Below are 60,000 nucleotides of genomic sequence, written 5' to 3'. Positions count from 1 at the left end.
CCAACTAACTTCAACAATCTCGTTGTCTAAGCAATCAACCTGTCTTTTAGACCCGATTCCAACTAAACTGTTTAAATAAGTTTTACCCTTAATTGACACCTCACTATTAAATATGATCAACCTGTCTCTTTTATCTGGCTACGAACCACAATCCTTTAAAGTAGCTGTAATAAAATCACTTCTTAAAAAACCCAGTGTAGATCCAGAGGTTTTAGCCAATTATAGACCGATATCTAACCTTCCCTTTCTCGCTAAAATCCTTGAGAAAGCAGTTGCAAATCTGGATTTAGAGCTCATCATAGTACAGAGAAGGTACTGGTGAAAGTTACCAATGACCTTCTATTGGCATCAGATGAAGGACTTGTCTCTGTTCTTGTCTTGTTAGACATCAGTGCTGCTTTCGACACTGTTGATCATGACATTCTATTACAGAGACTGGAACATTATATTGGCATAAAAATAACTGCACTAAGCTGGTTCAAGTCCTATTTATCTGAGCGATCTCAGTTTGTACGTGTTAACGATAAATCCTCCATGACAGCTAAAGTCAGTCTTGGAGTTCCGCAGGGTTCTGTACTTGGACCTATTCTATTCACCTCATATATGCTTCCTTTGGGAAATATTATAAGGAACCACTCTATAAACTTTAATTATTATGCAGATGATACCCAATTATATCTATCAATTAAACCAGATGAAACCAATCAATTAGCTAAACTTCAAGCATGCCTTAAGGACATAAAAACTTGGATGTCTAGCAACTGTTTGATGTTAAACACAGACAAAACTAAAGTTATTATACTTGGCCCCAAACGCCTCTGAAATGCATTTTCTAACGACATAGTAATTCTGGATGGCATTAATTTGGCCTCCAGCTCCACTGTAAGGAATCTTCACATTATCTTTGATCAGGATATGTCTTTTAACTCCCACATAAAACAAATTTCAAGGACTGTTTTCTTTTATCTACGTAACGTTGCAAAAATAAGACACATCCTTGTCATGTCTTGTCGAGTTTGTTGCGTTTTTCATGTTTTCTTGTCACTTCCTGCTTTATTTTGTACCTACCTCTTGTTTCTCAATCCAGATCCCTTTACTTCCTGTCGTTGTGTGGTTTCCCGCCATCTTCAGCCCCGCCCCTGATTGTTTCCACCTGTTCCCACTCACCTCTTGTATAAATTGTCTTGTGCCAGTTTGTCTTGTCATATCATGTGCATGTACCAGTGTATCAAGAAGTGTGTTTTTTCAGAGAAGTTTGTATATCCTCCTAGTGAGCAATTTGAGTTGATCATCGGATTTATTGGAGTAAACTATTGTTTTTTTTACACTTTACATTTGTTTCTGGAGTCATGCGTTTGAGTTGTAACAATCCTGTCTCAAAATGATGCAGAAAAACTAGTCCATGCATTTGTTACTTCAAGGCTGGATTACTGCAACTCATTATTATCAGGTTGTCCCTAAAAGTTGCTTAAGACTCTTCAGTTGATCCAAAATAAAGCTTATAGTTAGGGCTGGCTCAGACTTGCCTTATACCAGCCCCTAGTTATGCTGCTATAGGCTTAGACTGCCGGGGGACACCTCTCTGCTCTCCTCCTTCTCCCCCTCTCTTTCTGTATGCATGTATGTAAATGTATGTTACTAACTCAGCATCCGGGGCATCATCCCAAAGTTTCTGTCTCTCTCATGTGGCAGGTTGCCACTAATAAAGTTTACGTCTGGATCATGAATCGTGGCTGTGCCTGCTGTCCTTGTCCTGCATGATGCCCACGCCCTTTTTCTTTTTCGATCACACCATCATTTCTGTCACATTGATATTTGTAAAGCCAAATGTGTAATTTGTGATATTGGGCTATATAAATACATTTGATTTGATTCTGTGCGGCCATGGACATCCGGTATCCCCCTCCTGCCCTATCTTCAGAGCGACTCCACCCATTGGCCCCGTCTCCTGGTCACTCTCCTGGCAGATAAAACATTTGGCCCACCTCCTAAGCCACCCCATCTGAGTTGCCCTGCTCCACCTCTGCCCTGCCTCCAGACAATCTGCCTAGGGAATCTTGCGCCGCCCCTGTCCAGCTACCCCTTCTTGGTTCCCTGACTACTTTTTTCCCTGAATGTTGCCAGTAGCTGGTGCTTTGACTATGATTCAATGCTGACCTGTAGAAGTCCTCAGGACTGAACCCTTAGCATGCATGTGATATTTGTGGCTTTTTAGACATTGGAGTTACAACCACATTGTGGTGCATGGAGAATTGTGCAAAGATTTCCGCTCCCCCACAGCAGGGTTGTTGCATGAAAGCAAAATATTTGAATGACCTTTTATCATTAAGGTCTTTATATGGTTCTGACCAAATTTGAAGTGGATTGGGTTTAATCTCTAGGAGGTGTTTGTTAAATTACAGAGCCTGGAAAAAAGGAAAAATCTCCCTAAAATTGAGCAGTAAATAAAAAATGGCTAGCTTCCTGTTTGGTTTATGGTATACCTCCAAGAGGCTTTTTTGTACGTCTTCACAAGGTTCATATACCTACCAAATTTGTGCGGGTGTATCAAAAGAGGCTCGAAGTTACTATCTGCTCCTTAGAGGCAAATTCACAGACGCACAGACAGATGTATCCTGTGATTTTTCAAAATAAAACCTCTTTCAAAATAAAATGTTTTTTTATTCAATCTTTCTGTGCAGCCCGGTACCAAATTACCCACGGACCGGTACGATGACCGGTGGTTGGGGACCACTGCTCTAGATGACAAGCAGTCTACGAGGTATGTTTGCATGTTTTGGGCAACTGCGTTTGAGCTGAAGGTTTTGTGTGTATATGAATGCTACATGCCACGTGCTATATTCTGCATGTTAGATGTGTGATGTTTATTGTGTAATTTAGCGGCATTGATATTGATTTCATATGAATACATATTTATTTATTGTTCACTTTTCTGTTTTCTGTTTTAACCCAGTTCTCACGGGTTGGATTAGGATGTTCATGATGAGAATAAACCCCGTATTTTAAAACATGATCTCGGCCTCGTGTTCATTACTGGAGGGAGCTATAGGGAGAACTCGACTGCTCTGCAGACGAGAAAAACGGTGCGATTCGGCAGCGATCCATGGACGGCACAGGACATCTCCATCGCAGCGTGTGCATCTGTAGTAGCCATCTACACAGCAACACAAGACACAACTACTTCTGGAAGGTGCAGGTGCCTTAGTGTAAATTTAGTGGCAGCAAAGAGACTTTAAAGTGCCATACAAAGAGACTATGACATTTGCACTGTTCATAATGTGTGTTGAAGTTATTTACTAACCTTTTCTAATTGAAGTTTGAAGTTGTTAATATTGATATTGTGTTTATTAAGGTATATGTTGTAAATAAGTCACAAAGTGTATTTAAGGGTGAATGTTAGCTTTACATTAAAGATAACATCTAAACAGACTAACTACTTAGCTTTAGGAAATATTCAAGTTAAATCAAACTAAGTAAACAAAGTAAAAATGTCAGAGCTTGAGTTTCCTACTGAGAGTGATAAAGTGAGTGTAGTTGAAGACGAGCAACCACATGCAACTGAAGGCACAGGAGCTGATAACCTTTCCAAACAAGAGCCACAAGGGAGCCAAGGAGTCTGCAAGGAAAAGGGCCAAGACTTTTACACAGTTTCAGTTTGAGCTACAAGAAGTGGAGAGATATCACAAAGGAAGCCAAACAAGCTCTCAGGGGTCAATGCTCTAACGACCTGCTGCATGAATACATCACTAAGGTAAGCAATGCCTCAAGGTATGTGAGTATTGTTTATGAAGAGTTGAGGCTCATTGACATTCCCGACCATGACACATGTGAAGCAGTAACAAAGACAATCATTAGGACTGCAAGAGATCGACTAGACACAAGAGAAGATAAAAGTAAAGAGAGTGAAGAACATGACTGCAAACAGACAGTCGGTATGCAAGTTTGTAACCCCTGACAAAAGAAGTAACAGCTCTCACGGCACCAAGTCCTCTGCTCATTCTCGTACCAACTCGAGAGCTACATCAAGAAGTTCAATCCTCTCTTGCTTCAAAAGACAAGAAGCCATTGCTGAAATTACTGCAAATGAAGCCACTTTAGAAGTACTGCTAGAGTAGGAACAACACATTGAAGAACTTGAAAGACTTGAAACTGAAGCTGCTCAATTAAGAGCCAAACAGGAGACAGAAAATGCTGAGAGGCAATGAGAGCTAGAAGCCAAGCGCAGACAACTAGAGCGTTTAGAGACAATAAAGAAGCTAAAAGCTGCCAAAGCAAGACATCAAGTATATGAACAGAGTGTATGCTCAGATGAAGAAATTAGCGAGCTGCTCCATCAACATGTTCCTTTGGTTGTAAAAGAAGAAGTCAAACTTGAAAGCAGTCAGTTGCAATACTACTCTCCACCTCAAGCTGTATCACAACCGAAGCAAGAAGACAGTACATTAGTTCAGAGCTCTTGCAGAGTCCATCAGTCGTCTACCTGTACCTGAACCTACAATGTTCAGCGGTGACCCGCTTAGGTTCAACGACTGAAAAGTCTCCTTTCATACACTCATTGACAGAAAAAACATACCAGCTGCAGAAAAGATATACTATCTACGAAAGTATATGGGTGGACCCGCCAAGAGGGCCATAGAGAGCTACTTCATGCTAGGCACAGATACAGCCTATCATGCTGCATGGACCATCCTAGAAGAGAGGTACGGTAATCCATTCCTCATCGCTAAGGCCTTCAGAGATAAGCTTGATGCATGGCCAAAGATAAGCTCCAAAGGCAGCGTAGAACTTCAAGAGCTCTCAGACTTCCTTCGCAGCTGTGAAGCTGCCATGTCAAAGATCATAGGACTTGAAGTACTCAAGGACTGCAACGAAAACCAAAGGCTTGCTAAACGTCCGGACTGGTTGACCTCAAGATGGAACAGAAAGGTCGTAGAAATGGAAGAACAAAATCAAGTCTTCCCAACATTCAGTCAGTTTGTTAAATTTCTCACACGTGAAGCCAAAATCGCTTGTAACCCAATTACATCTCTCCACGCTCTAAAACCAAGTGAAAGCGAAAAGAACAACATTTCGAAGAACAGAGGTCCTGGTGCAAATGTATTGGCTACAGGATCAGATGAAAGAGCAGATACCACAAGCTGTGTTTCTGTGAAAAGGCAGGTCACAGTCTTCACAAATGTCGCAAATTTATGGATGAGACTATCTCTGAACGAGTAAAGTTTGTTCAAGAGAAGAAGTTGTGCTTCGGCTGTTTAAAATCTGGTCATCGCTCGAAGGAATGTAACAACAGAAAGACGTGTGAAACATGTGAGAAAAAATATCCAACTTGTCTCCACGATAATTGTACCAGAGAAGAAAGCATGACAACAAAATATGATGGTGCAAGAGAAAGGAAAATGGAAAGAAGCAGTGCAGCTGAAACACAGTTGTGTCATGTAGGAAGCTAACTGGTCTCCAAGTGAGAGGATTCTACTACTGGCAGAGGATAATACCTCTGCCAGTAACCTACTCAAGAGAATTCATCCCTGCAAATAGAGACCATATTCCTACACAAGAGACTGCGAAGGCATGGCCTCATCTTGAACACATGCGATGCGATCGCTCTTCAGCAAAGCTGTGATGTTGGCCTGCTAATTGGCTACAACTGTCCTCAAGCCCTCGTCCCAAGAGTGGTGCCTGGTGAAGAAAACCAGCCCTTTGCACAGAGAACCGACTTGGGCTGGAGTGTTGTCGGCTTTGGCAAACTAAATGTCTGTAAAACACAGATTGAAGAAGTCTCACCTGCAGATGTCTTCAAGGTGCTGGAATCTGACTTTGTCAAAAGGGCTTCTGAAGAGAACCCTGCAGATCACATCTCCAGAGGTCTCACAGCACAGCAACTTGTAACCTCAAATTAGTTCACAGGCCCAGACCTTCTTTGGCAGAAAGAGCTACCAGGTGGAGAAGTCAAGGTGGGAGAGATCGTGAGTAGTGACCCAGAGCTTAAGAAGGCCCAGGTTCATGACACCCAGGCAAAGGAAGTTAGGTCGCTGTTAAATCGCTTTCACAAGTTCTCAGATTGGTCAAGAGTGGTAAAAGCTATTGCCATACTCAAGCACCTTGCAAAGGAAATCAAAGGTCTCAAGCCAAGGTCATGTGAAGCCACCAGCATAGAGCAGAGGAGAGAAGCGGAGGTGACCATAATCAAGATGGTTCAGGAAGACAACATTCTCTCAAGAGATAAAATGCCTCCAGCATCATAAGGAGATGCAAAGCAAAGACAAGGCTAACAAGTTGTACAAGTTGAGTCCATTTCTGGATCCCCAAGGTATCCTCAGAGTTGGAGATCATTTAACTCATGCTGCTCTACATTCACATGTGAAGCATCTAGTAGTTCTTCCAAAGGACAGTCACCTGTCAACACTACTCGTTAAGCACTATCATGAGTGAGTTTAGGAGAACAAACACACTGAACAACAAAAGATGGCAGACCTCCCTGAAGAGCGAACGGAAGCAACCTCTCCATTCACTTAATGTGGCATGGACTGTTTCGAAGTGTACCCAGGAGGGGATGGAAGAATAAGAAGGCTCAAGTTGCTTATCAGCAACTCTACCCTCGATGAAAGGGGAAGGCGCATCTCTAAACCTGTCTACCTCGAAAGGCCTGTCCACAAGACCGTTTTGCTGTTGGCTACATGCCACGTGCTACACGCTTGTATGTGTTAGCTTGTGCTATATGCTGCGTGTTAGATGCGTGACGCTTATTGTCTAATTTAGCGGCATTGATATTGATTTCATATGAATACATATTTATGTTTTATTTTTTAACCCAGTTCTCACGGGTTGGATTAGGATGTTCAGGATGAGAATAAACCCCATATTTTAAAACATGACCTCGGCCTTGTGTTCATTACTGGAGGGAGCTACAATGACTGTTAAATGTCGACATTTAATGGTGTATTTAATAGGAATGCCTAAAATTCCCTAGTGGTTGGATGAAAATTATAGCCATATTTCTACTGTTACATTAGAAAGAAATGGGCTGTGGTCTTTATACATTTACATTTTTACATTACACAAGTATTCTTTGATATCTATCCATTGTCTACCGCTTATCCGGGGTCGGGTCGCAGGGGCAGGAGCTCCAGTAGGGAACCACAAACTTCCCTTTTCCGGGCCACATACGCCATACCTATACATCTGCAATAAGTTAATATTGGCCAATATAAATAAGTGCTACATACTGCTAAAGACTCAGGCAAGTTTCAAAAGTATGTTAATTGATTTTCCTACCCTACAGAAATTAATAGAATCTACTGAATGACAACATGATTTGCATCGATTAGCTGTGATGTAAATTATTTGATTTGTATTAAATAGGCTTAAACAGGCATTATCACCACTGTGGTCCTCTAACATTTTAGAGAGTCTACATGACTGGATTCTTCTGCAGACAGACAATATTACTGGAGAAACAATTAGACTACTTGAAGAAATCCTGACTATTAAAAATAGTCCACACGTTTTTTTTAGTCAAGGACAATACATGAGGTCTGAAAAACAACACAGAGAACATCAAACTTCTGAGATTCTTAACAACATGATTACACTTGAATGTGAATAGGCTTTCATTACTGTTTTTCAATATATGTTTTGCCATTGTTGCGCTTGACAACATCATAAATAAATGACTAACAGTTACTTTTATTTACTACAGGGAAACATTAAAATTATGGCATATATTAGTAAATATTTAACTTCATTAAAATGTTTCTGAGAAAGGACATTTTAAGTTTATTACAACCTGAATCTTTTTTTCATAGATTTGGTCTGGGAACATCAGACAATGAAGACAGGTTGGAAACAAACCAATTGTTTATCCAGATTATCCTAACCACTTTATTTTGGGATGAGACTTAAAGGAAGCACACCTTAAATTTTGTAAAATACCTAATTTTACAGGAAAACAACTATGTTGAGTATGATGGGTAAACGCTGAAGCAGACAGTGTCTGTAACAGACGGTTTGAGTGAGACTTTTACCATTCACCACCATTTTCTCTTCCTAACCTGGAGGTGTCTTTCAATTTTTCTGATCATCTGACAGCTTGTGTTTTTATGTCAGACTTGGGTTGTCCTGAGTCATGTGGCAGTAGAATAAATGGGAGATCCAAGGACATTCCCAGGCCAGATGGGATATGTTATCCCTTCACATGTTCTGTGAATGCCTCAGGGCTTGTCCTAGTTGAAGGTGCCCTCAGACTCTCTTCAACCATCCAACAAGCACTTCCTTTGAAGCATAAAGGTGCCGGGACATTTATTAAGAAGTGCTTGACAATTTTGGAAAACTCCTCCCACAGTTTTCTGATGTTGGATGTGTTCGGCAATTTATATAAATGACTAAAACCCTAACCCTAACCCTAACCCGATCAGGAGTCTAACTATTTTTTGGTCTCTCAATGGAGCAGCGTCCTGCAGCAGGTGGTGAATTAAATGTAATATGTGTACCATTTCCCTTTTATGGCCAACTGTCAAAAAATAAACTCTTTACAAATAAAAACATTATTTACACCCACACGATTGTTGAAAGCTTGGTACTTCATTGTAAATTGCTTTTAATTCACTCCACCAGCTGCCTTGGCATACTGGTGTAGAAACAGCTGGCTGCATTAGGCTCCTGATTGTATTTCTCACCTTGTTCAGGACCATTTAGATGGTGTTCGACCCATTTTGATTTGTTCTGTAGAAAATGTTGCTTTTTGTCAATCTTGTTATGAACATCTGCAAACACCTTTTACAGGAGGACTACCAACTGAGGTAGCGAGGGGTGAATAAGTGAACGGATCCAGGGCTGCTTCTCCATTTGAACAACAATTAAATGTCACAATTACATATTGTTTATGTACAACTAAAACTTATTTTGGAACACATTCAGCCCAGCTGTGTGTCGCAGGGCTGAAAGTGATGAAGACTCATCTTTCGTTTTTGCTGCAGTGCTGCTCTTTAATGGGAATAATGAGACCATCACGTTTTTCATGTTCACAAGTTGGGATTTGCGTTGATGTATTTGCCTACTCTTGCACCGGTAAAATGTTGAAATTCAGGAAAACATTGCAATAGCAGTTTCACAAATTTAACAAAAAACTAATCAAAAGGGGTGTCTTTCTGTGTTAAAAATCCCAGCTCCATTTGAAGGCTGTATAACACTGGTCTGCAAAGCGAAGATGAACATTAGTCAGCTAACACTGTTGTTCACATTTGTGCACTGATTGTTTCAACCAAACAGAAACCCAACATGGGCCAAAAAATTATGTGCTTGCTCACTTTTTTTTAGCAGCATAACAAATGACAGTCAACAAGGAAGCTTAGAGAAAGTAACAAGGGACAACCTCACCAAAGTCTTCCATTAACTGAATTTTTCCCCAGTTGACATTACATTTAGTCCCGGTGAAGAAGAAAGCAGGTGTTTTGGCATATGCACTCACTCCTCCAGTATTAAAGACCTTCTCCAACGATTCTTCTTGACTCTCCCATATCAGTAGATACCGTCCCATTCCACTGTGTTCAATCTCTACTATCCAAACAAATGAGTTTGACACAATAATTTCCCACGGGTTAAAGTCTACTCTCATTCAAATGACATGAGGTTTGCTGGTATCTGTTGAAAGAATAGAACAGACATTTAGCACAAAAATTTGAAATAGTAAAAGCTGCTAGCTCTGCTACTTTGTGTTTGTATATGTTTTGAGCTTTAATTATTTGATATGATACATTGTTGCCACTTGGGGCAGTGTAACAAGATATAAATAACAAACACGGATATATTATCACCATACAAAGTTCTTTTGGCAAACGTGTTTGCATGTATACACATTCAGCAGATAAAAAGCGGTGGTGTCATTTATTATCACTCTGCAGCCTCTCATCTGCTCTTTGTTTAGTGGCTGAGTTCCTCCACATACATACACCGTCTGTATGTAGTCTAACTGTTTAGCTTGGTTTATTCTTGTAAAAATGTCATGTCCACTCGGGTCTACAAATGCATGCTGGTGGAAAACTGGGACATCTGAGAAAATATGTTTTCTAAAAAGACAGAATAGTTTGTCACCCCTCGATTAGAACACATACATTAGAGACCAACTATAGGCTCTATACAGTAGTGAGGACTGAGAAAATAAGAAAGTTATACAGTACATATCTCTGATTCTAGACATTACCAAAAAACAATACACTACTTTCTACGTCAAACAGAAACGGGAGATATCTGACCATGATAAGAATGACATGTGGGTCAACCAGGCTAGGATAACCAACTCAAAGTTCTGGAGAGAGTTCTGTTGGGAGAACATATTATGATATTTTGAGACTCCAAAATGTAAATGTCCATCCTGTGGGCCCACCACTCATGGGAAAAACCGCTGGGGTCGGGTGCGCTGTCACACGTGTGGCAGTGATGGTCAGGGACTTCGACGGACCAGACCCGGGCAGCAGAGGCTGGCTCTGGGGACATGGAACGTCACCTCTCTGTGGGGGAAGGAGACGGAACAAGTGCGGGAGGTGATTCGCTACCCGTTGGATCTGGTGGGGCTTACCTCTCGTACAGTCTTGGCTCTGGAACCGTACTCCTGGATAGGGGTTGGACTCTATTCTTCTCCGAAGTTGCCCAAGGTGTGAGAAGTCGGGCCGGAGTGGGGATACTCACTAGCCCCCGGCTGAGCGCCGCTACGTTGGAGTTTACCCCGGTGGACGAGAGGGTCGCCTCCCTACGCCTTTGGGTTATGGGGGGAAAACTCTGACTGTTGTTTGTGCCTATTCCCCAAACGCAGTTCGGAGTATTCGGCCTTCTTGGAGACCCTGAATGGAGCCCTGCAGGGGGCTCCAGTAGGGGACTCCGTAGTCTTGCTGGGAGACTTCAACGCACACGTGGGAAACGATGGAGACACCTGGAGAGGCGTGATTGGGAGGAAGGGCCTCCCTGATCTAAACCCGAGCGGTTGTTTGTTGTTTGACTTCTGTGCTAGTCATGGAATGGCCATAACAAACACCATGTTCGAACATAAGGATGCTCATAAGTGTACCAGAGCAATCTAGGCCAAAGGTCAATGATCGATTTTGTAATTGTATCATCTGATCTGAGGCTGCATGTTTTGGACACTTGGAGATGAAGAGAGGGGCGGAGCTGTCGACTGATCACCATTTGGTGGTGAGTTGGATCAAGGGGTGGGGGAAGACTCTGGACAGACCTGGTAAACCCAAACGGGTAGTGCGGGTGAATTCGGAACGTCTGGAGGAAGCCCCTGTCCTGGGGATCTTCAACTCACACCTCCGGCGGAGCTTTTCAGACATCCCTGTGGAGGTTGGGGGCATTGAACCTGAGTAGGTGATGTTCAAAACCTCTATTGCTGAAGCTGCGGTGATGAGCTGTGGTCTCAAGGTCTTAGGTGCCTCAAGGGGCGGTAACCCTCGAACACCGTGGTGGACCCCGGTGGTCAGGGAAGCCGTCTCACTGAAGGAGGAGTCCTTCCGGGTTATGTTATCCGGGAGGACTCCGGAAACAGTTGCAGGGTACCGAAGGACTAGAAGGGCGGCAGCCTCTGCCGTGTCATAGGCAAAGCAGCGGGTGTTCGGAGAAGCTATGCAGAAGGACTTTCGGTCGGCACCAAGGTGCTTCTGGAAAACCATCCGGCACCTCAGGAGGGGGAAGCGAGGAACCATCCAAGCTGTGTACAGCAAGGGTGGGACCCTGCTGACTTTGACTGAGAAGGTTATCGGCCGGTGGAAGGAGCACTTTGAGGAACTCCTGAATCCAACTAACACGTCCTCTATAGTAAAGGCAGAGCTGATGGGGGATCATCGTCAATTTCCCTGATGGAAGTCACTGAGGTAGTCAAACAACTCCACAGTGGCAAAGCCGCAGGGGTTGACAAGATCCGTCCAGAAATTCTGAAGGCTTTGGGTGTTGAGGGGCTGTCTTGGTTGACACGCCTCGTCAACAATGCGTGGAAGTCTGGGACAGTGCCTAGGGGTTGGCAGACCGGGGTGGTGGTTCCCCTATTTAAAAAGGGGGACCAGAGAGTGTGTGCCAACTACAGGGGTATCACACTTCTCAGCCTCCCTGGTAAAGTCTACTCCAAAGTACTGGAAAGGAGGGTTCGGCCGGTAGTCGAACCTCTGATTGAAGAGGAACAATGCGGATTCCGTCCTGGTCGTGGAACAACGGACCAACTCTTCACTCTCGCAAGGATCCTGGAGGGGGCCTGGGAGTACGCACATCCGGTCTACATGTGTTTTGTGGATCTGGAGAAGGCGTATGACCGGGTCCCCCGGGTGATACCGGGTGATACTGCTGCAGGAGTATGGGGTGAGGGGGTCACTTCGGAGGGCCATCCAATCCCTGTACGCCTAAAGCGAGAGTTGTGTCCGGATACTCGGCAGTAAGTCGGACTCGTTCCCAGTGAATTTTGGCCTCCGCCAGGGCTGCACTTTATCACCAATCCTGTTCGTAATTTTCATGGATAGGATATCGAGGCGTAGTCGTGGAGGAGAGGGGTTGCAGTTCGGTGACCTGAGGATCTCATCGCTGCTCTTTGCAGATGATGTGGTCCTTATGGCATCATCGGTCTGTGACCTTCAACAGTCACTGGATCGGTTCGCAGCCGAGTGTGAAGTGGTTGGGATGAGGATCAGCACATCAAAATCTGAGGCCATGGCTCTCAGCAGGAAACCGGTGGATTATCTACTCCGGGTAGGGAATGAGCCTTTACCCCAAGTGAAGGAGTTCAAGTACCTCGGGGTCTTGTTCGCGAGTGAGGGGACGATGGAGCGAGAGATTGGCCGGAGAATCGGAGCAGCGGGGGCGGTACTATAGTCACTTTACCGCACCGTTGTGACAAAAAGAGAGCTGAGCCAGAAGGCAAAGCTCTCAATCTACCGGTCGATCTTCGTTCCTACCCTCACCTATGGTCATGAAGGCTGGGTCATGACCGAAAGAACGAGATCACGGGTACAAGCGGCCGAAATGGGTGACGGACGGGTGGCTGTCGTCTCCCTTAGAGATAGGGTGAGAAGCTCAGCCATCCGTGAGAGACTCGGAGTAGAGCCACTGCTCCTTTAAGTTGAAAGGAGCCAGTTGAGGTGGTTCGGGCATCTAGTAAGGATGCCACCTGGGCGCCTCCCTAGGGTGGTGTTCCTGGCACGTCCAGCTGGGAGGAGATCCCGGGGAAGACCCAGGACTTGGTGGAGAGATTATATCTCCTCACTGGCCTGGGAACGCCTCAGGATCCCCCAGTCGGAGCTGGAGCTGCTGCCCCCGCAACCCGATCCCGGATAAGCAGTGGACGATGGATGGAAAATGTAAATGTATTCGAAGGCACTATCAGGAACAGAATGAGTGCTGAGGCAGTATGGTAAAAGAGAATGACTGACACCTTTATATTGTCTAGGTTTGCCCTATTTGTGTCTTATATTACATACATGCATTTAAATACAAATCAAATTGTCTATTTGTAATGGTACACAGAAGGAGAAACGTTTTTACTCTTTGTTCATGTCTCCCTGTTTATGTGGATGTTTCAAGTATTTATTGTTAGAACTTTGCTGACCATATATCATATATCATATACTGTATATGCCATTTCTATTCATCTGTCTCTTCAGGAGAAAGAGTTGCTTTATCTGACCAAAACTAACTCATGGTGCAAACAGATTGGAGAGTGTGTGTGCTTACATACCTGAGGTCTACTGCTTCTACAAGCCTCTTCCAGGTTTTTGTTCCAGATGATTGCTGAAAACCTGGATCCTGTCTGGAACTTGTAAACATTGCCTGTGGAGTGAAACAAATCGCTTTCTGTGATTTTCTGATTTTAAATAATGGACAAAAAAAAGAGCAGGTGGTGTGAAGCTGACCTTTGTCTGGGTGATTAAGCTGGAAGATGTTGGGTCTGGCTGGATCATCTGGCAGCACCACCATCCATCCAGTCACACACACCTTCTTACAGGGGCTGGACTTATACTGTGGTAAACAAGGGTTACAGCAAAGATGTCAAAACTAATGGTGTTTTTATTTGAATCTATGGACATAGCTATGCTTAACTGATGTTAAATGATAAAAAGGAATCCATACATCAGAGATATGGAAATACAGCAATGGAGACAACAAGAGTACTCAGTAATTGTTTATTGTCAGAACCGAAGGTTAAAGAGGCTGCATCCCGCCTGTGCCCCACATAATGCAGTGTGTCCATCTCGGACAAGGACCATAATTCAATGTGCATAGCTTGCATAGGCACTAAACACACTCAGGCATTGCCAGCTACTGCAAACTGTAGATCAACGGGCTGGTGGAACTGGAGCTGGCTGAACCCCCAGCGGTGGAGCCTTGAGTGGCCTATCACCTCCACCCAAACAGTCTCTCTCTCTGCTTCCTCTTACCTCTCTCTGCCCAACACAACGGAATACCCCTGCTATCTGTGTACCAGGTGGTGATCCTAGAGGAGGTGGGCTGACAGCCAGAACATGGGTTACCTAACCATGCCTTCTGGGACGAGATATGTGTGGTTAAAAGACCCTATCCTGCGCTCGTCACATGGTGCAATGTGCTGTGGTCGTATAATGGGACTTGCAGACTCAGGCGAGAGGGCTCTGTGGCTTAACCTCTCAGGCCTGAGTGATGTCCAGAAGGCAGAGGTTATGGCTGCAACATTCAACCAATAGTGCAAAGAATACTCGGAGGGGAGATTAGCGTCTCTCATTCAGTGTCTCTCCCTCTGCCTGCTGGGGAAAGTCGTATCATTCGGACTATGCCTGCGCCTTCTTGGTCTCATGGCGTTGGTGATATCTGTTGTGGGTCTTCTACTGATGAGGAATTTTCAGCGCTGGGAAACAGCATTTCGCCTGTGCCCACTATGTCACTAACACCGGTGCGTGTAGCGTGTGGGCCCGAGGAACACATGCATGAAAAATGCTCAGTTTTTCTCCCTGTCGGACATAAATGCACCTCTGGGTCTGGACGAATGGACGGGTCAGTGACAAACCCCCATTTTACAATCTAATTGGCCTCACAATAACCTCAGAACTGCTAATATTAATACATTCCAGAAGACATTAACTGTAGCTGCAAAAAACACAATGGAGACCACACAATCAGAGACAAAAAGGGACTGATTTTGTATATAGAATTATATGTATGTTAATTAGGCAAAATGCTTGATTAAGGGAATGGAAATAACAGGAAGATACACCAGTCTTAAACCAGTTCAATGGTGCATGCATGATGGAGGTAATTGTCAGATAATAATTTCCCCCTCCTCCCTGCATTCTTCAGGGGAGATCAGAAGGAAGTGTTTAGGTGCCACAAAAGACACAGACACAGCGGTGAGAGTGAATCAAATGTAACCCTTGAAGATTATAGGTTAAGATTTAGGAGTAAGGTCTCCTAGTAATAGCTCCCTCTAATCTCTCAACTGTTGATGGTGTGTTAAGTAATCTAAAAGGGTTCTTTTTCAGTTATCATGTCAACTAACTCATTAGGCTACGGTATTAATTACTGATATTAATTGTGTAACTTGTAAGTCATTCATCCACCATTATTGCCTCCATTAAATTAAGCATATGTTTACTTGGGTTCAAACCCTGAAGGGGTAAAACCCTATTGAGTTTGTGCTGATGTCCCAAGAAATTTGACCACAATCAGCCACATGGTGGCTTTCTTGTATTCTTGGCACCGCTCGAGTGGCAGCCTGTTACAGCAGCTCCTACTCACCACTGAGTAGTTTCTACTTTATTGTGTACTTTTTGTACTTATTTTTAAATAATTCTTGTTTACTGCTCTGCAACTTTGTCTATGAAATCAAGAAATCATAGACACCAAACCCACTATTTTTGCACTGGTTTTAGTTTTAGTTTTCCTGTTAACAACTGTGACCGGGGATCACACGTGCAGCCAACGCATTGTTTACACCAGGTAAACAATACACCAGATCAGCTGTTAGCCTGTCATAGCATGGCGGTGCTAACCGGCGAGAGACCTGATGTTCCCTGTGAGCTGAGGAGAAGAAGAGGATGTCATGCCGGGACTGAGTTGCGAGCTAGCAAGAGACAAGTCTAGGAGACTAGACCTGCCCTTCCATCCATCGTAATGCATGCGGCCATTCTATCTGCTTCGGGAATTCTCGCATGTTACCGCGATAGCGGCGTATATTACCCCCTTTGCTAACGCCAATGTGGCTTGTTTTATTTGTCGTAAGTTAACGCAGGGTCAACGGTACAATGAAATGTGTCTGAGAGAGACAGCATGTCAGCTAAGCTGTCAAAAATAAAATAAAATATACAAAATATTTTTTGTTCATGATGAGACCCATGATGATCGTATCATCAGCAAACTTAAAGATGATGTTTGAACTGTGCTTGGCAGCACAGTCATAGGTGAACAGGGAGTACAGAAGGGGGCTTTCCACCACTCTTCCCACATGCCCCACCAGAGACAATAAAACACTGTACAGAACTGTACAATGTTTCCCAAACAACAAACCTTGGATGAATCCTGAGATAAAGGCTCTCCTCAAAGACAAAAAGAGGGCCATTAGGTCAGGTAACAAGGAAGAGCTGAAGATTGTTCAGAGGGAGCGAAGGTGGTAGATCAGAGAGGGCAAGAACTTCAACAGGAAGAAGATGGAGGAGCAGCTGCAGCAGAGGAATGTTAGCGGTGTCTGGAAAGGCCAAAAGATCATCTCTGGGTACAAGGACCCAGACTCTCAGCCCAAGGGGGACCTAAAGTGGGTGAATGACTTGAACATTTTCGATTTCGATCAGTCACGCGCCCCACTCCTGCCTCATTCCCCCTTGCTCTTGCCCCATTGTCCTTATCATCAGGATACAACCTTGTCATCTGAACCCTGCCCCCTCCATCAACCCCCAGCTGTCAAGTACTCCACAATCCCACTCTGTCTCCTGCTTCTTCACCCACACAACCAACCAGGTGAGGAGTGAGCTCAGAAGGTAAAAAAGGCAAAAAAGGCTGTGGCTTGTCCAGGTGGCATCAGCTCAAGGCTCCTCATATGTGCCTGTGCCAACCAACTGTGCGGGATTGTGGAGCTATTCAACCTGAGCTTGAAGCAAGGGAGGGTACCACAACTGTGGAAAACATCTTGTGTGGTACCTGTGCCAAAAACCCCCCACCCCAAGGACTTCAACAGCTACAGGCCGGTGGCGCTGACATCGCAGCTAATGAAGACCCTGGAGAGGCTGGTCCTTGGCTATCTTCAGCTCCACTTCAGTTCGCCTACCAACCTGGCATCGGGGTGGATGACGCTGTCATCTACCTGATGCACAGATCCCTCTCTCACCTGGAGAAGGCTGGGGGTACTGTGAGAATCTTGTTCTTTGATTTCTCCAGTGCTCTCAACACCATTCAACCCAGGCTGCTGGTTTGACAAGCTGGAGCTTTCAGGCGTGGATTCTGGAATACCTCACCAACTGTTCACAGTACGTGAGGACCCGGGAATGTCACTCGGAGACAATTTTCTGCAACATGGGGGCCACCTCGGGAACAGTTCTGGCGTGGGACTAATGGGGAAATCCACGGGACGGAATACACAAACATGGCAGCCATCAATCAAAAGGTCTTAATAAAGGGCGGGGCTTAATATGAAATAGCCCATAAATCAAGTTTAGTTTGAATCCGATAAAGGGGGGTGAAATGGCGGAACTTTGAGTGTGCATATCAGCTCTAGACTTTTGGGCAGCACCTTTTAATTTGTTGCTTTATTAAGGGTGCACGCCACAAGCTCCCAGTTTCCACGCCCCCTGTTCCTCTTTGGGATCTGTCGGTTGTCTTGGCAGCCCTCTCATCATCCATTTCAGCCTATAGGCTGAAAGCGTTGGGGATGAAATGTATTTCACATAAAACTGTGTTGCTCTTTGCTTCATCCACAGCAAAGCGTGTGAGTAACTTACAGTGAGCACCCTTCCTGCTTGCAGTTTTCCGCAGGGCTCACCAAGGCCTGCGTGCGGCCCAATCCAGCTTTTGCGCCTAAGGTGATAGTCAGCCTACAGACGTCCCACGGTGGAGCTTTTAACCCAGAGGCTAAACACATTATGCCTGGTACAGGCACTGCATTACATTACATTACAGTTCATTTAGCTGACGCTTTTGTCCAAAGCGACTTACAATAAGTGCAAACAATCATGAGGATACTACGAACAGCAAAAAGTACATTAGCTTCAAATAGGTACAATCCTTTAAGTGCAGAACAATAGCTTCAAATAAGCCAAATAAATGTAAGTGCAGCATAAAAAGAACAGTTTTTCTTTCTTTCTTCATTTGCCGAGGTGCAAAAAAAAACAGGTGAGTTTTCAGTCTGCGACGGAAGGTGTGAAGACTGTTTGCTGACCTGACATGGGGAGGTCGTTCCACAATTTTGGAGCCAGGATAGCAAACAGGCGGGTTTTGTTTGAGGGGAGTCTGGGTCCCACTCGCAGTGAGGGAGTAGCAAGCCGATAGGCCGATGCAGAGCGAAGTGAACGCGCTGTGGTGGATGGTTTGACCATGGCCTGAATGTAGGAAGGGGCTGATCCATTCACAGCATGGTAGGCCAGCACCAGAGTTTTGAAGCAGATTCGGGCCACCATTGGTAGCCAGTGAAGGGAGCGGGTTGGGCCGGGCTGCTGCATTCTGGATGAGCTGTTGAGGTTGGATGGTACATGTAGGCAGTCCAGCAAGTTGAATTGAAAGTACTCAACTGTATGTTGCACCTTTGTTTGGCTTATTTGAAGCTATTGTACTTGCAAGATTCTTGCTGTTCAGAGTTGTATCCTCATGATTGTTTGCACTTTTTGTCGCTTTGGACAAAAGCGTCAGCTAAATGAACTGTAATATAATAATAGTCAAGGCATGAGATGACAAGTGCTTGGACAAGAAACAGACGTATCCTCCTGATGTTGTACAGAGTGTGTCTGCAGGAGCGGGTTGTTGCAGCGATGTTGGCACTGAAGGACAGTTGATTGTCCAGTGTCACACCCAGATTACTAGCAGTACGAGCCAGGGAGACAACAGAGGTGCCAATGTTGATGTTAAGGTATTGGATGGGAGAGCCCTTCCCTGGAAGGAAAATGAGCTTGGTCTTGTCAAGGTTGAGTTTCAAGTGATGTTCAGCCATCCACCGAGAGATATCAGCCAGACAAGCCGAAATCCGTGCCTCCACCTGGGTTTCAGATCTGGGAAAAGACAGAATCAGTTGAGTGTCATCTGTGTAGCTGTGGTAGGAGAAGCCATGAGAGTGATGACTGAGCCAATTGAGTTGGTGTACAGAGAGAAGAGGAGGGGACCCAGGACAGAGCCCTGAGGTTACCGGTGGTGATCTGCCAAGGGTCCGACAGAGACCCTCTCTAAGTTACCCTATACGTGCAGTCCTTTGGTAGGATTCGAGCAGGGAGAGAGCAGAGCCTGAGACTCCCAATTGTTGGAGGGTGTAGAGGAGGATCTGGTGGTTCGCTGTATCAAACACAGCTGTCTCAGTTGACTGGCTTGCCGTGAAACTAGATTGGTGTGGATCGAAGGTTGTTCTGGTGAAGGTAAGACAAGAGTTGATTAAAGACTGCACTCTCAAGTGTTTTGGAAAAAAATGAAAGAAGAGAGATAGGTCTTTAGTTGTTCACTGCAGAGGGGTCGAGTGAGGGTTTCTTTAAGAGAAGGTTCACTCTTGCCTCCTTAAGATTGTTAGGAAAGCAACCAGTTGTTAAGGAAGTGTTGATGAGATGGGTGAGAAAAGGAAGGCGGTCAGGAGCAATAGACTGGAGAAGGTGAGAGGGGATAGGGCAGGTTGAAGCGTCCTTCAACCTGCCCTATCCCCTCTCACCTTCTCCAGTCTATTGCTCCTGACCGCCTTCCTAGAGGTAACGAGAGATAGAACTTCATTTGAAGAGAGGGGGGAGAAAGAAGTTAGAGTGCGGGGAAGTGATGTGGATGGTGAACAGTTGATGTTAGTCGGTAGGTCGGAAAATGAAGAGCGTATGTCATCTATTTTTTTTACAAAGTAGTTGACAAAGTGAGATGGTAGGAGGGAAGAAAGAAGTGGGGGATTGGGAGGATCGAGGAGGGTGGAGAAGATAGAGAAGAGTTTTTTGGCGTTGGAGAAAGAGGATTGAATTTTGTGTTGGAAGAAAGTGCTTTTTGTTTCTGAAATAGAGGAAGAGAAAAGAGGAGAGAAAAGTATGAAAGGCAAGTCGGTCGTCAGGGTGTTTTTATTTCAGCCATTTTCTTTCAGCTCCCCGGAGGATGGTTCTGTTAGCACGCACAGAGTCATCCAACCTGGGAGCTGGAGGGGACTGGTGAACCTGTTGCAAGGTGAGAGGACAGAGAGAGTCCAGAGAGGAGGACAGAGTAGAGAGGAGACTGTCTGTGGCAGAGTTGGCAAGCATGAGTGAGAAGGAGTCAGGAGAAGGAAGGGCCGAGAGGTCAGATGAAGCAAGAGAGGAGCGAGAGAAGGAGTGAAGGTTACGGCGGAGAGATATAGTTTTTGGGGAGATAAGTTTGTTAGATTGGTAGAGGGAGAGAGTAGGACATGAAAAAGTGATCAGAGATATGAAGTGGGGTTACAGAGAGGTTTGAGGTAGAGTAGTTTTTGGTGAATATGAGGTCAAGGTGGTTGCCAGCTTTGTGAGTAGCAGGGGACGGAGACAGAGCAATAGAAGATAGGAGAGATATTCAGTCTGTTGACGAGCGGAGGGCTATTTTCAGGGAATAACAGGAGAACGTCTAATTCCTCCAAAAACTCCCCGAAAGGACCTGGAGGACAGTAGAGAACCACAATGTTTAATGTAACCAGCTTTGTTTCAGTGACAGCATAGAATTTGAAAGATGAGTGGGTGAAGGGTGGCTAAAGGGATAAAGAGAAAAACTCCATTTGGAAGAGATCAGCAGACCAGTACCACCCAGGCCAGTGGCTCTGGGTGAGTATGAGAAGGAGTAGGCTGTGGAGAGAGTAGCAGGGGTGGAAGTGTTATCTGGTGTGATCCAAGTCTCAGTAAGGGCAAGGAAGTTGAGGGATGGGAGGCGTAGCCAGAGATGAACTCAGTCTTGCAATTGGCTGACCGGCAGTTCCACAGGCCTCCTGTAACTAAATGTTTGGTATGAGAGGAGCGGGTGGGATATACAAAAGCAGAGAGGTTACGGTGGTGTTGCGAACATGTGTGAGGCCTGTAATATCTACAAAAAGAGACATGATCAGGGATGGAAAAGATACACATTTGAATGAAGGAAGCAAGCAAACCAAAATACTTAGCCCAGTAGTGTAGTTGTAGTTTACGCAGAGTCGATTCCCTTAGTAAAACACCTCACTCAAAAAACCCAAAGTTATTTTCTCAGCACTGATATGGATGTTTTGTTAGCAGGAATTCAGACAGCGACACTTCACAGCTGTTTATACTAATATGAGACTTGCTTAAGGGTAAACAGTAGAACTGCTGTTCAAATTAAAAAGTCTGAGCAATATCATGTTATTTAAACATCAAACTTACATGTTTTCTCTCAGAGGCCCTCAGTGCTTTTGCGCCATAGAATGTCAGTGTTGATCCAGACAGAGTGATCCAAAATCTGGTCCACGATGACAACTGCAACAAATCAAATATACGATGCTGAAAATATCTCATTCACTCTCATTAACAAATTGGAAAGGCATTTTTTGGTCAAAAATGTTTAACCATATTTGAGGAAAAAAATAGTAGCTTATACCACAGTGAAATCAAAAATCACCTTGGGCTTCCGTCCCTCCTTCAGCAGTGTTTTCCTTCGCAGGGGTCCTTCAATAGTCACACCGCCGGCCTCACTGCATCCATAGCAGGAGTTGGCAGCCGAGGAGCTAATGTTGTTGGAAAGTGGAGAAGAGGTTTGGATCCAAGGGTGGATCCAAACACAAAACACAAAAGAAGCAACTGAAAAAGATTTCTGCCCAGAGCTCGGAGTGTGCCATTCAGTCTTTGTCATAATATGATGCGCTATGAGGACAGTGATAGTTCTACACTAGGTAGGCTTTTATTTTAACCACACTGATGGCAACGATTAGTATAGAAGATGAACTTTAAGTGTGTGTTATTTAAAACACAGCCTGCACTGATTTAATGCGAAAATTAAGTAGTTATTGGCAAAGCACACTGAATTTCTGGGCCTCTTGGTTAGTGAATTTTTCTAATTTGTGTGAATAAGATGCTGTGTGGCTACTTTATAGTTTGACGGTATACATGTATTAACTTTGTTAAACAATGATATATGAAGAAAAATATAACAGGCAGAGACTCAGTTCTCCACTGACTTCAGCCTCAATAGACCAGAGTTCAATGCAGTCACAAGATGTGTTGGCATGTTAGTGTTTTTTTACTGCTGTTCCTGTGAGGATGGCATTTCTGACTTCATGATATATTCTAGACATCACTTTAGTAGAATGAATTCAATATGAATACATCAGGATCGGGATTAGGACAAAATCATTCTGAATTATATACCAGTCGTGGGTGGCATTCTACCCAACACATAAGGTATACAAATATCCTGCAGAGAGCGCTAAAGCTATAGCATGGGCCACATACTGACCAAAGAAATGTGAATCAACAATAAGGTATGATAACAAAAAGCAATTAACATTAAGTTTAAATGTATCAATTACTGAAAACTAGCATCACATATCTGACCATTTTTGGCGTCTGCACTGGAACTCTGGTATTGTTTTGGCACATGGATCAAAAGCAACGTCAACAACATTCTACCTCCAAACCAACTGTGGACCTGAATGAATTTGTGCTGCTCACAGCATTTTTCAATACTTCAACAGGGACGTGCGGTCAGGGTAGACAGAGCCTCCCCCGTCATCATGAATAGTAAAAAAAAACTAATAACAATAAAATAAAATATAAATGTATATTTGTTCACTGGTCTGTGCTATAAATACATTTTCTGTATGATTCCAATATTTTTGATAATTTTTATAGTCAAAATTGCTGAATGTGCGCATTCTCTGTTCAGTTACAGGAGAGATGTGAGCTACGGCAGCGACGAGCTGAGCCTCACCTCGGATTGCGCAATCCCTCGCAAACTAGGTTGAGCGCGTACACTTGGTGCGTGTCTGTTGCTATCTCTCTGTATGTCGCCAATATAATGTTTATAGACACTTTTATTATGTGTCCTGACATTCCATAGTCTAGTTAATGTATGTAATGTATGTGTGCAACATATTTAGTCTTGCAGATGTGACATAAAACCACAGTGAGAAGACACCAGGTGAGGCAGACAATACTCTGCGCACGTGAGCCCACACTGAAGAGGGCGCATGTGAGCCCACAGGTTTGTGTAGCTGCTGTTCTTCTACGCAGAGACGGTAGCTCCAACAAGCTACTGCTGGCTAACATCAGAGTCAGGTGCGCTGTAGCACTGTTTAGTTTAGTTTATTTCTCTGACTGACGGCCAAAAATGGAAGATTTTACAAAAAGGTAATACCACAATTTTATTGAAAATAGGATCTGACTAAGAAAAAACAATCCAATATTTAAATTAAAAACGAAATTTTGACCTTAAATAAAATATTATTTTGTTAATAGTGCAGTCTGTATTAATTAATTATCAAAGCATCAGACTAAAAACGCTATGGAGGGTGCAGAGCAAATACCTCTCTGAGCCACTATAAATGTAACATTCTTTTTTGGTCAAATATGTACCTTACCTGTGTGTTTATAAAGAATGCTGATATGAGATATGCAAAATAACCAGTAGTACTCATTCATGCTGCCAAGAAAATGGTGAATAAGCTACTGTAAATCTGACTCCAGAAGAGTCAGTGCCTCCCCAGCCATGAACCTCACGTCACTGTACTTCAATACATGATTTTTTTTTAATAAAGAGCTTTTTACAGCATGTCTTTCAGTGTCGCTGTTATTCTGGATGATCAACAGAACTGATGAACTGACCCTTTAGAGCAGTGGTCCCCAAACTAAGGCCCGCGCCTCCACATTTGGCCCGGCCCCCTGAACAATACCAGAGACGCATTTTTTTTTCAGTCTGGCCACGCGAATCCTAGACTAGCCCCTGTCACATAGAACGGAATAATGGCGAAAAGGTTAGGTGAGAGAAAAATTGATTCAGAATGCAGGGTATTTAACCTGCAGTGGTCAAACGATTATTATTTTGTTCAATGCAAAGAAAAGGCTGTTTGTCTCATCTGTCAAGAGGTGGTGGCGGTATTCAAAGAATACAATCTGCGCCGACACTATGAATCCCGTCACAAAGACAAGTATGATAACTTGCAAGGCCAAATGCGAGCAGACAAACTCTCAAAGCTAAAAAGTGGACTGTTAGCTCAGCAGAATACATTTGTACGCCAAGCTCAGCTGAACCAGTCACCCGTTCGGGCCAGCTTTCGCGTTGCTCAACTGATAGCAAGCAGCGGTAAACCTTTCACTGATGGAGAATTTGTCAAGAAATGTTTGAATGCTGTCGCGGAAGAGGTGTGTCCCGAGAAGAAAGATGTCTTTAATGCCGTGAATCTGTCAGCGAGTACAATCACCAGACGGATTGAAGAAATTGGGGGTAATGTATATGCCCAGCTGCAGCAGTCCTTATTCTCTAAAGTTTAGAGAATAAGGACTACCATATTACCAATGTACCTGTATATAGTGGAATGTAGTGGAATGGAAGTGGAATAAACAGCCCACAGCCAAATTACATTTCTGAAAGCTGAGTACAAAATTACATCTGGCTTCCAGCAGCATGCGGTAAAGGGATGAGGTGAGATAAAACACATTAGAGTATAACTCCTATTACCCCATGAAGATGAGTTCACTCTTATTTAAAGCAATATTGACCTCTTACTCTTACTCTCCCTCTCAATGTACCTGTAAACATAGCTGCGGCTCCTGGGGGAGTTGCGGAGAGGGACCCTCCAGTTGGGGCCCAGTGTTGCGTACATGCGGCCCCTGTTTGTCACACATTGTCACAGACGTTTTGGTTAGCAGAACTTTTCAGTGTATCTCAGTCACCAGAAGAACCAATATAATAAACCTAAGCCAACTCAAACCATTCACAGTACTGAGGTACAAACATGATCATATTGTCCAATCACAGCCTGATTTTAACCTGGCAATCATAGATAAATTAAATATTTATTCTATGTTCTTGCTAGGACAAATATAAATATAAATAAATATAAATAGATATACAGTACGATTAACTTGACATAGGATATTAGCAACATTCAAATACATACATAGTTAAATTTGGAGATATTCTATATTTTTCTTCTTGTCAACAAATGTTCTGAGCCAAACGCCCACACAAAGTCCTGCTGCCCCAAATACTGACTACAGTACAAAATGTGGATTAATCCGCCGCTGAAAATAGTCCCAAACTAAGTCACTAATTGCCCCTGTATGTTTGCTAAAAACTACAGTGAGCCACTGTTTTAGGAAATGACTGAATAGAAAAAAGAAAAAGTATATGTAAATGTATATTTGAGAGATAGATTTAAAATTTCACATCTTCAGGAGCAACAATGGGCTTGTGGCTGAGAGCCAGAGAAATAACACAAAATATACATTGTCAGCCTTTATTATTCAACAGAACCTGATTGTAGTCTTATGATCACATTGAGGAGGTGGCATTGTTTAAATGGGATACCAGTGTGAGGAAGCAATTTCTTTGTCCTCAGCTTGTTATCTAAATTGTTAAATGAACCACTTTAATGCTATGCATATTTCATTTGTCATTTCAAAGTGATTACAGTGGTTATATGTGATGATTAGTTCTCACCTCTCCATTCCAGGGGACAGCTCCTCCCCAAAAGAGCTTTCACTGCTGCCTATTTGGAAAAAAACACAGGACAAGTGTATTCTTTGGTCTCAGGTTTATGAAAAAAGCTAATGAGGCATTTGTAAATATAACATAACAGTGTGGAAGAAATATTTTGTTAAAGAAGATTTCAAATTTTTTAAATAAGAAGCAACACAGATGATTATGATGAGGATTCATGAAGCATGGAGAAAAGACACACACACAAATGGTATCTGCACTTTTATAATGTGCATCCTGAGAGCAGGGGTTTCCAACAAACTGTGGTATATGGAAACTACATGGTGAGGAGAAAAGGGTTAATAAGGCTAATATAAAATATGACTGGTTCACAAGGTCACAAGAACTGAGTCTGGGGTTTTTCTTCATGATACAACTTACACTTTAGTGTCACTTAAGTTGCTATTGTGACACAGATTATGGATCAAGTTGTTTAAATGTGAACTCCTTAAGGCCCTGTCACACATATCCGTATGACAGAAACGTATTCCAGCGCATACGAAAATTTGTCAGAGTCCTAATACGTCCAACTTTTCCTCGGATGGGAAAAGTGAACATATACAGATACGCATGTCTAGTGCATCACTTCCTAATACAAAATGTATCAGACGAATGCCCAACGAATGCATAAGATATACAAAAATATGGTGTATACAAAATATTGGCAACACGTTAGTTTACGTAGCTAAGGTAAGGTATAAGTAGTATTCGTTAAGAGCTCACTGTGTTTCGCTGGGGTGCGTTGTTGAACGCTGATGTTTTGAGCATGTTCAAAATTACCGGACGTATCCGACGTGTGCCTCATAAGATACGCAGACGTTACGTGACGTTAGACATACGTGAATACGGAATACGTAGTTGAATATTTACCTACGTAAATATAGTACGTAAATACCTACGTGACTACATTAGAGGAATGTTAGATAAAGGCAACGTCGACTGACGGTGAATCCACAATCTACAGCCAATTTATTGATAACGAGTGGATACCCTATTCCTACCCTATGTTAAGATTATGCCTAACGACGGAGTAATTTATTAAACGTGTTGCTCATAAGTGCACGTGGTGGTGAGTTGGATCAAGGGGTGGGGGAAGACTCTGGACAGACCTGGTAAACCCAAACGGGTAGTGCGGGTGAACTGGGAACGTCTGGAGGAAGCCCCTGTCCTGGGGAAACTTTAACTCACACCTCCGGCGGAGCTTTTCAGCCATGCCTGTGGAGGTTGGGGGCATTGAACCTGAGTGGGCGATGTTCAAAACCTCTATTGCTGAAGCTGCGGTGATGAGCTGTGGTCTCAAGGTCTTAGGTGCCTCAAGGGGCGGTAACCCTCGAACACCGTGGTGGACCCCGGTGGTCAGGGAAGCCGTCCGACTGAAGAAGGAGTCCTTCCGGGTTATGTTATCCGGGAGGACTCCGGAAACAGTTGCAGGGTATCGAAGGACTAGAAGGGCGGCAGCTTCTGCTGTGTCAGAAGCAAAGCAGCGGGTGACTCCTGAATCCGACTAACACGCCCTCTATGGTAGAGGCAGAGCTGGAAGCTGATGGGGGATCATCGTCAATTTCCCTGATGGAAGTCACTGAGGTAGTCAAACAACTCCACAGTGGCAAAGCCACAGGGGTTGATGAGATCCGTCCAGAAATGCTGAAGGCTTTGGGTGTTGAGGGGTTGTCTTGGTTGACACGCCTCGTCAACATTGCGTGGAAGTCTGGGACAGTGCCTAGGGGTTGGCAGACCGGGGTGGTGGTTCCCCTATTTAAAAAGGGGAACCAGAGAGTGTGTGCCAACTACAGGGGTATCACACTTCTCAGCCTCCCTGGTAAAGTCTACTCCAAGGTACTGGAAAGGAGGGTTCGGCCGGTAGTCGAACCTCTGATTGAAGAGGAACAATGCGGATTCCGTCCTGGTCGTGGAACAACAGACCAACTCTTTACTCTTGCAAGGATCCTGGAGGGGGCCTGGGAGTACGCCCATCCGGTCTACATGTGTTTTGTGGATCTGGAGAAGGCGTATGACCGGGTCCCCCGGGTGATACTGTGGGAGGTGCTGCGGGAGTATGGAGTGAGGGGGTCACTTTTGAGGGCCATCCAATCCCTGTACGCCCAAAGCGAGAGTTGTGTCCGGATACTCGGCAGTAAGTCGGACTCGTTTCCAGTGAATGTTTGCCTCCGCTAGGGCTGCGCTTTATCATCAATCCTGTTCGTGATTTTAATGGATAGGATATCGAGGCGTAGTCGTGGAGGAGAGGGGTTGCAGTTCGGTGACCTGAGGATCTCATCGCTACTCTTTGCAGATGATGTGGTCCTTATGGCATCATCGGTCTGTGACCTTCAACAGTCACTGGATCGGTTCGCAGCCGAGTGTGCAGCGGTTGGGATGAGGATCAGCACCTCTAAATCTGAGGCCATGGCTCTCAGCAGGAAACCGGTGGATTGCCTACTCCGGGTAGGGAATGAGCCATTACCCCAAGTGAAGGAGTTCAAGTATCTCGGGGTCTTGTTCGCGAGTGAGGGGACGATGGAGCGAGAGATTGGCCGGAGAATCGGAGCAGCGGGGGCGGTATTACAGTAACTTTACCGCACCGTTGTGACGAAAAGAGAGCTGAGCCAGAAGGCGAAGCTCTCAATATACCGGTCGATCTTCGTTCCTACCCTCACCTATGGTCATGAAGGCTGGGTCATGACCGAAAGAACGAGATCACGGGTACAAACGGCCGAAATGGGTTTTCTCAGACGGGTGGCAGGCGTCTCCCTTAGAGATAGGGTGAGAAGCTCAGCCATCCGTGAGAGACTCGGAGTAGAGCCGCTGCTCCTTTACGTTGAAAGGAGCCAGTTGAGGTGGTTCGGGCATCTAGTAAGGATGCCACCTGGGCGCCTCCCTATGGAGGTGTTCCAGGCACGTCCAGCTGGGAGGAGACCCCGGGGAAGACCCAGGACTCGGTGGAGAGATTATATCTCCTCACTGGCCTGGGAACGCAGGATCCCCCAGTCGGAGCTGGAGGATGTGGCCCGGAGAAGGGAAGATTGGGGTTCCTTACTGGAGCTGCTGCCCCCGCGACCCGATCCCAGATAAGCGGTAGACGATGGATGGATGGATGGATGGTGTTTCTACAGTACAGCTAGCGTTCAGCATCTTAGCCGTTCTCCAGCATCAGCATGACGTGAACCAGATGGCACTTTTCCAGCTCCGTTGGCCAGAGGCTCTGATACGTTTTAAATAGGTAAGTGATAAGCTATCAATGTTTGACATACGTATAATAATTTGTTATGTATGCGTCAGCTTCAAAGAAAATATCATAGTAAAAATAAAATACATCTCCTTCTGGTTAATGTATACACAGCTTTGTGTATTTGTCATGAACAGAATGTTATAGAAAAATAATTGTATCCTACAGTATATACATACCCAACGATAGGCCATTGGACACAGAGGTGCTGTGTGGATCGTGTCTGACTGGACTCTGAGACTCTAAGAAGCTGTCGTCCAGCAAGTGTCGTGCTTTCTCGATGGGAAACGTGGCACTCCTGCTCTCTGACATGCCATACTGACACATCATACTACGGACACAGATCAACCATTACACAACAAGCAAGCCATACAGGTACATACAGTGGTGCCAAATACATAACAATGCATTTCACACTCATGGGGAATTTTTCATTAGAATGCCATCTTGTTTCTTTATCACTTTTCATATCTTACTACCCAATAATAGAGTTGTATATTACTATACTGTGCTGCATAGCTTATGGGTTTGGTGTTATAGATATTGTTGCTCTATTACTGTACTAACACTGACCATATTTTACATCATATTTAACACTTTACATTATGAATTTAGAAAGATGTTATATGAATCACATCCAGAATATAACTCACTTGTTTCCCAGACTATGGCTCTTCCTGTGGTGAGAGGGAGGGGGGGTGGGGATATGAAGCCCAACAGAGGTGTCAGGGCAGGTAGGCCGTCGGTTATACCTTAGAGAGGCCGAGACTTCAGACAGACCTGCAACACAGAAAACTGCTCAGCACTACAATTTTTTCTTGGCTTGTATGCGTAATTACATCAGAGATGAGGTATTATTCATTATGCTGTTGATTGTAAAAACTAGATTTTAACCTCTTAGAGTGTGGCTGTCAAAGGGTTTTTCTTCAGTGTCGAGTATGTAATTGTTAAAAGCAAAGTGTATTCACATATACAGATAGATACATATCTATAAAAATAGATACATTAATAAATATATATGCCGGCTGTATTCATCTACATTGTGTGAATGTGTAAAAGCTCAGTCTAGCCATAGCTCTGCCGCCTGTGTTGGATTAGTGAATTGATGCAGTGTTATCATGTGCATTACAGTGTGTACCAGTGGAAGCTGGGGAGAGACTCTCTGCCTCCTTCACCAGAAACACACAGGGGTCTGTGTGCATCATGCTTGGAATACTTCTAACTTGTATGTGTCACAATGTGGTTAAAAAGAGGACCCAAGCGCAGTACACACAACAAGCAGGGTGTACAGATATATATATATATATACAGTATATATATATATATATACACACACACACATAATCACAAGAACAGGGCAAAGCTGGAGGAGGCAAGCAAAGACACGAGGGCAGCAGGGTGTTGAGACACAAAAGGATCAAATCAGGGCAGGGCAAACAAATCACAAAAACAGGGACATGTCCAGAAAACAAAAACACAGGAAGTAAAACGAAACATGACACATGGTGAGTGTTCTTACAAAGTAAAACAGGAAAGATAAAAAATAAACGCCGGGGATCATAACGGTATGAAGTTCTTTTGTGGTACTAAGTGCTGCAATGGGAAAAAGCTCAAACACTGCAGAGGACATACAGACAGCTGCATGTGATTGTGCCTGCTGGGTATTTGGTAATAATAATAATAATAATAATAATAATAATAATAATAATAATAATAATAATAATAATACTAATAATAAGCTTTATTTGTATAGCACCTTTCATACAAGAATTGCAGCCCAAAGTGCTTCACAGCAAAAACATAACAATTAGTACAAGATTAGACAGAATAAGAGCATTTACAGTACAATAATCACAGTGTTGATGTAAATGAGTCTGAAGTACCATTATAAAAATAGCAGATAAAATAGCAGAATTAATATCGTATAAAATAGCAGAATTAAAATACTATAAAAATAGCAGAATTAAAATAGTATAAAATAGCAGAATTAAAATAGTATAAAATAACATTGGAAATCATGCCTAGTTTCCCTATCTGTGCCATACTTAACGACCCCACTGCCAGGAAATCACATTCATTACACCATTCTTGTAAATGTTTTAAACTACCAGAGCCATATTTTGAAAGCATGAGATCAACAATGGGCCCCTGTGGCCTTTCAACTGGTTTACTCCCTTCAGTTAAAGCCACTTTTTCTCCAATACACATTTATCAGAGAAACTTCCTCTTTTTCCCGTGGTAAAACAGTCTATTTGATCTCAGGTTTTTCAAAAATACACAGTCTGAAATTTATCTCAGTTACCTTTACACATTCAATGTTAAACCAGGTATAGCAAAAATGTATGAAATCATTTAAATTAGTTTAAAGTGGCATAGAGTAGCAGCATTATAAAATAATAATAATTCACCATTAAAAGGCTAAGATAAAAATATATAAAATATCACCATTAAAAGGCTAAAGTAAAGAGATATAAAATATCACTATTAAAAGGCTAAAGTATGTTTTTAGCTTACTTTTGAAAATATTGAGCGAGCTTGCTTCCCTAATGTCTGCAGGTAAAGTGTTCCATAGCTTTCGTGCATAATTGCAAAAGACTGCATCCCCAATTTTCTTTTGGATGTTTTCTGGGAACATTTAATAAACCAGTAGTGGATGATAGTAATGTTCTTGGGGGTACATAGTTTATTAGAGAGTTGGCAGTGTAACTTGGTGCGGTTCCGTTTAAGGATTTGTATGCCAGAAGGAGGACCTTAAAGTCAATTCTAAAAGTTACTGGAAGCCAGTGTAGAGGGGCTAATACTGGACTGATGTGGTCTCTCCTCTTGGTTCTAGTCAGCAGCCTTGCTGCAGCGTTTTTTTTGGGAGGCCGGCAAAGAGTGCATTACAGTAATCGAGTTGGCTTGAGATAAAAGCATGGATTAGTTTTTCAGCATCCTTTTGATTTATAAATTGTTGGATTTTTGATATATTTCTAAGGTGGAAGAATTATGTTTTTGTCACCTTGTTTATGTGGGATTTAAAGCTTAGATCTGAGTCTATGATAACACTAAGACTTGGAACTTTAGGGATAATGTACTAAGGATTTGTTCGAATCTTTCCTACAAACAAGAGGACAAAGTTTACTCATGTGCAATTTTGTAATCACGAAACATCTGTGGTAGAGTTAGAATAACAGGAATCCATGTGTTAATTACTCCACGAATAACTCGTAAAGTTATTGGCTTCTTACCCAACCATCAAACATCAGCCCACATTTACAATTTACACTCATCCAAAACCATATTAAAAAAAACATTATTATTCAGTAACGTTATTCAACAAGTGTGCGTGCAGGGATATTTTTTTGTTCACTCCTCTCCTTTCCTCCGTTCTGTCTCTGACTGTGTGTGTGCGCACGTGTGTCGGGAGCGAAGCCCCGCCCTTCGCTAAACAGACCTCAAAATTGTCTGTGAGCCATATGGCGTCATCGAAAGAGCCATATGTTCCCGACCCCTGACATAGCCTGCTGTGAGGAGACACACCAGTTCAGTCTGGACCTCCCACTCTCCACGCCCCCAGTACCCTACCAATTACCTTACATGCCTGAAACACAACCGGAGGAGGCTACCTTCACCCCCTTCTGTTTCATGCTGATGCTTGTTCTACTGTCTCCTACTGAACAAGGACTACAACAACAGCTGGACATAGTAGAAAAGTACTGTAAGAATGGGTCCCTGGCAGTAAATATGAAGAACAAATACCAGTTTACCATAAATAACCATATCATTAAACATAGAACGAGTTATACATACCTTGGTTTAACGATAACAGCATGAGCAAGTTTGAAGATCGAAGTGAATGCACTAAAAGAAAAAGCTCGAAGAGCTCTAAATGCAATTAAGAGAACATTTCTCTTCTCCTCTTTTTTTCTGTACAGCAATTCGCTTGGCTCAGTGTGTCACTCCTGCTTCTCCTTTCACAGCTACGCACATGACACTCAACTGATTCTGTCTTTTCCCAGATGTAAAACCTCCTGGCACAAATCTCTTCTTATCTGGCTAATATCTCTCAGTGGATGTCCGCACATCAATTGAAACTCAACCTTGATAAAACCGAACTGCTTTTCCTTCCAGGGAAGGGCTCTCCCATCCAAGACCTTACTATTAACTCGGACTGCAAGAAATCTGGACGACCAGCAGATACACTCTTTACAACATAGGTCACTAACAGGCGGACCGTGGTCCGAGTCCGGACCCAGACGCCGACCTATACGGACCTATAATCAATAAATTAAGGGATTTTCAATTTTGACCGGCGCTGTCACGCATTCCACCACTATTAATTTGGTTTTACCTGGTTTCCCCAGCCCATCTCCTTACCTGCTACTCATTCCCTCATTAGTCTCGCAGAGGATATATACCAGTTCACTCCCATTTGTTCCCTACCATATTGTCTTGTGTTTTCCTGGCAAGCTCTCCGGCGATCTTCTAGTTTATCTGTTTGGCTGACCTAGCCATTTTGAACCTGCTTGCCTGTTTCTGGACTCAGATTCTTCTGCCTGCTCCTTACTGGATTTGTTTGCCAACGCTCACCAATGCTCCTGCAGTCTTCCAGGGATTAGTCAATGATGTTCTTCGAGATCTGCTCAACGTATGTGTCTTTGTGTACCTGGATGACGTTCTGATTTTCTCCAAATCTAAGCAGGAGCATGTGACACATGTAAGCCTAGTTCTCCAGAGGCTCTTGGAGAACCGTCTTTTTGTGAAGGCTGAAAAGTGTGAATTCCACACCTCAGAGGTATCATTCTTGGGATTCATCGTCAACACAGGTAATATCCAGATGGATACGACGAAGGCTGTCACGGATGGTTGTCTCCTTCCACACGCAAGGAGATTCAACGTTTCCTGGGTTTTGCCAACTTCTACCGGAGGTTCATCCGTAATTACAGCTCGGTGGCAGCTCCCCTCACCGCCCTCACCTCCCAGAAAGTGCTCTTCCGATGTTCCCCCGTGGCAGAAGAGGCTTTTTGTAAATTGAAGTTACGTTTCATTTCAGCTCCCATTCTCATATTCCCAGATCCCACTCGCCAGTTTATCGTGGAGGTGGATGCTTCGGACACCGGTGTGGGGGCAGGATCGGCTAAGGATCAGAAGGTTAACCCTTGTGCCTACTTCTCCCGGAAGCTGTCTCCGGCAGAGAGGAATTATGACATTGGGAATCGGGAGTTGTTGGCAGTGAAACTAGCACTGGAGGAGTGGAGACACTAGTTGGAGGGAACAGAGCAGCCATTTTTAGTCTGGACGGACCACAACTTGGAGTACCATCTGTCAGGCAAGGTCTTCTTTTTTTTTTTTTTTAACTGTTTTGACTTTTCACTTTCCTACAGACCTGGTCTAAAGAATGTGAAACCCAACGCTCTTTCCCGTCAATTCCAGTGGGAGAGCTTCCCATCCAATCCGGAAGTTATCCTTCCTTCTGGATGTGTCATTGGTGCGGTAACTTGGCACGTGGAGGACAAGGTAAAGCGCTCCCATGCCGAACATCCTGCTCCTAGTGCTTGTCCAGATGACAGTTTGTTTGTTCCTGCCAGTCTCCTTTCTCAGGTCCTACAGTGGGGTCATTCGTCTCGCCTGGCTTGTCACCCTAGGGTGAGACGCACCCTAGCGGTGCTTCGTCAACGCTTCTGGTGGTCTCCATGGAGGAGGACACCAGAGGATTTGTTGATGCCTGTCTGGTCTGCTCCCAAAACAAGACCTCCGACTAGGTTCCCTCCGGTCTTCTCCATCCCTTGCCAGTTCCAGCTTGCCCATGGTCCCACATCTCTTAGGATTTCGTCACTGGCCTACCACCCTCTGACGGTAACACATACTCATACTCACTATCGTTGATTGGTTTTCCAAGACTGCTCAATTCATTCCACTAACCAAATTGCCTACCGGCAAAGAAACAGCTGAAATTATGTTCCAACGGGTGTTCAGAGTTCATGGTCTGCCCCGTGACGTGGTCTCTCGTCCACAATTCACCTTTCACTTTTGGTCTGAGTTTTGCAGGCTGCTGGGGTCCACTGTCAGTCTGTCATCCGGTTTTCACCCTCAAACCAATGGTCAGGCAGAGACAATGAACCAAGACATGGAGACAGCTCTACACTGCTTCACTGCCTCGCTTCCCGCAACCCCTCCTCCTGGTCTAAGCAACTCCTGTGGATCGAGTATGCCCACAACACCCTTCCCAGCTCTGCCACTGTGGTCTCTCACCCTTCCAGTGCTCCTGGGGTTACCAGCCACCACTCTTCCCTGAGCAGAAACGGGAGGCCAGCGTTCCCTCTGTGCAGGCGTTCGTAGGTCGGTGTTGACGCACATGGAGACAGGCTCGCCTCACAGTCCTGCGCTCTTCAGAGCGTTACCAATGGCTCGCCAACCGACGTCGCATTCCTGCCACCCTGTACACTTTGGGGCAACGGGTCTGGTTATCTACAAGGAATCTAACCCTCAGAGTAGAATCCAAGAAGTTAGCTCCCCGTTTCGTGGGTCCATTCCCCGTCTCGAGGGTCATCAATCCTGCTGCTGTCCGTCTTCATCTGCCGCCTTCCATGAGGGTTCACCCCACATTCCATGTATCCAAAGTCAAGCCTGTTAAAGAGAGCCTGTTTCAGATAAGTGAGCGGCAGACAGGGAGAGAAACACAGACGGAGAGACGAGGGAGCGGCAGACAGGGAGAGAAACAGAGACGGAGAGACAAGAGAGTGGCAGACAGGGAGAGAAAAATAACTACACATGGCACTCTCTAAGAAGTGGACAGTGGAAACAGAGATTTCAACCCAGAATGAACAGACTAATTCTTGTTCGTCCTTCCCACTGGGAGCACAAAACCACTTTGTCTCATATGCTCAGAGACCGTGGCGCTCATTAAAAGTGGCAATGTGAAACGCCACTATGAGACAAAGTACACGGTTTTTGACCAAAACATACCCACTCAAGTCTGAACTGAGGTCACAGAAAATAAGCAGTCTCAGAGCCCAATATGATCAATCCACCAGGATCCTGACTCATTCATTCACTGCCCAACAACGTGCTAATGTTCTCTCACAGTTGCATGGATTTTGGGTCAACACAAAAAAACATTTACTGATGGAGGGGCTGTCATGGAGTGCATGAGTGCAGTAGCTGAAACCTTAGTTGAGGGAAAACCAAAAGAAAAGCTTTGTGACAAAATAAAGCAAAAACCTATGTCAGCATAAATAGTTCTAAAATTAAGCACTTTATAGTAAGATGCACAATTTTTCAAAAGCTATTTTATTTATTTTCTCCATTTTATTTTTAAATTCAGCCTGAGAAGAACATTATACATATCTACTGTATTATATTTATCTGGATAGTTCAATGTTAAGTAACAATAAATATTGTCGAAATGTTTTTTAATTGTACTTTCTTTTTTTGATTTGACAGTCAGTTGTTGATTACATGCAGACGTTGATACAGCTACTTCACTACTTCAATATATACACACTAATTGATAACGCAAGTTAGACATTATGATGTTCCAGACCAGACCAGAAATTATGTCTAACTGGACCTCTTTGAATTTTAGTTGAATACCCCTGCTTTACAACATCAGGAGGATATGTCCCCTACTGATCCAGAAGGTGACACAGGTTCTGGTCCACCACTCTGACTACTGCAGCTCCCTCCCGGCTGGACTACATGTGCCATCCGACCTCTACAGCTCATCCAGAATGCAGCAGCTCAACTGGTGTTTAACTTCCTCAAGTTCTCCCACACTACACCGCTCCTCCGCTCCCTTCACTGGCTACCAGTAGCTGCCCGAATCTGCTTCAAGGCTCTGGTGCTGGCCTACCGTGCTGTGAAAGGATCAGGCACTTCCTACATCCAGGCAATGTTCAAACCATACACCCCAGCTCGCTCACTTTACTCTGAATCGGCCAATCGGCTTGCTATTCACTCACAGCGAGTGAGACCCAGATACCTCTCAAATAAAACCGCCTGTTTAATATCCTGGGTCCAAAATGGTGGAACGACCTCCCCATTGATATCAGGTCAGTAGAAAGACTTCACACCTTCCGTCGCAGACTGAAAATCCACCTGTTTCGACTGCTTTGGCCAATAATAATACAAATAAATAAATACAATTCTTATTTCTGTATGTAGCTCTTAAATTGCTTTGGCATATTTGAAGCTAATGGTTGAGTTTTTATTCTGTCGTTAATGTATGTTGCACTTACATTGGTTTGGCTTATTTAAAGCTATAGTTCTGTACTTCAATGATTTCACCTATTTGAAGCTAATGTACTTGCAAGATTTTTGCTGTTCAGAGTTGTGTCCTCATGATTGTTTGCACTTATTGTAAGTCACTTTGGACAAAAGCATCAGCTAAATGTAATGTAATGTAACATTTTATAATGTCCATTTTCCAATTCAAATCTGGCTTAAAATATTTGATAGTGTCTTCGGTCCCATTGTACTGTATGGTAGTGAAGTATAATGTCCGCTCAATCATTATAGCTATACCCGCTGGGACAAACATCCAACAGAATCTGTACATGCAGAATTCTGCAGATACATTTTACGCATACACGGAAAAACACCAACAAATTGCATGTAGATCAGAATTAGGCAGATACCCACTGAACTGATAATCAACGTTAAAAACAAAGCACTCAATTTGTTTAACCAGATTAAATCCAGCCCCGAGACACACCCTCCACTCTCAAGCCCCCCAAAGCAAAGAGCTTAGCCCAGAAAAGAGTCTCCTTTGTCAGTTGCCTCAACCAGCGCAAGAGCTAACGGTGGGGATCTGATCCCGGATCGCCCGACTCCCCGCAGAATCAACAAACTGTCTGTTGCTGCCATTACACAGGCTTGATCCTGCTGTGATCCCCGGTGTTGGGGTTTGCACTGGCTGAATTATTGCTAAAAAAAGGTTTTTCTTCTGAGCTGGACTACAATGTGCGCTAGCTAGCTAATTCATTGACCCATATCGCTATTTTCAAGCTGCTGTAGCTGTCATATTTCACGGAGAGAAAAATCAAACCCCTTTCCCCCCCGGTATACAATAATGGGATATTTTGGTCATAGCTGACTAACTTCCAGGCTTGTTTGCTTTTGTTGACGAATTGATAGGTAGCTAACGTAGCAAAATACTGTCTTGACTACGCTCAAGACAGTATTTTGCTACCTTTATTGACATTTACAAACTAATCAGCTAACGTTACAACGCAACGCAACTAATGGAAGATTTGCAATGGCTAGCAAAATACTAAGTGGATATGTGTTAGTTTATTAGCTTGCCAAACTACTTCACCATCTAAAATTATCCATGATAATCTACTAACTAAAATGTTCTACACCACATTTTTACACCGGCCCAACCTTTTTTGGTAATTATGCGATAGTAAGTCATAATTATGAGTTATTCCAATGCACTTCTGTAATAAGACCATGTTCAGACTGACATTAGCAAAAAACGCAGACGCTTCATTTATTTAAACGACGACACTGTTGGAATAGTGAGGGTATTGATTCAGAGCACTCCAGCAAAAAAACATTAAAACATTTATTTTTAAGTTGAACCTGGATCAGCTTTTGCCCAACGCAAGCCAACATTATCTAGCAAATTAGCGTAATGCTAATCAAATATGTCCGGGCACTTATTTCTGAAGACAGAGGATAAAATGATTGTTCACATTCCAAAGTTGTGAAATCCTGTCTCATAGCATTATACACCACTGCGCAGTGTTTTGGCATCTGATAAGCCTTCAAACTTATGGGTCTATTTCTCTTTTCAGCCTGAAAACTGAGAGTTGGTGGCAGTAATATTATAAAAAAAAAGTAGCAATGCAACCGTGAACAAAGAGGGGAAGAATATTTTGGTGGTAATAGGGACACAATATTTCTTCAAAGGGAGGCGTACAGGATACACTTCCGAGATACCCTAATTCCCAATGGAATGAATGAAAAATATTTAATTTGCTTGTTTCTAGTGAAGCGAATGCTATTTGTGTTTCCTATACTATCTATAACATGAGATTATGTGTGGCATAATTAAAAAAGTCAAATTAAAGTGCTGTCCTAGTTTTTACTTAGTACAAATTTTACTTTAGTTTTCACTTCCTTATGCAGCAAAATGCAGGCCCTCAGCCAGGCTGTCGTTCAAGAGCTGTAGCACTAACAGGCTGAGGTGGACAAAACACAGAAGAGAAATGTACTGCTATCATTGAGTACATCCTCACCTCCTACTTCAACATCTGGTTCGCTGCAGCCACAGCCAAGGACAAGGGCATCGTATCATTCGCTCTGCGGAGAAGATGATTGGCTGCGATCTGCCGTCCCTCCAGGACCTGTACGCCTCCAGAACCCTGAGGTGGGCAGGAAAGATTGTGGCTGACCCCTCCCACCCTGGACACAAACTCTGTGAGTCACTTCCCTCTGGCAGGGGGCTGTGCTCCATCAGGACCAAAAACAGTTTCTTCCCGACTGCAGTGGCCCAGGACAAAATACATTTCCTGTTTCATGTAGTCCTATTTATTAATCTAGGGAGTTTTGGTGTGAGTTGTAGAGTGTTGAAGATATCAGCTGCAGAGATGTCTGCCTTCTCTCCAATATAATGAAACTACATGGCACTTCTCTTGCGGCGCTCAAAGCCCCAAACATTTTTATTTAAAGACTCAACAATGTGTATTTCCAGAAATCATGATCAGGTTACTCAAGATAACCCACAGACCTTGTTGTAACCATTTTAATGTCAGAACATTCCTTCTTCTTTCCGACTTGACAGTTGATCCAGCTGTGGTCAGAAACGAGCACTTCACGTGACGCTTCAGAGGAAAGGACGTAAAAATGTATTTCCTCTCTCCTCGCATGGTTTCAAGATGCAAGTGAGGGAAACATATAGGTGTCATTTAAAGAGACTTGGGATGCACCCAGTGTCTCTACTCTTGTGTCTTATCTTGTGTCTTATCTCTTGTTTTACTTCTGGCCTTTGACTGCCCCGTCCTTATGACTTTCATCTGTCCCTTATTATCTCCCTCCTTTCCTTGTACTTAGTCTGTGTGCTCCCCTTTTCTTTAATCAGTTTGTCTTCTTGCTTCATTGCTTTTGTTACCTGTTTTGCCTAGCTGCTTGTTATCTGACATTTGGAAGCTGTGTGAGGCTGTGTTCTTTAATATAGTGCTTTCTTTGAATCTGCCTGCCTCCAACTCTGCATTTGGGTCCTTCCTGCCTGTACTGCTTCAGCAACTGTGACAGTTAATCTAATAATACTAATACAAACTGAATAAGTAATTCAAATAAATACCTGGTATTTAAAGGGAAAACAATTGGAAGAGTATCGCGTCAGTGTGCGTCTTACTTGCGAGGTCTTCCTTAGAAGAAGCGATCCGAGGGGAACTGTTGCCAGGTTCAATCTTTAGAGACAGCCTGCAACACAAAGGGTTTTCATCAGACACACCCATTTTCACTGCTGTGATATAAATTCCAGCAGTCATCAATTACAGTCAGAAAAAGATGCAGAAAATATGAGCCTGAACATTGTCTTTGAATCGCTAACAGTGAATCTGAAAATTTCACAAAGACAATTACAGACATTTTTATCGTGGATTAAATGTATTTACATAAGAAAGTGTAAGAAGTTTAGCTGCAAGCAGATTGATCTGAATGAGCTCTTGAAAACATACCACATGCATGAATTTCTTTGTTGGCCCCTGGGGATTCAAACCCTGGACCTTTAGTATTCCCAGAGAAGGTGACTTATTGACTGCCACTGGGGAGACATGGGTTGCAACACACCTTCTCACAAGTTGAACCCATGACATTACATATGCAACACTGGTCAAGTAGGTTTGAGAATCAGTACGCCTTTCCTTCTCAGCCTTTCATTGCAGATGCCTGGATGATGAAACAAGTTCAAACAACCAAAAGGCCGAATAGCATAGAGACTCAATTCTATAAAGAAACACTATGCGCAGTATGTATGATAAATTACTTATGTATGCTAGAAAACTTTAATATGACTATATTGTATGATTCATGATGTAACCATCTTAATGTAACTCAAGTGTGTATGATTAATGATAGTTAACCATGGGAAGTACCATGGACAGTCCTGAATATAATTGTATTTCAATGACGATAGTTAACCATGCTGTAAGTAAACATGAGTGTGAGAATGTGAGTAAAAATAGCTCTCACAACACACACACACACACACACACACACACACACAGGCTTGTGTCCAGCCACACAGACTTGTGTCCAGCCACACAGACTGCCACACAGACTTGTGTCCAGCCACAAAGCATACCAGAGGTGGGAGGCAGAGAGAAGGGGAGGACGAAAGTAGGGGCTAAAGCAGCCCAAAAGAACTATAAAAAGAGGAGTTTTAGTCAGAATCGAGGTTAATCCTTCGCGACTTCACAGACACAAGAGATGTGAAGACTGCACCATCAAGAAGACTCTGAAGGTAGTATCCAAGTTGCAGATAAAAGCGCAAACAACTTTGGATCACAAATTCATACTTCTGAGTTTTCTATGCTCACTCTGCAAATAGACGACTGACACTGACAGATCTCAGGGAACAAAGCCCAAAGGCTGTCGGCCGGCAGAAAGGAAAAGATCGCAAGGCCAGCAATCTGACTTCTCTCTCTCCTCAAACCGATAAGTAGATCAAAGTAGCTGAAGCAGAAATGTATTAGGGATTTATATTATGATTAGATTTTATAGAATTTTGTGTATTGTTTGAATCAAAACTGTATTTCTTGTCCCTGCTTTAATACTTAAAATAAAATGAATCTTTATGATTTGGACATTGATAATTTATATCTTTATAAGGTGTTTACAAAGGTTTGGAGTAATTAATCTTAACGGTTCTGACTTACCAGCTTTGGGCCAAAGCAAGGAAGCCTGGCTCTGAGGCTGACTGGCTATATTTCCGTCATCTACAAAATCGCTGTACTGCTTCCATTAAAAAAGCCAAAAGCAATTATTATTTATCACAGACCACAGTCAGCCATAATGATTCTAGGAGATTTAGGTAAACGATAATTCTCTGTCTGCCAACTCTTTCGAGCTGCCTCCTAATATTGTTGATGACTCAAGCACTTGCCCTCTTGCCCATTGAACATCTGCGATCTGCATTTGGCACTATTCAGTTGCACCTGTTCCACCTCAGACTAGTGTTAAATACAGAAAAAACCAAGGGCATGTTCTTTTCCAACAAAAAGCATGTGCAAGCTATTCCACCCTGCATCTTGTCTTCACAAAGCACACCTATTGAGATTGTGACAATCTACAAATATTAAGACATCACAATTGATTAAAGCCTTTCTCTCAAATCTTATATTGTTTTAAAAAAAAAAACAGAAATTAAAATTTGGCTTCTTTTTAGCAACAAATCCTTGGCTTGTTGCTGTCATTTTCCTCTTCTTGACCATGGGGATGTTTTGTACATGAAAGCTTCAGCCCACTCTCTTCATCTGTTGGATGCTGTCTATCACAGAGCTCTGAGACTCAAAACCGGCTGTAAACCCCTCACACACCATTGTATTATTATTTTGTAAACTGGCCATCATTACTCATGCGCAGAACTTTGCATTGGTATAACTTCATTTATAAATCCATCCTTGGACTGCTTCCCACTTATTTATCCACTTACATGTCACATAATCAGTGATGCTGTAGCCTACGCTCCCAGCGCTTTATCACTCTCTGCATCCCCTCAGTCCATACAGAAATAGGTAAAAAGGAGATTTTAAAGTACTTTGAAAAAATCTGGAGAGCGGCTGTGGGCGTTGGCTCTTGTAGATTAATTAATTTCAGATTAATCAAGATATTTAAATGATGAAAGGAATTTGTAAACCAAGATGTTTTTGAGGTAATTATGGAAATGTAAACTTGATTTTTACGGCGCCACCTTGAGGTCAATGAGGTCATTTTATGTGCATAAGTAGTGGGTGGAATTTGCAACTGACCTGCCAATTATGGTGACTTTTGGTCTTACGGTTTTAGCTGCACGAACACTTTTAGCGAAGGAGACAAAGAAGAAGAAGAACCAGCCTGGATAACTGGGCATCACTCAAATGAGTAAAGAGACTTCCTGCTGTTTTCATCACCAGGAAGTGGTTAAATCCTTGTATCAAACCAGTGATGACAGTCATTCACATGAAACATGACATTTCATGGCCCTAAATGTGTTCTTGCGCCCCTGCAGTGCCAGTCACTGAGATGAAACTTACTTGAAGTTGTCATCCTCTACAAACTTCTGGAGTTCCTCTATGTAGCGAACAGACAACAGATACTTCTGGACATGTGGCAGGGTCACCAAGTAATCTGAAGAAAGAAGGTTGGAAGAAGTCACTTTAGATAAAACACTCAATCTGACAACCCACATATGGTATGTGCAAGGTTTGCTATATAATTTGTATTAAAGCAAACACAAATGATACAAAATAATAATAAAGTATATATGCACAGAAATGGACTCTAAATAAATACAAATGTCACCAAGTAAAAAGTTAAAGATATAATATGTATCATTTCCACAATAATATGTCTAAAAACTAGTAGACCTATATTATATAGTCAGTGTTGTGATTGTCTGGCAGAAATTGTCATAATTTCACTTTTTATCCTGTTTTAACCCACATTTTTGTAACATTTTTAGATATTGGTTGTTTTTAACCATATGTTTTAACTGGAGGAAGGATTTTAGTCATCGGACATCTGCATCTTAAGTTATCAGAGAAACAAGCTGAGCTATTGGTTCAATAGTTTCCTTTGTGGCGAGAGACCAAAATGGGTGAAATAATGATTGCAAGTAAAATATTTGTCTGAGACAGTACAGGTGAGATATATTAAAAACATACAATTTCTGGTTGAGCTTCTTCATTAAGTTGTGAATGTGGTTTAGATAAGTGAGATGTGAATCGAGGAATACTCAAAGATATTTGTAGGCTTCTGTAAAGGTTAAAGTAATAATCTATAGGATTTTAATTTACATAGATGTCTGTTAAGTCAATTTCTATCATCGTATGAGCTAACACATTAATGATTGAGCCTATGGCCCACTGATGAAAGTATTGCAATATTTATATTTGCAGTATTATAAACTGAAAGAATGTTGTATTAAGTTACTGCTAATGCAAACCAAACTATTTATACTGCTGCAGCTTCACATTAAAAGCATTTAACAGGCAACACACGAGTTGACATTTATTATGAAATAGTCAGAGCAAAGACAATGTGTTTTTTAGTGAGCTTGACATTGGCCGCTATCAATTTATGAAAAACAATACAACATACGATTTATGGAGGGAAACAGGAGACGGTCCCAAAGCTATTGGTGTCACAGCAGGAGCTGACCAGGCCGGGCCGAAGCATTCATGCGTGGCTCCATTATAAAAATGCCTAATAAGGTTTCTGTAAAAATAATTGAAGGAGGAGGATGTGTTTTTAGCCTCACTCACATCAAAGAGGGTTGGACAATATTTTGTATATAAACGAAAGGACCGATCTTTGAGTTTTAGAGTACAGTCGGCTGTGCTTTCGGGTTTGTCGTGTTTAGAATAAACTCTATTGCCTCAGATTTTCCAGTGAATTTCTTTTGAATCTTTTAGAAATGTAAAGACTACATCTGTCATGATCGCGATTTTTGTATATCCTATTTTATTTTGAAGTGTTCACTCCCCCTTATGTCATGTCTAGTTGTACTTCCTGTCTGTGTGTTTTCCCCCTGTGATTGTTGACTTGTTCCTCCTGTGTCCGTTCACCTTGCCCTTGTGTTTTATCTTCTCTCCCCAGATGTGTCTCGTTCCCCTCGTTTAGTGTCTGTGTGTATATATCCCTGTCTTTCCCAGTGTTAAATAAAGTTGAGATCAAAATGAAGGTCTAGTTCCACACACACACTTTAAGCCCCTAGCAAGATTTGGGGACGTGGCAGATGTGACCCCATCACAAGATGGTCTCTAGTGTAACTTGTTTCTTACCATAGTTGCATGACATCTGCAGGTCGGAGATGACTCTCAGAAGGTTGTTCATTTGATTGGTCCGCCGCTCTGTCTCTATGATACTGTCTGATGCAGGATAGGCTGAGTCGATGTAGATCATGTCTAACAGGTAGATCCCTAGAGGAGACACAAGACCTCAAATAATTTAGAATCCCAGTACTGACACTAGCTTTGCTTTGACAAAATGCTACTTATGGAATTAAGTTCTGATGACAGGAGTAATGATTCAAATGTACACCCATTCGTTTCAATGAAAGAACATCTGACTTTAGACGTTTTGGCTTTCATTAGTTTTCCATACACCATGTCATTCGTGAATATGTTGGTCAAGAAAAAATATATAACCTGATTGTGGAGCTTGAGGGACTAGAATGTCCAATGCTAGATTTGTTGACAATCTGGACAGTAAGTAAGTAAAATGTTAAGTATAACGTTATTTAGTAAAGCACCTTTCATATAACAAGATTACAAAGTGCTTTACAAGAATAAAATAAAACAAGAATTACAAATAATAAAAACAGTAAAAGAAACAAAAAAGAAACAACAACAGACCTAAAACACACATAATTACAACACTAGACATACAATATCAGCCACCACTACAAGGGAAAGATCAATTTGTGCACGAAATGTACACACATGTGAAAGCCTTCAAAGTCAAGTTGACTTTATTCTCAAGACAAATTTCAAACAAATCGTTCACTCATTTCCCCACACTAGCGACGTTGAAAGAGGCCCCTCGACATATGAAGAAATACAGCAAATCCCTTGACGACCTGCACGGAGAATTCTGCCATCGATTCTCTGATTTTGAAAAAATGGACAAGTCACTTCAGCTGGTGTCATGTCCCCTGTAACAGCGCCGCAAGAGTTGCAATTGGAACTGATTGATCTTCAATGTGACTCTTTCTTAAAAGGAGAAGTTCAACTCCCTTAAACTGGATGAGTTTTATGCTTCACTAAGAGAAACCAGGTTTCCAAACATTAGGAGGGTGGCACAGAAGATGCTGGTGTTGTTTGTTTCTACCTACGTGTGTGAGCAGACAACAACATGATGGCGTGATGAACATCAACAAATCACGCCACAGATCCCAGTTAACTGAACACCTCAGAACTGTCCTGAGAATTGCCACAACCAAACTGACACCAAACTTGATGTGTCAAAAAAGGGTGACCAACAACACTGTTCCCACTGAAATTAAATGTAAGTTTTCTTTACATATACATATACAACGCAAATAATAAAGGACCCAAGACATAACCTTGAAGCACGCCACAGTAAAGAGCAGCAGTTTCAGACATACAACATGTAGAGATCAAGTAACACAGAAAACCTCCTATTCGAGAGATAGGTGAAGAGTCAGTCCAGGGCCCTCCCAGAGACACAGACTTTCAATCAGGATGCTGTGATCTACAGTATCAAAGTCTGGGCTAAGATCAGGCAGCACCAAAACAGAGCATTAACCCACTTTAGAAGAGACTCTGAGAAGAGCTGTTTCAGTGGAATGCTTCTTTTATTTTTTTAACCTTTATTTATTCATTTATTCAGGGAGGTTTACTGAGAGCAATCCTATCTTTTTTTCAGGAATTCCCTGATTTTATCACACAGTTATACATTCACACCTAGAAACTGTCCAGTACAAACACAGTCTGATCTGCTAAGAAATTTGGGTTAAGCGTAAAACTTCCGGTCACAAGCTCGCTTCTCTAACCTTTACGCCACCACTGCCTGATGGAAACCCAATTCAAATTTTTCCAAAATGTGTACAGTCAAGACAGCAGTGAGCTGTTTGGCAATAACCTTCTCTTAAATTATTTAGATAAAAGGCAGCTTAGATATGGCCTATGGTTTTTGGGAAGGGATGGATTGAGGTTGGTTTTTTTCAGGAGAGGCTGAAAAATTGCATGTTTAAAATAAATTCGGACACAACCATTGAAAGGCGTTGAAAGGAGCCAGTTGAGGTGGTTCGGGCATCTAGTAAGGATGCCACCTGGCCGCTTCCCTAGGGAGGTGTTCCAGGTACGTCCAGCTGGGAAGAGACCCCGGGGAAGACCCAGGACTCGGTGGAGAGATTATATCTCCTCACTGGCCTGGGAACACCTCGGGATCCCCCAGTTGGAGCTGGCGGATGTGGCCAGTTTGGGGTTCCTTACTGGAACTGCTGCACCCGCGACCCGACCCCGGATAAGCGGTAGACGATGGATGGATGGATGGGACACAACCAGATATCAGGACCTAATATTCATGGCATGGACAAACAGACATAAATACATTGGACATGTCTTTCAGGACACAGTATGTTTCCCTGGACACAAGTGGTGTTAGATTGTCATTCTTACACACTGGGGCTTCCGGGATAAAAATAAGCTACAGTACATTTTATTGATCAGTAATTTAAGAAAGAACTTACCAAGGATGTGACTCATATATGTAGATATTTTTGTATTAATGTACACCCGTAATACATTTGTATTTCTTTAGTTTTGGATACTAACTTCGATATATATGGTGTTGGGATATGCCTAGCAATGTCTCTTGGGAGCCATATGCGTGTAAAGAAGATACTGAAAAAGTCTGATTTCTGGCATCAATTACTAAGGACAGGAGGAAAATCTTGAGAGCACATCAAATGTGTCAAAAATAACCTGGAAAACTGTTGAGTCACCAACGTTCCTACAATTTGTATTATGACACTGTACAAACAGTTACTAAATACCAGACTGGAAACTCACACTGAGCCTCACTCACCCCTGTATGCTGTGTCTGATGTAGTCCACACTTTTGATAAAAACAGTATTGTGTATGATGTTGCACACCATTCTCCTAATAACTTTATAAAATCTCCAACATATAACAGTTGAAACCAAGAAAATCAGCACAGATCCTCTAACAGCTGAGAAAAGTCTTATAAACAACCACAAATTAAAACCGAGTTGAAATGTCAAAAATAGCAATATTTCTGCACTGAATGAATAACTGATGACAATGTTGCATCTAAAATCTCAACATCCGACAGCAATCTGATCAGATACATGTTGCATGTCAACCCCTTCTCTGTCTGCCCTCACATTTCTTGACTTATTTTCTACAGTACACCATAAAATAAGGCAAAACATATTCTTACATTACCTACTGCCCTGGTCCTGCCTGACACCCACGTTAATATATACATTATTTTGGAGGCACCGGGAAGCTTAATGACATCCTCCCGGATCCATCTTTTTAATATACGATCATATCATCATTTCTGTCACATGGATTGTCTATGCTGTATCACGTCATCAACTCCACTGTAAGCAGGCTGAAGACACAGCACCCAAATGCCCTCCTTCTGATCTCTTTATTCATGTCTCTCTTTCCACCACTCTGCACACATTCAAACAGTATGTCACATGCCCCACCAGAGACAATAAAACACTGGACTTACTGTATGCCAACACCAAGGAGGCATACAGCTCCTCACCTCTTCCTCCTCTGGGTAGATAAGACCACAACCTGGTACACCTCCTGCCTGTGTACAAACCCCTTGTATGCAGACAGCCAGTGACCACATGCACTGTGAAGAGATGGTCTGCAGAGTCTGAGCAGGCTCTGAAAGACTGTTTCGACACCACTGCGTGGGATGTGCTCACAGACTCTCATGGAGAGGACATTAACAGCCTTACGAACTGTATCACTGACTACATAAACATTTGTGTGGAAAATGTCGTACCCACCAGGACTGTACGTTGTTTCCCAAACAACAAACCATGGATGAATCCTGAGATAATAGCTTCAAAGACAAAAAGAGGGCCTTTAGATCAGGTAACAAGGAAGAGCTGAAAGAGAGGGAAAGAACACCTACAGGAAGAAGATGGAGGAGCAGCTTCAGCAGAGGAATATCAGCGGTGTCTTTAGAGGCCTGAAAACCATCTCTGGGTACAGAGAGCCAGACTCTCAGCCCAAGGGGGACCTAAAGTGGGTGAATGACTTGAACATTTTTTTCAATAGATTTGATCAGTCAGGCGTCCCTCCCCTGGCTTATTGCAGCCCCATTGTCCTTATCACCGGGATACGACCCTGTCACCTCCACCCTGCCCCCTCCCTCAACCCCTAGCTGGCAGCTACTCTACACACTGTGATATAATTAACTCCTGAATGTATTGATTTGTAATTGTTAACTACTGAATGTAATTGTTAACTACTGTACATAAGTGTTATGTACAATATGCATTTGTCAACTACAGTAAAGAAGTATTATGTACTGAATGTATTTACTATGCTCAGGTAAAGAAATGTTAGTGTAAACATGCTGGAGGTAAGTTCCTCCCTAAGAGGGCAACTGAAGAATCCATTGGATGACATCTGCGCTAAGAGGCGTGGACACGCCTATGCGGCAACAAGGTCCAATAGGACCTGGCCCCAGCCAACCAATGGGAAAAGGACAACACTCCAGCGGGAGAGTATATGAAAAATGTTTAACATGTAAATGGGGCGATTCCGTTGAACTGAGAGACAGAGTAACTAATTAAATGTGGTATGTTGATCAGTGAAACAGAATTGTCCATGGCCGTGTGTATTTACTATGCTGTCATATCACATTAATAAATGCTTTGATATAAATAAGAAGTTTAGATTGATTCAAGATAGAAGCTCCAACTCCAAAATAAGAACACGGCAAAACCTACTGTTTCCTGCTTCTCCACCTACACCCAACCCCCCACCCACTACCTACACTTTGTCCCTCACAACAAACCAAGTGAGGAGTAAGCTGAGACGTTGTAAGGCAAGAAAGGCTGTGGCCGGTCCAGATGACATCAGCTCAAGGATCTCTGGACACTGTGGAGGTGGTGGGAGACAGGAGAATGACGGCCAAGTTGTCCTCTCTATTGGACAACATGTCCCCCCCCCTCCAGGACACTTTGTCTGCACTGTGCAGCTCCTTCAGCAACAGGCTGCTTCACCCGCGGTGTTTCACGGAGAGATACCATAGGTCCTTTCTCCCTGCAGCGGTCAGATTATACAATCACCACGGCCCATGGTAGACCACCACACCAAGAACAGTCTATTCCATCACTGTTGTGCAATTATCACTGCCATGTGCAATATTAATTTTTTTTTATCATTTATTATTGTAAATTACCAGCCACTTCTCAACCACTTTTATATATTCACTACCTTTTAATGCTATTTATTTTAACATACATTTGTACTTATATTATTTTCTATGTTTCACTTTCTTGTCTTTGTTGTAACAATGTAAATTTCCCCATTGTGGGAATAAAGGATTTCTGATTATGATTTTTTACTATGTATGTATGCAGTATTTGGCAAAAATAACAACATAAAATCACAGAATAAAAATTACCAAATCAAACTAAGTATGAAGAATGAAGAGGGAAAGGATAAAGAGAGAGGAAAGAGAGAGGACCTCAGGTCCCTGTGTCTCCTCTGCATACTTGTCAACCCTCCCGTTTTTCCCGTGATTATCCCGTATTTTTAACCTTTCAAAAAAAATAATAGGCCTAATTAAAGAAGTGTAAAGTGGCCTCCGGTAAAGCAGGTGCCAGTATTATGTTTAACATTAGCTGAAAATGTTATCCGCCAGTAAACGCACAGAAGAGGAAAACAGGAACAATAACACAGAAGGTGAAGACGAAAGCATATGGATGAGAGTCACAGTGAACGTGAGATAGATGGAGACGCAATTGTACCTGCCAAACAAGTTAAAACTTTATGCAAGTAACTACACAACCTTCCATTATTTATTAAAAGCAGAGTCGGACAAACTTGTGCTTTTTGTAAAGTGTTCCATTCAGATGTTAGCATCGCACACGGCGGAATAAGCGATGTTCGCCAGCAAGAAAAATCATCCAAGCACAAGCACGCCCAAGAGGCACAAAAACATACACTGTCAATGACTTCATGTGTGACAAGAACTGTGTCGGAGGCAGACCAAGTGACCAAAGCTGAGGTAAAGATGCCAATGCTTTGCGCTAAAAATAATGTAGCTTTCAGCTTCTGCGTTGATTTCAGTCGCAGTGTAGCGGACATGACTCTGCCATCGCAAGGAAGTCCTCGTCGGGGGAAACAAAAGCCACACAACTCATCAATCATCAAATAAATTGATGATAATAACTCATCAAATAAAATACATAAATCATATAAACATGTCTGTACAAGTAATACATACTTTAAATAAACATGTATTTCCTGAATGTATATACCCGTCCCTTATGTGTTTACGTTTACATTGGTGGTTGTTAAAATATGGGCGGAGTCCGGCAAAAAAATTCCCTTATTTTGAAATTCCAATGTTGACAGTTGTATAATCCTCTGTACGTCTCACAACCTGAGGTGGATGTGTTGTAAAGCATTATAGCCATAGGGAGAAAGGACATCCTGTGGCGTTCTGTAGTGCATCTTGGTGGTATAAGTATGTTGCTGAGGTGCTCCTGTGTGAGCACAGCACATGGTGGAGAGGGTGAGAGTCATTGTCCATGATGCTTCGCAGCTTGCACAGCATCCTCCTGTCTGACACCACCACCAACGAATCAAGCTCCACTCCCAGGACAGAAGCTGCCTTCCTGATGATCTTATTGATTGTGTTGGTGTCGACTGTCCTCAACCAGTTTCCCCAGCATACGACCGCAAAGAAGATGGCACTTGCTACCACAGACCGGTAGAACATCTGCAGCATGATACAGCAGGTATTGAAAGACCGGAGCCTCCGCAGGAAGTAGAGCCGGCTCTGGCCCTTCTTGTACACAGAGAGGGATCCCTCCTCAGTTGCTCTCCTTGAGTTTTCTTCCATTTTCCCCCTTTAACTGTGACTTTTCTTTTGGGGAGTTTTTCCTTGTGAGGGTCTAAAGACAGAGGGTGTCGTATGCTGTACAGTCTGTAAAGCTCACTGAGACAAATGTTTACTTATTTACTGGTTTTCTTTCTTTCTTATTTTATTTGAATGTAATTTTCTCAGTTACGTACCTTTTTATTTGCTTATATATTTACATACTTGTTGTACAACTATTCTTATTGTGCTTATTTACTATTCCGTCTACTTAATTTACATACATGTTTACTTTATTGAGTGCTTACTTATCATTCTATTTATTCACTCTTTTGTTAGTTTTTCCCTGTCATTTATGTACTATTACATATCAATTGTATGTGTTGTAGATAGATAGATAGATACTGTATTAATCCCGAGGGAAATTTAGGCATCCAGTAGCTTAAAAAGACATGACATACACAACATTACCCATCTGCGCCCCATCCCCCCTCCCACCATTACAAATGTAAAGCACAAATAAGAATTACAATTAAGTGATAAGACTGTTATAAATACAATAAAACTGTTATAAATACAAAGTGAAAGTACAGGCTATTATGGTTTGAATGGAATTGAATCTGAATCCCCCTGCCATTACCAAGAAGAGTTGTACAGTCTTATGGCCAGGGGTCAAAAGAGTTCTTGAGCCTGTCTGTGGAGCAGGAAAGGGACCGCAGTCTGCCGCTGAACACGCTCCTCTGCCGGGTGAATGTGCTGTGTAGAGCGTGCAGTGGCGGGCCGTGCATTTCACACCTAGGCCTTCAGTGATGTCCTACACAGTCCTACCTGAATTATTCCCCCTCTTAATACCATCATTATGACGCCATGGCTCTAGAAACTATACATTTAGACAGAAACGCAGTATAACCGGGCGTTGCATCACCTTAACATAGTCAAGTACAACAGAGGTATATTAATATTTACGAAGTATTTATAATCAATAAAGCCGCATTTACAATTAAGAGTGTTAAACTACCAGCTTTAAGATCGCTAGGATACTGTCAAAACTTAAAAATATAAGGCGCTTTTATGGGATTAGTCTTTATGGGAAAGTTTTCTTAAGTCCACTAAAAGTATGTGAGCTTTAACAAGTGTGTTCACTAAACAGCGCATTGTCGCACCTAAAGCAGTTTCATTTAAGAAACGTGACGATAAAGAATAAAGACACATAAACTATTCACTGAAAATAAAAGAAAACAAACAAATAATTTGCATTTGTTCATGAGGATATATTTGCGACACTGGTGAAAGTGTATTCCTAGCCTTGAATGTCCACTTTGATAAAGGTTAAACCAAAACAATTCAACAAGTCTCCTTGAGTACTTTTACTGCACAGCTGAGCCAGTGTGCCACACACATCTCTACATCTCTTGCAGAAGCATCAAACATTTTATATATTAGTCAAAAAACAAAATGCTTGTTACTCACCAAAACAACTGATTATTTGAACACAAAATCCATCCTCCTTTCTTTCCTCAAGAACACTTCAATGACTGTTTTAATTCGCTTTAAGGCCGAGAATGACCACTCGGCAGAAGCAGTGGACACAGGGATAGACTCGCTAGCGTCGGAGTTGGCCTTTCTTTTCTAACGATATCTAGCTTTTCTTGAAAAGTTTGTCTCGAAAATGGCGTTGTAATTATATCTGCGACCAAATCGATATATTCCCCTCCTTCAGCCATTGTGGGTTGAAAAATCTACAAATCTACACAAATTAGCTTGTTCAAGGTTGCTAGCTCTGCATAGCTCTGCCTCTCAATAGTGCGTATCCAATCAAAAGACGTGGACGTGCTGACGTTATCGTACGCCTTCTAGCTGGCCCCGATGTCGCCAACTCGAAATCTGATTGGTTAACGCCACAGTTTTGTCTCTGTGGCGTTTTGTCTCTTTAAGCTACAGGCGCCCGCACTGTTGATTCTGAAGGCCTAAGGGCAGATTTTGTGGACCATGCAACACATTATAGCTGAAATATGATTGGATAAAAGCTCTAACATAAAGACCAGCTCTCCAAATTTCGATCTGAGGCTGGAAGCAGCACAACCAAGAGGAAAGCTATGAAATGAAGAGAATAGACTATGGGGAATAATTTAATACATATTTGTGGACTTGCTGATGGGGGATCATCGTAAATTTCCCTGATGGAGGTCACTGAGGTAGTCCAACAACTCCACAGTGGTAAAGCTGCAGGGGTTGATGAGATCCGTCCAGAAATGCTGAAGGCTTTGGGTGTGGAGGGGCTGTCTTGGTTGACACGCCTCGAACTTCGGATTGAAGAGGAACAATGTGGAATCCGTCCTGGCCGTGGAACAACGGACCAACTCTTGACTTACGCAAGGATCTTGGAGGGGGCCTGGGAGTACGCCCTTAATGTCTTAAACACAACTTGATTGTTTATTGCAAGTTATTACAATGAGTCATAATTAAATAAATCTTATTGATCCGACGCTTTCATATGTTTTGTGGATCTGGAGAATGCGTATGACCGCGTATGACCGGGTCCCCCGGGTGATACTGTGGGAGGTGCTGCGGGAGTATGGGGTGGACCATCCAATCCCTGTACCCCCAAAGCAAGAGTTGTGTCCGGATACTCGGCAGTAAGTAGGACTCGTTTCCAGTGGGTATTGGCCTCCGCCAGGGCTGCGCTTTATCAACAATCCTGTGTGTGATATTCATGGACAGGATATAGAGGCGTAGTCGTGGCGGACAGGGGTTGCAGTTCGGTGGCCTGAGCATCTCATCGCTGCCGTTTGCAGATGATGTGGCCCTGATGCCACCATTGGTCTGTGACCTTCAGCAATCACTGGATCGGTTCTCAGCCGAGTGTGAAGCGGTTGGGATGAGGATCAGCAAATCTGAGGCCACGGCTCAAAACAGGAACCGGTGGAGTGCCTTCTCCGGGTAGGGAATGAATCCTTACTCCAAGTGAAGGTGTTCAAGTACCCCGGGGTCTTGTTCGAGTGTGAGGGGATGATGGAGCGAGGGATTGGCCGGAGAATCGGAGCAGCGGGGGCAGTATTGCATTTGCTTTACCGCATCGTTTTGATATTGTGTTTGCACTTATTGTAAATCGCTTTGGACAAAAGTGTCAGCTAAATTAACTGTAATGTAATGTAATGAAAAGAGAGCTGAGCCAGAAGGCAAAGTATTGTATATATCCAAAAAAATACACCACCCCACATAGCTTTACAGAGATAATATAAACACAAGGAACATTAGCCTTAATTTTTTCTGGCAAACGATAATTCATGTCATCTTAAAAATATGTCAGCAACCAAGCTTTCTGTCCAAATTTCTTTCAAGGTGCAATGTGTTCTAAATCACCGGCTCCAAAGATATAATAAAAAAGCCTACTATAGAAATGTATTCTATGTTTATGTTAGTTGTAGTAGTTTGGCCTATTTATTATATTCTAAGTTTTAGAGTATTCTAATACATTCTTGATATTGTGTGTTGTATTCTACAGCTATATATCTCTTCTAAAAACTCGACCAGACTGCAGAAACTCCGAGAGCCGGTCTAAATATCACTGCTATCTTATAATCTTCACATGGACAAGCTGAGCACATACTGTAGCATATTTAAGTTGAACAGGAAAGGGGAAGTTGACCAAGGTTCTGCTCAGCACCAAGCTTGCTGTTTTTCAAAATATTGTCTTACATTTCTTACATTTGAAAATTAAAATGTTGGGTTGGATAATGTTAAATGCTGATATTAGGATATGATAAAGACATTCACTTATTATTATGTTAAGTCACAGGTCATTTAGTATTTTAGGCATAGCTCAATAATCAGACTGGAACTCTTCTAATATGCTTTTGTTGTTAAAATTATTCTTAAGGCCTAGCGTGTTAGATAAATTGATGACCAACAGAACATCAATAGCACATTAGCAGCAAATGCAGTCTTCTTTCAATGCCACACTCAAGCATTCAGTAACTGCGAGAAGTGTTTTCAAGAGCTCACAGCCCAAAACACACAGTGATATACATGCATAAGTTGGAAGACAGTAGACTTGATGTATAAAGATATGCTGTGGGTCGCAGCATAGACGTGGAAAATAAATGTAAATTGATTTTGAATTCTATTTTTAATGCTCACACACATGTACACAGCACAGCTCACACAGTGAAATTTAGACTCTGCATTTTACCCATCCTAGTTTTAAAAGCAGTGGGCAGCTATCATACTATCAACACCCGGGGAGCAGTGTGGGGGTTACCGAACCCAGCCTTGCTCAAGGACACCTCGACAGTGCCCAGAAGGTGAACTGGTACCTCTCAAAGTACAAGTCCACACTCCATATGGACACCGGTTCCCAAGCCAATTCCCTACTGCCGCCCTCATATAACATAAATACTATAAATTCAAAGTAAAGTTTATCCGTCAGTAAGATGCTAGACCAGGGTTGGGCAAACTATATACGGGCCGTTGGGCTTTTTAATCCGGCCCGTCAAATATTAATACAAAATTGTCCAAATTATGATAAAGACCGCATTCATTTAGACTTTTTACTGTAATACCCGGCGTTTCCCACTAGATGGCGGACTCCAGACACAATTCACCTTTGCTGAAGTCTGGTCTATCTCTCTAATTCACCTTTGCCCTTGCATTGAACCCTTCTGTAACAATGAACGGATCAAAGAAAAGAAAAGTCGACGGGGAGTGCCGAGAGTTTAATGAAGAGTGGACAGCTAAATATTTATTCACCGAAGTGCAATCAAATGCTGTATGTCTTATTTGCCAAGAAACCATGGCGGTTTTCAAAAAATACAATATCAGCCGCCACTTTTCCACCAAGCATGTTAACTACACTAGCAAACAGTCAACGCAAGCACGGGCAACTACTGCTCAAAGGTTGGCAGACAATTTACAGACTCAGAAAAAGAAAATTCTCTGACAAACTGCAGTTCAAGAGTGAAGCACCAAGGCAAATTATTTGCTGCCATTCCAATTAGCAAAGACCAGCAAGCTTTTCTCCGAAGGGGAGTTTTTGAAAAAATGCAAGGTAGAGACAGCAGATCTCTTGTGTCCAGAGAGCAAAAACAAATTTGAAAAAATTAGTCACGCCAAGTCAAGTGACTCGCCGTGTAGAACTAATTGACGAAGACTTAGCCAGTGAGTTAAACAAAAAAGCTATGTCATTTAAGTTATATTCGTTAGCACTGGACTAAAGTAACGACGTAAAAGACACCGCTCAGCTCCTAACTTTTATCAGAGGGATTAATGACAATTTTAACTCAGGAATTTTGACCATGGACAACACGAGGAGAGGACTTGTATGATGAGGTGTGTGGTGTCATTGAGAGGCTGAAGCTACCGTGGTGTAAACTTGCCAACGTCACCACAGATGGATCGTCAAACTTAACAGGAAAAAAACATTGGGCTGCTGAAAGAATCAAGGATAAGGTTAAAGAGTAAAACCCTTGTCGCTTTTTCCACCGTGTGCAATGCTAAAATCTGAATGGCACACTTTACAAAAAGAATGAGACTCTGCTTTTTATTAAATAAGGGAAGGTCTCCTCCCATTTGGCTAGGTACTTGTATAATGTTTTAACTTTTTTGGCAGGTACAACTGCGTCTCCATCTATCTCCCGTTCACTGTGACTCTCATCCATATTTTTTCGTGTTCACCTTCTGTGTTATTGTTCCTGCTTTCTTCTTCTGTGGATAACGTTTTTCAACTATTGTTAAACATAATACTGCCACCTGCTTTACCGGAGGCCACTTTACCAGTGTACACTTTTTCAAATTAGGCCTATTTTTATTTTTGAAAGGTTAAAAATATGGGATAATTACGAGAAAACCGGGAGGGTTGACAGGTATGCTCTCATGTCCGGTGGTTAAGTTTGGGGAAAGTATGTCAACGAGTGGGGGAGCTCAAAGAGTTGATTAGCTAATTTTTTAAGTCAGGAAAGCTGACTTTCTTGAGATGAGAGACGCAGATTGGCTTTGTGATTTTGCTTTTGCTGTGGACATATTGAAACACATGAATGAGCTGAACATGAAGCTACAAGGGAAAGATACATTTGTGCATGAAATGTACACACATGTGAAAGCCTTCAAAGCCTTCAAAGCCAAGTTGACTTTATTCTCAAGACATATTTTAAACAAATCATTCCTTCATTTCCCCACACTAGCGACGTTGAAAGAGGCCCCTCGACATATGAATAAATACATTGATTACATACTCTGATTTAGAAAAAATGGACAAGTCACTTCAGTTGGTGTCATGTCCCCTATAACAGCGCCGCAAGAGTTGCAATTGGAACTGATTGATCTTCAATGTGACTCTTTCTTAAAAGAAGAAGTTCAACTCCCTTAAACTGGATGAGTTTTATGCTTCACTAAGAGAAGCCAGGTTTCCAAACATTAGGAGGATGGCACAGAGAATGCTGGGGTTTGATTCTACCTACGTTTGTGAGCAGACATTCAGCGTGATGAACATCAACAAATCACGCCACAGATCCCAGTTAACTGATTAACACCTCAGAACTGTCCTGAGAATTGCCACAACCAAACAGACATCAAACTTGATGTGTCAAAAAAGGGTGACCAACAACACTGTTCACACTGAAATTAAATGCAAGTTTTCTTTACTTTTTAGGTAATGGCTTTTACTTGTCCATCCATCCATTGTCTACCGCTTATCCGGGGTCAGGTCCGGGCCACATCCGCCAGCTCCGACTGGGGGATCCCGAGGCGTTCCCAGGCCAGTGAGGAGATATAATCTCTCCACCGAGTCCTGGGTCTTCCCCGGGGTCTCCTCCCAGCTGGACGTGCCTGGAACACCTCCCTAGGGAGGCGCCCAGGTGGCATCCTTACTAGATGCCCGAACCACCTCAACTGGCTCCTTTCAACGCAAAGGAGCAGCGGCTCTACTCCGAGTCTCTCACGGATGGCTGAACTTCTTACCCTATCTCTAAGGGAAATGCTAGCCACCCGTCTGAGAAAACCCATTTTGGCATAGGTGAGTATAGGAACAAAGATCAACCGGTAGATTGAGAGCTTTACCTTCTGGCTCAGCTCTCTTTTCGTCACAACGGTGCGGTAAAGCGACTGCAGTACCGCTTCCGCTGCTCCGATTCTCCGGCCAATCTCTCGCTCCATCAACCCCTCACTCGCGAACAGTGACTGTTGAAGGTCACAGACTGATGATGCCTTAAGGACCACATCATCTGCAAAGAGCAGCGATGGGATCCTCAAGCCACCGAACTGCAACCCCTCTCCTCCACGACTACGCCTCGATATCCTGTCCATGAAAATCACAAACAGGATTGGTGATAAAGCGCAGCCCTGGCTGAGGCCAACATTCACTGGGAACGAATCTGACTTACTGCCGAGACACAACTCTCGCTTTGGGCGTACAGGGATTGGATGGCCCTCAGAAGTGACCCCCTCACCCCATACTCCCGTAGCACCTCTCACAGTATCAACTGGGGGACCTTGTCATACGCCTTCTCCAGATCCACAAAACACATGTAGACCGGATGGGCGTACTCCCAGGCCCCCTCAGGATCCTTGCGAGAGTGAAGAGTAGGTACGTTGTTCCACGACCAGGACAGAATCCGCATTGTTCCTCTTCAATCAGAGGTTCGATTATCGGCCGAACCCTCCTTTCCAGTACCCAGTTCCCACCCTGCTGACGCAGAGGCAAAGCTCATCACCGCAGCTTCAGCAATAGAGGTTTTGAACATCGCCCACTCAGGTTCAATGCCCCCAACCTCCACAGGGATGTCTGGAAAGCTCCGCCGGGGGTGTGAGTTGAAGATCTCGAGGACAGGGGCTTCCTCCAGACGTTCCCAGTTCACCCGCACTACCCGTTTGGGTGGACCAGGTCTGTCCAGTCTTCCCCCACCCCTTGATCCAACTCACCACCAGATGGTGATCAGTTGACAGCTCCGCCCCTTCACCTGAGTGTCCAAAACATGCAGCCTCAGATCAGATGACACGATCACAAAATCGATCATTGACCTTTGGCCTAGGGTGCTCTGGTACCACGTACACTTATGAGCATCCTTATGTTCGAACATGGTGTTTGTTATGGCCATTCCATGACTAGCACAGACACCTTGGGAAACTCCAGAGAAGAATAGAGTCCAACCCCTATCCAGGAGTACGGTTCCAGAGCCAAGACTGTGCGTGGCAAGCCCCACCAGATCCAACT

General features: G+C 43.0%; 1 protein-coding gene across 1 annotated transcript; it reads right to left on the bottom strand.

The window, feature by feature from the left end:
- Positions 1-9,311: 9,311 nt before the first annotated feature.
- Positions 9,312-45,141, bottom strand: LOC115016523 (ras-specific guanine nucleotide-releasing factor RalGPS1-like; the record flags this gene model as incomplete). Its single annotated transcript, XM_029444307.1, has 12 exons — positions 9,312-9,636; positions 13,709-13,800; positions 13,884-13,989; positions 21,492-21,584; positions 21,727-21,832; positions 24,852-24,932; positions 25,765-25,813; positions 29,209-29,360; positions 29,683-29,809; positions 40,374-40,441; positions 43,255-43,348; positions 45,004-45,141. Coding segments are annotated over 12 exons (1,136 nt in total), but the record flags the coding sequence as incomplete, so codon positions are not given.
- Positions 45,142-60,000: the final 14,859 nt, after the last annotated feature.

Source organism: Cottoperca gobio, chromosome 12 (assembly GCF_900634415.1).
Source record: "Cottoperca gobio chromosome 12, fCotGob3.1, whole genome shotgun sequence".
Classification (NCBI taxonomy): domain Eukaryota; kingdom Metazoa; phylum Chordata; class Actinopteri; order Perciformes; family Bovichtidae; genus Cottoperca; species Cottoperca gobio.
The sequence above is the reverse complement of the archived record's forward strand: the minus strand, read 5'-3'. Positions and strand labels throughout refer to the sequence as shown.